Source organism: Zea mays, chromosome 8 (assembly GCF_902167145.1).
Source record: "Zea mays cultivar B73 chromosome 8, Zm-B73-REFERENCE-NAM-5.0, whole genome shotgun sequence".
In the NCBI taxonomy this organism is placed as follows: domain Eukaryota; kingdom Viridiplantae; phylum Streptophyta; class Magnoliopsida; order Poales; family Poaceae; genus Zea; species Zea mays.
Genome location: NC_050103.1, coordinates 127,349,798 through 127,421,886, shown reverse-complemented (window position 1 = coordinate 127,421,886; position 72,089 = coordinate 127,349,798). Strand labels below are relative to the sequence as shown.

General features: G+C 45.3%; 3 protein-coding genes and 2 long non-coding RNA genes across 10 annotated transcripts in view; 4 read left to right on the top strand and 1 right to left on the bottom strand.

Annotated features, from left to right (window-relative positions):
- Positions 1-19,128: 19,128 nt before the first annotated feature.
- Positions 19,129-21,328, top strand: LOC100285840 (MPPN domain containing protein). Its single transcript, NM_001158730.1, is given in 3 exon segments — positions 19,129-19,691; positions 19,915-20,026; positions 20,881-21,328. Coding segments are annotated over 3 exon segments (969 nt in total). The 5' UTR covers positions 19,129-19,173; the 3' UTR covers positions 21,220-21,328.
- A 10,818-nt stretch (positions 21,329-32,146) lies between these two features.
- LOC100382081 (uncharacterized) lies at positions 32,147-36,732 on the top strand. Of its 6 annotated transcripts, none has more exons than XM_020542220.2 (9): positions 32,147-32,564; positions 33,967-34,251; positions 34,341-34,545; positions 34,648-34,757; positions 34,871-35,067; positions 35,306-35,409; positions 35,582-35,769; positions 35,856-36,055; positions 36,271-36,732. In XM_020542220.2, exons 1-9 carry the CDS (start codon positions 32,300-32,302, stop codon positions 36,469-36,471), a joined length of 1,755 nt encoding a protein of 584 aa, XP_020397809.1. In that variant the 5' UTR covers positions 32,147-32,299; the 3' UTR covers positions 36,472-36,732. The 6 variants fall into 6 exon arrangements, 5 of the variants coding, with proteins under 5 accessions (XP_020397809.1, XP_020397808.1, XP_008655199.1 ...); XM_020542219.2 differs by having other exon boundaries at positions 34,332-34,545; positions 36,271-36,729; XM_008656977.3 differs by having other exon boundaries at positions 32,162-32,551; positions 34,332-34,545.
- Positions 36,733-63,314: 26,582 nt separating this feature from the next.
- On the top strand, positions 63,315-63,865 carry LOC103635863 (uncharacterized). The gene is made up of 2 exons (XR_002264577.2): positions 63,315-63,655; positions 63,733-63,865. It is a non-coding gene; the product is annotated as an uncharacterized lncRNA (long non-coding RNA).
- A 213-nt stretch (positions 63,866-64,078) lies between these two features.
- On the top strand, positions 64,079-64,293 carry LOC103635862 (uncharacterized). The gene is made up of 2 exons (XR_557662.2): positions 64,079-64,119; positions 64,217-64,293. It is a non-coding gene; the product is annotated as an uncharacterized lncRNA (long non-coding RNA).
- A 6,947-nt stretch (positions 64,294-71,240) lies between these two features.
- LOC100502354 (uncharacterized) overlaps positions 71,241-72,089 on the bottom strand; it is a 1,108-nt gene continuing 259 nt past the window's right edge. The window contains exon 1 of the mRNA NM_001196832.1: positions 71,241-72,089. This exon is cut by the window's right edge and continues 259 nt beyond it. Coding sequence (NP_001183761.1) covers positions 71,923-72,089 — 167 coding nt within the window. The 3' untranslated portion in view covers positions 71,241-71,922.

Here is a 72,089-nt window from a genome sequence, read left to right as displayed (position 1 = left end):
AAAGATGGGAAGAAGAAGAAGACAAGGCGCATCAAGGAGATCGTCTACTACGACGACAACGATGAATCCACTTCTTCCCAAAAGGACAACGACAACAAAGACTACGAGAGAAGGAAACCGGATAATTCGAACTTTTCTTTTGACTACTCTCGTATTCCGCAAAGTACAAATGCTCATTTGCTCTCCATTCCACTTGGCAAACCTCCTCACTTTGATGCAGAGGACTATGGATTTTGGAGCCACAAAATGCGTAGTCACCTGTTCTCTCTCCATCCAAGCATATGGGAGATTGTGGAAAGTGGAATGAAATTTGATAGCTCGGATAGTCCTATGTTTATCAATGAACAGATTCATAGAAATGCACAAGCTACTACTATGTTGCTAGCCTCTTTGTGCAGGGACGAGTACCATAAGGTGAGCGGCTTGGACAATGCCAAGCAGATCTGGGACACCCTCAAGATCTCTCATGAGGGGAATGACGTCACCTTACTCACCAAAATAGAGTTGGTGGAGGGCGAGCTTGGAAGATTTGCAGTGATAAGGGGCGAGGAGCCAACCCAAACATACAACCGGCTCAAGACCCTTATCAACAAAATAAGGAGCTACGGAAGCACGCGATGGATGGATCACGACGTCGTCCGCCTAATGCTAAGGTCCTTTACTGTTCTTGATCCTCATCTTGTGAACAATATCCGTGAGAATCCTAGGTACACCAAGATGACGCCCGAGGAGATACTTGAAAAGTTCGTAAGCGGGCGGATGATGATCAAGGAGGCTAGATACGTGGATGATGCATTAAATGGCCCAATCCAAGAGCCTCAAACTATCGCTCTCAAAGCAACGAGAAGCAAGGAGGCGCTACCGAGCAAGGTGGCGCAAATTGAGGCGGTCGAGCTTAATGGTGAAGAAATGGCCCTCATCATCAAGCGCTTCAAGACGGCGCTAAGGGGTCACAAGGAGCATCCCAACAAGACTAAGACGAAGGGGAAGCGCTAATGTTCAAATGTGGTAAGATTGGTCACTTTATCGCTAATTGTCTTGATAATGATAGTGACCAGGAAAAGAAGAGTGGAAATGGGAAAAGAAGAAAAATTACAAGAAGGCAAAGGGCGAGGCACATATTGGAAAGAGTGGGATTCGGATTGCTCCACGTCCGACTCCGACAACGAAGGACTCGCCGCCACTGCCTTCAACAAGTCATTCCTCTTTCCCAACGAACATCACACATGTCTCATGGCTAAGGAGAAAAAAAGTAAGTACTCGAAACTCTACTTATGCTTCTTCTAGTGAGGATGAGTCTAGTGATGATGATGAAATAGACTATTTATGCTTATTTAAGGGCTTAGATAGATCTAAGATTGACAAGATTAATGAATTGATTGATGCTTTAAATGATAAGAATAGGCTACTAGAAAAGCAAGAGGATCTTTTGTATGAAGAACATGATAAGTTTGTAGAGGCTCAAAAATCCCTTGCATTAGAAATTAAGAGGAATGAAATGCTTGCTTGTGAGTTGTCTACATGCCATGATTCTATTTCTAACTTAAAGAGCATAAACGATGATTTAAATGCTAAACTAGAAGTAGCAAATAAATCTAACTCTTGTGTAGAACATGTCATGATTTGCAATAGGTGTAAAGATTTTGATATTGATGCTTGTAGTGAACACATAGCTTCTATTGCAAAGTTAAGTGATGAAGTGGCTAGTCTTAATGCCCAACTTAAGACTAGCAAAAGTGAATTTGACAAATTAAAATTTGCAAGGGATGCCTACACAATTGGTAGACACCCCTCAATTAAGGATGGTCTTGGCTTCAAGAGGGAAGTCAAGAACTTAACAAGCCATAAGGCTTCCATCTCCGCAAAGGAGAAAGGGAAGGCCCCTATGGCTAGTAGTGTGCAAAAGAACCATGCCTTCATGTATCATGATAGGAAATTTTCTAGAAATAATCATTATGATAGGAGTTGTAATGCTTACAATTCAAATACCATGGTTGTTTCTAGTTCTTCTATTATGCATGATAGAAATTTGGCTAGGAGAAATGTTATAAATCACATGCCTAGAAGAAATGTTGTTCATGTTTCTAGGAAAATAATTAATGAACCTTCTACAATTTATCATGCTTGTAATGCTTCATTTGCAATTTGTAGAAAGGATAGAAAGGTGATTGCTAGAAAATTAGGGGCAAAATGCAAGGGAGACAAAACTTGCATTTGGGTCCCTAAGACAATTGTGACTAACCTTGTAGGACCCAACAAGAGTTGGGTACCTAAAACCCAAGCCTAAATTTGCCTTGCAGGTTTATGCATCCGGGGGTACAAGCTGGATTATCGACAGCGGATGCACAAACCACATGACGAGGGAAAAGAGGATGTTCTCTTCCTACGTCAAGAACAAGGATCCCAAGATTCAATAATATTCGGTGATGGGAACCAAGGCAAGGTAAAAGGGTTAGGTAAAATTGCTATTTCATCCGAGCACTCTATTTCTAATGTGTTTTTAGTTGAGTCGCTCGGATATAATTTGTTATCTGTTAGTCAATTATGCAATATGGGATATAATTGTCTATTCACAAATGTAGATGTGTCTGTCTTTAGAAGAAGTGATGGTTCACTAGCTTTTAAGGGTGTATTAGACGGCAAACTTTACTTAGTTGATTTTGCAAAAGAGGAGGCCGGTCTAGATGCATGCTTAATTGCTAAGACTAGCATGGGCTGGCTGTGGCATCGCCGCTTAGCACATGTGGGGATGAAGAACCTTCACAAGCTTCTAAAGGGAGAACACGTGATAGGTTTAACTAACGTTCAATTCGAAAAAGATAGACCTTGTACAGCTTGTCAAGCAGGTAAACAAGTGGGAGGAGCACATCACAGCAAGAATGTGATGACCACATCAAGACCCCTGGAGCTGCTACATATGGACCTCTTCGGACCCGTCGCCTATCTAAGCATAGGAGGAAGTAAGTATGGTTTAGTTATTGTTGATGACTTTTCCCGCTTCACTTGGGTGTTCTTTTTGCAGGATAAGTCTGAAACCCAAGGGATCCTCAAGCGCTTTCTAAGGAGAGCTCAAAACGAGTTTGAGCTCAAGGTAAAGAAGATTAGGAGCGACAATGGGTCTGAGTTCAAGAACCTTCAAGTGGAGGAATACCTTGAGGAGGAAGGGATCAAGCACGAGTTCTCCGCTCCCTACACACCACAGCAAAATGGTGTGGTAGAGAGGAAGAACAGGACGCTAATAGACATGGCGAGGACGATGCTTGGAGAGTTCAAGACCCCCGAGCGCTTTTGGTTGGAAGCCGTGAACACGGCTTGCCACGCCATCAACAGGGTCTACCTTCATCGCCTCCTCAAGAAGACGTCATATGAGCTACTAACCGGTAACAAACCCAATGTTTCGTATTTTCGAGTTTTTGGGAGTAAATGCTACATTCTAGTGAAGAAGGGTAGGAATTCCAAATTTGCTCCCAAAGCCGTAGAAGGGTTTTTGTTAGGTTATGACTCAAATACAAAGGCGTATAGAGTCTTCAATAAATCATCGGGTTTGGTTGAAGTCTCTAGCGACGTTGTATTTGATGAGACTAATGGCTCTCCAAGAGAGCAAGTTGTTGATTTTGATGACGTAGATGAAGAAGAAGTTCCAACGGCCGCAATATGCACCATGGCAATTGGAGATGTGCGGCCACAGGAACAAGATCAACCCTCTTCCTCAACAATGGTGCATCCCCCAACTCAAGACGATGAACAGGTTCATCAAGAGGAGGCGTGTGATCAAGGGGGAGCACAAGATGAACATGTAATGGAGGAAGAAGCGCAACCGGCACCTCCAACCCAAGTTCGAGCGATGATTCAAAGGGATCATCCCGTCGACCAAATTTTGGGTGATATTAGCAAGGGAGTAACTACTCGATCTCGATTAGTTAATTTTTGTGAGCATTACTCCTTTGTCTCTTCTATTGAGCCTTTCAGGGTAGAAGAGGCCTTGCTAGATCCGGACTGGGTGTTGGCCATGCAGGAGGAGCTCAACAACTTCAAAAGAAATGAAGTTTGGACACTGGTGCCTCGTCCCAAGCAAAATGTTGTGGGAACCAAGTGGGTGTTCCGCAACAAGCAAGACGAACACGGGGTGGTGACAAGGAACAAGGCACGACTTGTGGCAAAAGGTTATGCCCAAGTCGCAGGTTTGGACTTTGAGGAGACTTTTGCTCCTGTGGCCAGGCTAGAGTCCATTCGCATTTTGCTAGCATATGCCGCTCACCATTCTTTCAGGTTGTTCCAAATGGATGTGAAGAGCGCTTTCCTCAACGGGTCAATCAAGGAGGAGGTGTACGTGGAGCAACCCCCTGGCTTCGAGGATGAACGGTACCCCGACCACGTGTGTAAGCTCTCTAAGGCGCTCTATGGACTTAAGCAAGCCCCAAGAGCATGGTATGAATGCCTTAGAGATTTTTTAATTGCTAATGCTTTCAAGGTTGGGAAAGTCGATCCAACTCTTTTTACTAAGACTTGTGATGGTGACCTTTTTGTGTGCCAAATTTATGTCGATGACATAATATTTGGTTCTACTAACCAAAAGTCTTGTGAAGAGTTTAGCAGGGTGATGACTCAGAAATTGAAAGGGAAATGTGCCCTCGGGCCATTTCTAAGTTTTTTGGTGATTGAGTGCCAACACAAGTGCTTAAATGAGAATTCATGATTATGGATGAACAAAGTGCAAAACAAGAGCAAAGGTATGTTTCTAAGTCTTAGTACATTGGTTTTGTGTACTAATATACTTGTCTAAGTATTAGAAACAGAAAGAAGAAGAAAAGAGAAGAGTTGGCTGTGTACAGCCAAAAGGCTGTTTCGGTCTGGGGCACCGGACTGTCCGGTGGTGCACCGGACAGTGTCCGGTGCGCCAGGCTGCCTCGAGCGAAGTGGCCGCTCTCGGGAATTCGCCGACGGCGTACGGCTAAAATTCACCAGACTGTCCGGTGTGCACCGGACTGTCCGGTGAGCCATCGGTCGGCCGGGCCAACGGTCGGCCGCGGAATCTGCGCGCGACACGTGGCCGAGCCAACGGCTAGAAGGGGGCACCGGACTGTCCGGTGTGCACCGGACATGTCCGGTGCGCCAACGGCTCTCTGGCAGCCAACGGTCGGCTGCGCCGTTTAAGGAAAGAAATCGGGCACCGGACAGTGTCCGGTGTGCACCGGACTGTCCGGTGCACCAGTCGACAGAAGGCAAGATCAGCCTTCCAGATTTGCTCTCAACGGCTCCTAGCTGCCTTGGGGCTATAAAAGGGACCCCTAGGCGCATGGAGGAGAACACCAAGCAACCTTAGAGCATTCTTGATCATCCATACTCAGTCTTTGCGCATTCGTTTGTCATTCTCAGTGATTCGAGCTCCGTTCTAGTGAGAACTTTGAGATAGTCTTTTGAGCTCGATTCTTGGCCGTGTGTGTGCACATTTTGCTGTGGATTTGTGTGTGTTGCTAATCCCTCCCTTACTCCGTATTTCTTTGTGAATTTCAAGTGTAAGGGCGAGAGGCTCCAAGTTGTGGAGATTCCTCGCAAACGGGATATTGAAAGGCAAAGCAAAACACCGTGGTATTCAAGTTGGTCTTTGGACCGCTTGAGAGGGGTTGATTGCAACCCTCGTCCGTTGGGACGCCACAACGTGGAGTAGGCAAGCGTTGGTCTTGGCCGAACCACGGGATAAACCACTGTGTCATCTCTGTGTTTGATCTCTTGTGGTATTGTGTTTTGTTGAGACTCATATCTAGCCACTTGGTGATTATTGTGCTAACACTTAACAAGTTTTTGTGGCTATAAGTTTAAGTTTCACAGGATCACCTATTCACCCCCCCTCTAGGTGCTCTCAATTGGTATCGGAGCCGTTCTCTTCACAAAGGGACTAACTGCCCGAAGAGATGGATCCTAAAGGGAAGGGAATCGTGATCAACGACAAGGAGAAGGAGTCCTTCGTCAACGAGCCAAGGGATGAAAAGTCCAACGACTCGGGCTCGGGCCACAGACGCAAAGATGGGAAGAAGAAGAAGACAAGACGCATCAAGGAGATCGTCTACTACGACAGCGATGAGTCTACTTCCTCCCAAAAGGACGACGACCACAACGACTACGAGAGAAAGAAACCGGTCAATTCGAACTTTTCTTATGATTACTCTCGTATTCCTCAAAGTACTAATGCTCATTTACTATCTATTCCACTTGGTAAACCTCCTCATTTTGATGGAGAGGACTACGGATTTTGGAGTCACAAAATGCGTAGTCACTTGTTCTCTCTCCATCCTAGCATATGGGAGATTGTAGAGAGTGGAATGCACTTTGATAGTACGGATAGTCCCATGTTTATTAATGAACAGATTCATAAAAATGCACAAGCTACTACTGTGTTGCTAGCCTCCTTGTGCAGGGACGAGTACCATAAGGTGAGCGGCTTGGACAATGCCAAGCAGATCTGGGACACCCTCAAGATCTCTCATGAGGGGAATGATGTCACCCTGCTCACCAAGATGGAGTTGGTGGAGGGCGAGCTTGGACGATTCGCAATGATAAGGGGCGAGGAGCCAACACAAACATACAACCGGCTCAAGACCCTTATCAACAAAATAAGGAGCTACGGAAGCACGCGATGGACGGACCACGACGTCGTTCGCCTAATGCTAAGGTCCTTTACCGTTCTTGATCCTCATTTGGTGAACAACATTCGTGAAAATCCCAGGTACACCAAGATGTCGCCCGAAGAAGTTCTTGGGAAGTTCGTAAGCGGGCGAATGATGATCAAGGAGGCGAGATACGTGGACGACACGTTGAACGGTCCTACTCATGAGCCTCAACCCATTGCTCTCAAGGCAACGAGGAGCAAGGTGGCGCTACCAAGCAAGGTGGCGCAAGTTGAGGCGGTCGGGCTAAATAATGAGGAGATGGCCCTCATCATTAAGCGCTTCAAGACGGCGCTTAAAGGTCGCAAGGGACAGCCAAGCAAGACCAAGACAAAGGAGAAACACTCGTGCTTCAAATGTGGTAAGATTGGTCATTTCATTGCTAACTGTCCCGATAATGAAAGTGACCAGGAAAAGGGGAACAAAAGGGAGAAGAAGAAGCATTACAAGAAGGCCAAGGGCGAGGCACATATCGGAAAGGAGTGGGATTCGGATTGCTCCTCCTCCGACTCCGACAATGAAGGACTCGCCGCCACCGCCTTCAACAAGTTATCTCTCTTCCCCAACGAGCATCACACTTGCCTCATGGCAAGGGAGAAGAAAGTAAGCACTCATGATACTAGTACTTATACTTCAAGTGAGGATGAGTCTAGTGATGATGATGAGATAGATTACTCATGCTTATTCAAGGGATTAGATAGATCTAAAATTAATAAGATTAATGAGTTGATTGATGCTTTGAATGACAAGAATAGATTACTAGAAAAACAAGAGGATCTTTTATATGAGGAGCATGATAAATTTGTTAGTGCACAAAACTCTCTTGCTCTAGAAATTAAAAGGAATGAAATGCTCTCTAGTGAATTATCTACTTGTCATGAAACCATTTCTACTTTACAAGGTGTTAACAATGATTTAAATGCTAAATTAGAAGTAGCAAATAAATCTAATTCTTGTGTAGAACATGTTATAATTTGTACTAGGTGTAAGAATTTTGATATTGATGCATGTAGTGAACACCTAGTTTCAATTTCAAGATTAAATGATGAAGTTGCTAGTCTTAATGCCCAACTTAAGACTAGCAAAAATGATTTCGATAAGCTAAAATTTGCAAGGGATGCCTACACGATTGGTAGACACCCCTCAATTAAGGATGGACTTGGCTACAAGAGGGAAGCCAAGAACTTGACAAGCCACAAGGCTCCTATCTCCGCCAAGGAGAAAGGGAAGGCTCCTATGGCTAGTAGTGCTAAAAAGTACCATGCTTTTATGTACCATGATAGGAGACAAACTAGAAATGCTTATAGGAGTTATAATGCTTATGATGATTTTGATTCTCATGCTATGTTTGCTTCTAGTTCTTCCTATGTGCATGATAGAAATATTGGTAGGAGAAATGTTGTTCATAATATGCCTAGGAAAAATGTTGTCAATGTTCCTAGAAAAGTTATGAATGGTCCCTCTACAATGTATCGTGCCTTAAATGCTTCCTTTGCTATTTGTAGAAAGGATAGGAAAATAGTTGCTAGAAAATTAGGGGCAAGATGCAAGGGAGACAAAACTTGCATTTGGGTCCCTAAGGATATTTGTGCTAACCTTGTAGGACCCAACATGAGTTGGGTACCTAAGACCCAAGCCTAAATTTGTCTTGCAGGTTTATGCATCCGGGGGTTCAAGCTGGATTATCGACAGCGGATGCACAAACCATATGACGGGGGAGAAGAAGATGTTCACCTCCTACGTCAAGAATAAGGATTCCCAAGATTCAATTATTTTCGGTGATGGGAATCAAGGCAAGGTAAAAGGGTTAGGTAAAATTGCAATTTCCAATGAGCACTCTATCTCCAATGTGTTTTTAGTTGAGTCTCTTGGTTACAATTTACTATCTGTTAGTCAATTGTGCAATATGGGATATAACTGTTTATTCACAAACATAGATGTGTCTGTCTTTAGAAGATGTGATGGTTCACTAGCTTTTAAGGGTGTACTAGACGACAAACTTTACTTAGTTGATTTTGCAAAAGAAGAGGCCGGTCTAGATGCATGCTTAATGGCTAAGACTTGCATGGGCTGGTTGTGGCATCGCCGCTTAGCACATGTGGGGATGAAGAACCTCCACAAGCTTCTAAAGGGAGAACACGTGATAGGTCTAACCAATGTTCATTTCGAAAAAGATAGACCTTGTGCAGCTTGTCAAACAGGTAAACAAGTGGGAAGAGCACATCACAGCAAGAATGTGATGACCACGTCAAGACCTCTGGAGCTGCTACATATGGACCTCTTCGGACCCGTCGCCTATCTGAGCATAGGAGGAAGTAAGTATGGTCTAGTTATTGTTGATGACTTTTCACGCTTCACTTGGGTGTTCTTTTTGCAGGATAAGTCTGAAACCCAAGGGACCCTCAAGCGCTTCCTCAGGAGAGCTCAAAATGAGTTTGAGCTCAAGGTGAAGAAGATAAGGAGCGACAACGGGTCCGAGTTCAAGAACCTTCAAGTGGAGGAGTTCCTTGAGGAGGAAGGGATCAAGCACGAGTTCTCCGCTCCCTACACACCACAGCAAAATGGTGTGGTAGAGAGGAAGAACAGGACGCTAATCGATATGGCGAGGACGATGCTTGGAGAATTCAAGACCCCCGAGCGTTTTTGGTCGGAAGCCGTGAACACGACTTGCCACGCCATCAACAGGGTCTACCTTCACCGCCTCCTCAAGAAGACGTCGTATGAGCTACTAACCGGTAACAAACCCAATGTATCTTACTTTCGTGTATTTGGGAGCAGGTGCTACATTCTAGTGAAGAAGGGTAGAAATTCTAAATTTGCTCCCAAAGCTGTAGAAGGTTTTTTGTTAGGTTATGACTCAAATACAAAGGCGTATAGAGTCTTCAACAAATCATCGGGGTTGGTTGAAGTCTCTAGCGACGTTGTATTTGATGAGACTAATGGCTCTCCAAGAGAGCAAGTTGTTGATTATGATGATGTAGATGAAGAAAATGTTCCGACGGCCGCTATACGAACCATGGCGATTGGAGAAGTGCGGCCACAGGAACAAGATGAACGAGATCAACCTTCTTCCTCAACAACGGTGCTTCCCCCAACTCAAGACAATGAACAGGTTCATCAAAAGGAGGCGTGTGATCAAGGGGGAGCACAAGATGATCCAGTGATGGAGGAAGAAGCACAACCGGCACCTCCAACCCAAGTTCGAGCGGTGATTCAAAGGGATCATCCCGTCGACCAAATTTTGGGTGACATTAGCAAGGGAGTAACTACTCGATCTCAATTAGTTAATTTTTGTGAGCATTACTCCTTTGTCTCTTCTACTGAGCCTTTCAGGGTAGAGGAGGCCTTGCTAGATCCGGACTGGGTGATGGCCATGCAGGAGGAGCTCAACAACTTCAAGCGCAATGAAGTTTGGACACTGGTGCCTCGTCCCAAGCAAAATGTTGTGGGAACCAAGTGGGTGTTCCGCAACAAACAGGACGAGCACGGGGTGGTGACGAGGAACAAGGCTCGACTTGTGGCAAAAGGTTATGCCCAAGTCGCAGGTTTGGACTTTAAGGAGACGTTTGCTCCTGTGGCTAGGCTAGAATCGATTCGTATCTTGCTAGCATATGCCGCTCACCATTCTTTCAGGTTGTACCAAATGGATGTGAAGAGCGCTTTCCTCAATGGGCCAATCAAGGAGGAGGTGTACGTGGAGCAACCCCCTGGCTTCGAGGATGAACGGTACCCCGACCATGTGTGTAAGCTCTCTAAGGCGCTCTATGGACTTAAGCAAGCCCCAAGAGCATGGTATGAATGCCTTAGAGACTTTTTAATTGCTAATGCTTTCAAGGTTGGGAAAGCCGATCCAACTCTTTTTACAAAGACATGTGACGGTGATTTGTTTGTGTGCCAAATTTATGTCGATGACATAATATTTGGTTCTACTAACCAAAAGTCTTGTGAAGAGTTTAGCAGGGTGATGACGCAGAAATTCGAGATGTCGATGATGGGCGAGTTGAACTACTTCCTTGGGTTCCAAGTGAAGCAACTCAAGGACGGCACCTTCATCTCCCAAACGAAATACACGCAAGACTTGCTAAAGCGGTTTGGGATGAAGGACGCCAAGCCCGCAAAGACTCCGATGGGGACCGACGGACACACCGACCTCAACAAAGGAGGTAAGTCCGTTGATCAAAAAGCATACCGGTCAATGATAGGGTCTTTACTTTATTTATGTGCTAGTAGACTGGATATTATGCTTAGTGTATGCATGTGTGCTAGATTTCAATCCGATCCTAAGGAGTGTCACTTAGTGGCGGTGAAGCGAATACTGAGATATTTAGTCGCTACGCCTTGCTTCGGGATCTGGTATCCTAAGGGGTCTAACTTTGACTTAATTGGATACTCAGATTCCGACTATGCTGGATGTAAGGTCGATAGGAAGAGTACATCGGGGACGTGCCAATTCTTAGGAAGGTCCCTGGTGTCGTGGAACTCTAAGAAACAAACTTCCGTTGCCCTATCCACCGCTGAGGCCGAGTACGTTGCCGCAGGACAGTGTTGCGCGCAACTACTTTGGATGAGGCAAACCCTCCGGGACTTTGGCTACAATCTGAGCAAAGTCCCACTCCTATGTGATAATGAGAGTGCTATCCGCATGGCGGAAAATCCTGTTGAACACAGCCGCACAAAGCACATAGACATCCGGCATCACTTTTTGAGAGACCACCAGCAAAAGGGAGATATCGAAGTGTTTCATGTTAGCACCGAGAACCAGCTAGCCGATATCTTTACCAAGCCTCTAGATGAGAAGACCTTTTGCAGGCTGCGTAGTGAGCTAAATGTTTTAGATTCGCGGAACTTGGATTGAATTATAGCATACATGTGTTTATGTCTTTGATCATGTTCATTCTGCATTTTGTTGCATATTGTCGTGCTCAAGTTGTACAAACATTCCCCGGACCTCACAAGTCCTTGTGTAAGTGATGCACATATTTAGGGGGAGTTGTGCTACAACTTGACCCTTTGAGACTAACCATATGCTTGAGTTTGGTTGTTTTAGTCTCCAAGGAGGATTGAAAGGGAAAAGGTGGACTTAGACCATGCAAGACTTCCACTGCACTCCGATGAAAAGAGTAACTCATCCAAGTTCATCCTTAAACTCTTATTGCCTATTTTGCTCTTAATTGAAGAATTTGGTGAGGCAATGGGGTTACTGGGCCAAGATTGATCCCGTTTTGGTGCTTGATGCCAAAGGGGGAGAAAATAAAGGCCAAAGCAATAGATGGATCAGCTACCACTTGAGAAATTTTGAAAATAGTAGAATAGAGCTTTTGGTTTGTCAAAACTCTTGCATTGTCTCTTTTGTCAAAAGTTGGCCTCTTGTGGGGAGAAGTGTTGATTATGGGATATAGGGGGAGTTTTTGAAATCTTTGATCAATCTTTTTTTGGAATGACTCTCTTTATGCTTCAACATGTGCGTTTGACTTAGAGATAGAGATTTGAGTTTGATTTGCAAAAACAAACCAAGTGCTGGCAAAGGATGATCCATATATGCCAAAAATGAATCAAAATAAATTTGAGTTTTATTTGAAGTGGTTTTGCACTTATTCTAGTTGCTTTATGTTGTGTTGGCATAAATCACCAAAAAGGGGGAGATTGAAAGGGAAATGTGCCCTCGGGCCATTTCTAAGTTTTTTGGTGATTGAGTGCCAACACAAGTGCTTAAATGAGAATTCATGATCATGGATGAACAAAGTGCAAAACAAGAGCAAAGGTATGTTTCTAAGTCTTAGTACATTGGTTTTGTGTACTAATATACTTGTCTAAGTATTAGAAACAGAAAGAAGAAGAAAAGAGAAGAGTTGGCTGTGTACAGCCAAAAGGCTGTTTCGGTCTGGGGCACCGGACTGTCCGGTGGTGCACCAGACAGTGTCCGGTGCGCCAGGCTGCCTCGAGCGAAGTGGCCGCTCTCGGGAATTCGCCGACGGCGTACGGCTAAAATTCACCGGACTGTCCGGTGAGCCATCGGTCGGCCGGGCCAACGGTCGGCCGCGGAATCTGCGCGCGACACGTGGCCGAGCCAACGGCTAGAAGGGGGCACCGGACTGTCCGGTGCGCCAACGGCTCTCTGGCAGCCAACGGTCGGCTGCGCCGTTTAAGGAAAGAAATCGGGCACCGGACAGTGTCCGGTGTGCACCGGACTGTCCGGTGCACCAGTCGACAGAAGGCAAGATCAGCCTTCCAGATTTGCTCTCAACGGCTCCTAGCTGCCTTGGGGCTATAAAAGGGACCCCTAGGCGCATGGAGGAGAACACCAAGCAGCCTTAGAGCATTCTTGATCATCCATACTCAGTCTTTGCGCATTCGTTTGTCATTCTCAGTGATTCGAGCTCCGTTCTAGTGAGAACTTTGAGATAGTCTTTTGAGCTCGATTCTTGGTCGTGCGTGTGCACATTTTGCTGTGGATTTGTGTGTGTTGCTAATCCCTCCCTTACTCCGTATTTCTTTGTGAATTTCAAGTGTAAGGGCGAGAGGCTCCAAGTTGTGGAGATTCCTCGCAAACGGGATATTGAAAGGCAAAGCAAAACACCGTGGTATTCAAGTTGGTCTTTGGACCGCTTGAGAGGGGTTGATTGCAACCCTCGTCCGTTGGGACGCCACAACGTGGAGTAGGCAAGCGTTGGTCTTGGCCGAACCACGGGATAAACCACTGTGTCATCTCTGTGTTTGATCTCTTGTGGTATTGTGTTTTGTTGAGACTCATATCTAGCCACTTGGTGATTATTGTGCTAACACTTAACAAGTTTTTGTGGCTATAAGTTTAAGTTTCACAGGATCACCTATTCACCCCCCCCTCTAGGTGCTCTCAGAATTTCGAGATGTCGATGATGGGCGAGTTAAGCTACTTCCTTGGGTTCCAAGTGAGGCAACTCAAGGATGGAACCTTCATCTCTCAAACAAAGTACACGCAAGACTTGATCAAGAGGTTTGGGATGAAGGACGCCAAGCCCGCAAAGACTCCGATGGGAACCGACGGACACACCGACCTCAACAAAGGGGGTAAGTCCGTTGATCAAAAAGCATACCGATCTATGGTAGGGTCTTTACTTTATTTATGTGCTAGTAGACCGGATATTATGCTTAGTGTATGCATGTGTGCTAGATTTCAATCTGATCCAAGGGAGTGCCACTTAGTGGCTGTGAAGCGAATTCTTAGATATTTAGTCGCTACGCCTTGTTTCGGGATCTGGTATCCAAAGGGGTCTACCTTTGACTTGATTGGATACTCAGACTCCGACTATGCTGGATGTAAGGTCGATAGGAAGAGTACATCGGGGACGTGTCAATTCTTAGGAAGGTCCCTGGTGTCATGGAGTTCTAAGAAACAAACCTCCGTTGCCCTATCCACCGCTGAGGCCGAGTATGTTGCCGCAGGACAGTGTTGCGCGCAACTACTTTGGATGAGGCAAACCCTCAGGGACTTTGGCTACAATTTGAGCAAAGTCCCACTCCTATGTGATAATGAGAGTGCTATCCGCATGGCAGATAATCCTGTTGAACACAGCCGCACAAAGCACATAGACATCCGGCATCACTTTTTGAGAGACCACCAGCAAAAGGGAGATATCGAAGTGTTTCATGTTAGCTCCGAGAACCAGCTAGCCGATATCTTTACCAAGCCTTTAGATGAGCAGACCTTTTGCAAGTTACATAGTGAGCTAAATGTCTTAGATTTGCGGAACTTGGATTGATTTATAGCATACTTGTGATCATGTTCCTTTTTGCATTTTGTTGTTTACTTATGGTGCTCAAGTTGTACAAGCACTCCCCGGACCTCACAAGTCTGTTGCAAAGTGATGCACATATTTAGGGGGAGATGTGTTATAACTTGACCCTTTGAGACTAACCATGTGCTTGAGTTTGCTTGATTTAGTCTCGAAGGAGGATTGAAAGGGAAAAGGTGAACTTGGACCATGCAAGACTTCCACTGCACTCCGATGAACGAGTAACTTCTTCCAAGTTCATCTTAGTACTCTTATTGCCTTTTACTCTTGGTTGAAGATTTTTGGTGAGGCAATGGGGTTAAAGGGCCAAGATTGATCCCGTTTTGGTGCTTGATGCCAAAGGGGGAGAAAATAAAGGCCAAAGCAATAAATGGATCAGCTACCACTTGTGAGTTTTTGAAAATAGTAGAATAGAGCTTTTGGTTTGTCAAAACTCTTTTATTGTCTCTCTTGTCAAAAGTTGGCTTCTTGTGGGGAGAAGTGTTGATTATGGGAAAAGGGGGGAGTTTTTGAAATCTTGAATCAATTTCTCTTGGAATGACTCTCTTTGTGTGTTTGACTTAGAGATAGAGATTTGAGTGTGATTTGCAAAAACAAACCAAGTGGTGGCAAAGAATGATCCATATATGCCAAATTTGATTCAAAACAAATTTGAGTTTTCATTTGCATTGATAGTGCACTTGTCCTAGTTGCTTTATGTTGTGTTGGCATAAATCACCAAAAAGGGGGAGATTGAAAGGGAAATGTGCCCTTGGGCCATTTCTAAGTATTTTGGTGATTGAGTGCCAACGCAAGTACTTTTGTGTTGATCTATGCAATGGGGTGGACAAAGTGCAAATCATGTCAAAAGGTATGTTTCTCAGACTTAGTACATTGTTTTAGAGACTAATGTATTGTGTCTAAGTGCTGGAAACAGGAAAAGAACAATTGGAAATGTCTTGGCTCGAGCAGCCAAGACTTTGCTCAGTCTGGGAGCACCGGACTGTCCAGTCTTGGCTCGAGCAGCCAAGACTTTGCTCAGTCTGGGAGCACCGGACTGTCCAGTGGTGCACCGGACAGTGTCCGGTGCGCCAGGCTGGCTCGAGCGAACTGGCCGCTCTCGGGAATTCATCGGCGACGTACGACTATAATTCACCGGACTGTCCGGTGTGCACCGGACTGTCCGGTGAGCCAACGGTCGACTGCGCGATCTGCGCAAGACACGTGGCCGAGCCAACGGTCGAGAGGGGGCACCGGACTGTCCGGTGTGCACCGGACAGTGTCCAGTGCGTCAACGGCTCCCAGGCGCCAACGGTCGACTACGCCACAGAAGGAAAGAAATCCGCACCGGACAGTGTCCGGTGTGCACCGGACTGTCCGGTGCGCTAGACGGCAGAAGGCAAGATTTGCCTTCCTGGAATGCTCTCAACGGCTCCTAGCTGCCTTGGGGCTATAAAAGGGACCCCCTAGGCGCATGGAGGAGAACACCAAGCATCCTCTAAGCATTCCTAAGCACTAAGACATCGATTCCGCGCCTTTGATTCTTTGCGATAGCAATTAGAGCTCTAGTCGAGTTGTGAACTCATTGAGTTGTGTTGTGAGCTCTTGTTGTGACTTGTGTGCGTGGTGTTGCTGTGATTTCTTGTCTTGAGTGTGTTGCTTATCCCTCTCTTACTCCGTGCTTCTTTGTGAACTTCAAGTGTAAGGGCGAGAGGCTCCAAAATGTGGAGATTTCTCGCAAACGGGATATAGTAAAGCAAGCAAAACACTGTGGTATTCAAGTGGGTCTTTGGACCGCTTGAGAGGGGTTGATTGCAACCCTCGTCCGTTGGGACGCCACAACGTGGAGTAGGCAAGCGTTGGTCTTGGCCGAACCACCGGATAAACCACTGTGCCATCTCTGTGATTGATCTTTTGTGGTTATTGTGTTGTGTTGAGACTCCTCTCTAGCCACTTGGCATTATTGTGCTAACGCTTAACCAAGTTTTTGTGGCTTAAGTTTAAAGTTTTACAGGATCACCTATTCACCCCCCCTCTAGGTGCTCTCACTTGTGGGACTTAGTGTCCCATTTGATTGAGAAGAGAAGCTCACTCGGTCTAAGTGACTGTTTGAGAGAGGGAAATGGTTGAAAGAGACCCGGTTTTTGTGACCACCTCAACGAGGAGTAGGTTTGCAAGAACCGAACCTCGGTAAAACAAATCACCATGTCATCCGCCTTATTTACTTGTGATTTGTTTTCGCCCTCTCTTTCGGACTCGTTTATAATTCTAACGCTAACCCCGACTTGTAATTGTGCTTAAAGTTTGTAAAATTTCAGATTCGTCCTATTCACCCTCCCTCTAGGCAACTTTCAATACATTTTTTTGTAAAATAAAAAAAAATATAATCGCATCGAACCAACATACGGGCAGAGGCTACAACCTAAGCACGACACAACGTTTTTGGCTCTTGCAAGTATTAGGTCGTTTCTGAGACCACATTGACGCAGTGGACTCCATGGTGTTTGAGATTGCTGAATTGGATGGAGCAACAATGATTTGTCACACTAACAGGAAAATGAAATTTTATTTGTTGGTTTTAAACGTTAGTAATTGCTACGAAGTAGCATATTTATATGAAGTGTATCCAGTTTTTATTGATGCCCGACTTTAGCAACCACTCCATATTTTGATTTATCTTGTTTATAAGTTTGAGTTCACGTGACTTATTTTAGAAACTTGAGCTCATAAACTTTGTCTTATTTGGTCTTTGTATGATGGAATTATGTCATTCTATAATCTCTATTCGTTCAGTCAGTCGTTGTGAACTCTCTACTCATCGCTCACTTCATTGGTCGTGTTGTACCAAGACATATTGGATGGAGTAAACAATAACATCAGTTAGCCAAATCAAAAAAATTATATGGAGAGCGGAGACAATCAATAAAAAATATTGAGATTTTTTTGGTGGACGTGAGTATTGTTGTAAGCCGTTACAACGCACGGGTAACCGACTAGTTAACTAATATAATGTAGAAATAAAGTGGGTTTTTTAGCGTGAACATTGAGCCCACACAAACCTTCCCCAAATCTTACTCCATATTCTTCTCTGGTTTTCCACCTCTGCGACGCGGTATAGATGCTGCTCCTCCCCAACGTTTCGTCTTCCACGCCGGGGCATACAGGTCGTCTTCCTTCTTGTTGTTTCCTCCTCTGCGACTATCGCGACGCGACATCTAGGTGTTCCTCCTCCTCGGCGTCACTGTTTTACCTCCATCGCAGCTCGAGCTGCTGCAAGCAGGCTCGCATGGAGGCCACCGCGGGCAGGGCCGGTCATGAGGTTTCACCCAGGGCGAAACAAAAATTGGGGCCCTCAATAATTTTTGAATGATAAAAGTCTACAATATATATACTTTCTTCTAAGTACATAAGCAAAATTTTGAATGATAAAAGTCTATAATATATCAAAACAACTTCAAATCTTTGTACGTATTAATTCAAAAAATTCTTCTAACGTTTCTTGATGCGAAGTCATTGATAATAATGTTGCTATCAACCTCGTCTAATATTTTTTCTCAATGCATAAAGTAGCCAATCCGTTGAGCCGATCTTGATACATCGTTGACCTTAAATAGTTCTTCAACAATTTCAACTTTGAAAAGCTTCTCTAAGCCGATGTCACAGCCACAAGCACAGTAAATAATATCCAATAAGCGATTAAAATATTTGGATACGGATCCATTTGCCGAACATACTCAAAAATCTCCATAGAAGACATTGGTATTTTAGGAAAACTTAACTTCAAAACCTTCAAATCAGATAGTAGATCATTTATCTCAACGTCAGAACTGTCCTACGAAGAGGGGCAAGTGGAGCGGCCGCACCAGACACAACACCTAAGACTATATATACATGTATATTACTTGGGGCCATTCCAAAATCGGAGGCCCGGTGCGGCCGCTCTTGCCCCCCTCCAGGTTCGGCCCTGACCACGGGGCTAGCTGCTGCAAGCATGCTCCACGCCACCGTGGTGTCTGAGCTCAGCTGAATGGTCATGGCACAGTGTTGGTTGGGTGCACGCCACAACGACGCGGATGCACAATGGTTCTCTGGCTTTAGCGTCCCATGGAATGACCGCTAAATTTACCGAAAACTATAGCGGACGTTGTTGAAGGGGATAGCGTGGATATGAAATACTAAATTTAGCGTACAAGATTTTTTAGCGGATGTTGTTGGATAGTATTGAAGCCATCTGACCGCCTCACCCCCTCCCCTCGCGACTCGCCAAGGGTGCGTTTGGTTGTGGGACAGTCAGGATAGGGACGTCCACTGGCGTCCTCTCTCGTCCCCCAATTTTGAGGGATAACTAGAGACAACTCTTGACTCTAAACCAAATAATCTTATTTGAGAGATCGTTTTATCCCATTCCGTCCCGTCATTGTAACCAAACGCATCCCAAGACGCGCCTCCTCCCCTCCGTGCGCCCTTCTTCTCTTTACTGTTGGCTTTGGCTGGAAGCCGGCCCAGCCTCGCAAGTCGCAAGGCACGGAGCGGCCCAATAAATACGAGCAACTGCTGCAACCAGGCAAAGAGGCATCCGCGCCCCTCCACGACGCCCGTCGGCCACGGGCCACCTACCGACGCTCCCCCACTGCTTGGTCCCGCCCTCCCGCCCTCTACTGCAGGTCAGCACCCAGCAGGAGGGAAAGGGCGACTCGCCGACTCCGAAGCCCAAACCCTCAACCTACAGCAGCGCGCCAGCGCCGCTCCGCCCGCCCATGGGCTCCTCATCCCACTCTCTCGCCGTCTCACGGCGCGGCCGCAGCGCGCGGCAGTCCCCCTTCTTTCGAGACCTCGCCACCCCGATCCCGTCCCATCGTGGCGTGTCCCGCTTTGCCTCGGGGGCTTCCCCCTCCTCCACGCCACCACCCCCGCCGCCCATCTTCACCCTCGATGACCGCTATGCCTCCGCAGACTTCTCCCCGGACCCCACCGCCTCCGACCTTCTCCCCGTCGCGTCGTCTCCCTCCCCCCGCACCGCTGCCAGCCGCTCGCCGCCATGGGACCTGTCCCGGGGCAAGGTGGCGCTCTCGGCACCAGGATCCCCCATGGCTGGGGTCGTCGAGCCGACCCGGAAAGAGATGCTCGCTTTGCCGGCCCCTGCGAGCCCTGGCACCCCACCTCCTGCCGCGACAGCGGAGGCGCAGTCACCGGTGTCCCCCGCGCAGGCACCTAGGACGGAGCCGGTGGCGAACGCAGGGGAGGTCGAACGGGAGGAGTGGGTCACTGTATTTGGGTGAGAAAATAATGTTTATGCTTTGCTTTGTACTGGATTATTGCTTATAAATATGTTGACAGACGCTTATGAACACGGTAGAGTTGGCTAGGATGCTATGGTAATTGTTTATCATGAGTTGAGTAGTTGACACACTCCATGCTCTCTCGGCAGTCATTTGCTAACCCCAAATTGTAGGTGCCTTGTATGATAAATTGATTCAGTTCTGTTGGTACTTCTATAGATTCTCTATTGGTGATACCAACCTTATTCTTCGGGAATTCGAGAAATGTGGAGTAATATTGAGACATCACTCTGGTCCAAGAGATGGAAATTGGATCCACATATTGTACCAGGTAATTATACATTTATCTACTGTTGTGCTTCCGTATTTCTGTTGTACTATTTACTTTAATTTTCTCTAACTATGTTTCACAAAGTAGTCATATTAGCTTAGGCTGCTCTGTAGCTAACCAGCGAGATTAGTTGCCAGTGAACTGAAACAACTACATAAACTCATTTGGGCTCCCCCATTAGGTTGAGTAATATTCTTGTACTGTTTTAATATAGTGTCAATTTTTAGTTGCACAGTACCGACACCAAGTTCTATCCTCATGTGTAAATGCTGCAGTATATGGTTTCATTATCCCTTGAACATGAAGCATATCGGTAACTTAGTCCTGTATAGGTTTTCAGCGTAACATGATCAAGGTACCATCACACACAGGGAACTTATTTTTACTTATGAAGTCTCTAAATTCATAAAATAAATTCATAAATTGGTGGAATGTTATGTGTCTATTGACGATGGGTTTACAAATATCCTCGAAAGATACTGGAAAATAAATAGAAATGTGATGTGCTCTCTGAATTCCCTTGGCACATCCAAGTTATTATGCTTATACAAATAGCAACTCTTCAGACTTCTTGTTGTCACCAGGTATTCAAGTAGTTCTTTTGTTGGCAGTGTCAGTTTCCTGTACGCATTTTTCAGATTAAAAACCTGTATGGTCACTATCAACTCTACCTTTCTAGGTGTATTGTTCCTACTGTTGTTTATGGATCTCTTAATTCTGAGATGTTATTATCTCTATTTATTTGACAATTTTATCACTTCTGATGTTTACATGCACCATAGTTAATGTTTCTACATTGCTATGTGATAGTCTTGAAACTGACAACTTTCACCATCGTGTATGTGGTCCCAAAGCGTTCTTATGATGCTCGAAAGGCCCTTCAGAAAAATGTTATCCAACTAAGCAGCAGTCTGATAGTTGGAGTAAAGCCTATTGATGCAGTGCACTGGCAGCAGCTGGACGAGAGTTTCGCTCCAAGCAACCCAGGTGGATTTATGGTTTCCTTGCCTTCGAAGTCACTTGGCTTGAAGAGCACAGGCGCATCGAACCAGTTAGGAGGCTTTAACCGGCTGTATGACCTCAAAGCTAACACAAACGTTAGCCGAGATGCAGGCCGTCGGGCAACTGGCAGTGTTGCTGCACCAGCAAAATCAATTGTAACCAATGTAATGGATTTGGTATTTGGCATTTGATTTGGCAATGAGGATTGAGGACCAATGCATCCGGAACCTTCTCTGTTTCTTCCGTTTACTTGTTCGAGAATGCCACCATTCCAAAGATTCAACAGCAAATTTTGCTGAAGTCTAAGACCTTACAGAGTGAACTTTCTTTTGGCGATGTAACATTAATACTATGCATTTTTTCACGTTTAATTGTACTAATGTTGTCTCATGATATGTTCATATGTGGTCAGTTGTGTGTTAATCACCATGCTACAGCCTACAGCTCTTGTAGTGGGTGATTTTTTTCATATTTTTAACTGGTTTGTGTATTTTTTTTACTGTCGTTTAAGTGTTACCTTGCTTCTGCCTCCCCGCTCGAAGAGGTGCTGGCGAGTTTCGTAAAAAAAGGAAGAGGTGATGCTTGCTGGTTTAATTTTTGAAAGGTTCCATTTTTTTCCAAGAGTGTCGTATGATCTGAGTGCCTTCAGTTAAAGAAGGAAACACTCGTCTGAAGTGTTGCTTTGTTGCAAGGTTCCTTTTTTTTGTTCCAAAACTGCTGCATTGTCTGGAGTGTTTTGAGGTGAAGAATGAAGTGATCCTCTTCGGTGAGCATTTTTTTTTGTTCTTTCAATTTTTAAAAATGCTATCATCTAGTGTGTTTCTGTGATCCTCTTCGGTGAGCATTTTTTTTGTTCTTTCAATTTTCAAAAATGCTATCATCTAGTGTGTTTCTAAGTTGATGAGGGACTAGAGAAGTCGGGTGATTAATTGGAGTGGTTGATACTTGGGAACATCTGCAGATCATGTTGCTAACGTGGTTGAGTACCGGTAGGAGTAGGACACATGTTTAAGACTAGGTCATAGGTGGAAAGCTGATCCAATTATTGACAGTAGACCAACTTCCAAGCTGAAAAGCTGATCTTATGACAAAGGTATGGAGATGAATCTAGGTTCAGCATGTCCTCACAAATATGATCATATATATCTAGCTATGGCCATTGACATTCTCCCGTGGACACTAGAGACTATTGACAAAATTAGAAAAAGGGTTTTTATGGCATGACTGCAAAAGTAAGGGAGGGCATTGTTAGGTAGCATGGTGCAGGGTGTGTCGACCACTGCAGATAGGTGGTTTGGAGATTTTCAGCCTAAAGGAACTTTGTTGGGCACTACGCATGAGATAGCTTTGGCAGTACAAAACCGATACAGGGCGACCTTGGGCCAATCTCCCAATTCAAGTTCCAGGAAAGGCTAAAAGCTTTCTTTTCTGCAGTGTTGATCTCTGAAGTTGGGAATGGAGCTTCCACACTTTTTTGGATAGATAAATGGATCATGGGATAGAGGGTCGGTAATATTACTCCTAGGCTTTTTAATATTATCCCGAGGTGATGTGCGAATAAGAGGACTATTCTGGAGGCAATAACCAATGGAAGGTGGGTCTCTAATGTTAAGGGAGATCTAACTGTAGGGGCTCTAGTGGTTTACCTCCATATGTGAGTTACTTTTAGAGGTGACCTGATATGGAAGACAAACAAATTTTCAGTCTAGTAGCAGATGGGAACTACTATGCCAAATCAGCATATGAGGGCTTTTTCTCAGGTTCAACTTCATTTGCTCATTATCATAGGGTGTGGAAAATCTTGGCTCCTCCAAAACGTCGTTGCTTTCATTGGCTCACAGCCCATAGGAGATGCTGGACTGCTGACAGATTGGCCAAGAGAGGATTGGATCATTCATTAAAGTGTCTCTTCTGTGATCAAGTAATTGAGACTTTGGACCATATCCTGGTGGCCTGTGTGTTTACAAGGGATTTTTGGTTTCATTTGCTAAGGCAATTTGGCTTCCAAAATTTAGCCCCACAATCTGCATGGATATCTTTTATGGACCGGTGGGAGATCTCTGAAGCCGTGAATGTCCTAGCTATGAAGGGCCTCAATTCTCTTATTGCCCTAGGAGTCTGGACACTTTGCAACCATAGAAATTGATGTGTTTTTTATGGCTGGACTTCAAATTTATCCCTTTCTCTTAGGCTAGCAGGGGAGGAGAGAATGAGATGGGAGATGGCCGGGACCAAAGGCCTTCCCTTTTTGGCCGCCCTTCTCCTTGAAGACTAGTTCTTGTTCTTTTTTATGTGTGGTTGTTGTTTCTGTGTCTTATATGAGTCCTTTTTATGTTTTTGTGTTTTTGGCCTCCATAAGGAGCCCCTTGTACTTGGTATGTTTCCAGACCCTTATTTTTCTTCTTAATATAATAAGATGCAACTCTCCTGCGTGTTCAAGAAAAAATAGTTGATTTTTCATCTATTATACTAACTTTAACCTTTGCTTTATGTTTACCCATCTTGAAGCTGAATAAAGGTATTCACAACCCACCATTGGATCGTTTGTATATATAAACTGAAACCATAGAAGAATAGGGTTCAAGGCAAGTTGAAGAAATTGAAGGTTGTAAGTCTGACAGACCTGCTATAGTTATATGTCTCATTCTTTCTGAGCCCATTCTAACACACTATATGCTTGGTTTTGTACTTCTGTACCTACAGAGTGCCAAAACTAGTTCCAGGCTTGCGGCAGCGCGAAAGAAGAACCCATGGCAATAGATGAAGTTAACAATAGTGCCATTTACTTGATACTTGTTTCTAGGTCAACTGCACTAAGTTTGTGAACTAGAAAACCATGGAACTAGATTAGAGGTCTGCACTGTTGTATTTGACTCCCATTATATGTTCTTGCAACCGGCCAGAGTGCTGATGAAATTTTGATAGACAAGAGGAAGTTTATTTCTCTCATGGTTAGAGATTGTATGCTGAGTTTCTTGGCAAAGGGTTGCTTAAACTCCCAGTGTAATTGCTGTGTAACCCACAAATTCTTACAAGGTGCTCGAATGGTAGTGAGTTTTGGCATCTGAAGTAAACGTGAAATGTTGTCGAGGAACTTGTGTGGTAGCTCAATGGAAGTGGTCGGGACTAGGGAGAATTTACAATATGATAGGATCTCTCATTGAATCCGATGAACAATGCAGAAAATTGATTGTTTCGTGTATTTGCAATATGATGGGATCTCCCATACGAAGGAGCACCATATGGATACCCATACCGCCATACATGTGTGGAAAAGAGTATGGATAAGTGGAATGTTGGGAAAAAGCGTCGGTGGTAGAATTTCAGTGGTAGAAGGAGAGTGTCACACCCGAATTTAAGGGCATACCTGAGCATGAATCAAATGTGTGCTAAGACCAAGTCTTACACATATGATGACTCATGGTACAGAAACGAATGTCACATCTTTACTATATAATACGAGTTCTATACAAAATAGATATATAATTACATCATATGAAGACAACGATCCTCTGCAACCATAGTTGACTGGAACACGACGGCCTAGACTTCTCACGAACTCATCGCGACATCCTTCATGCTCCTTATCTTGCGGCACCTGTCCTTGACCTGGAGGGGGGATGAGTACACAAGAGTGAGCTCACATGCGTTCATCGCTCAACAAGTTGTGGGAAATAATGTGCATGAGCTCAATTACGGTGGGGGCTCATGTGAAGGTTAAGGCTTACCAAAGAGAATGATTAAAGCTGAGCATTGCTTTTAACAAGTTGGTCAAAAATTTATTAGCAGTTATGTAAGTGCAATCAACCCTAATTGAGGGTTTTGGTGATTAAATGACAAAACAAACAGAGATTCTAACAAGTTTGCTCCTAGCATGTATACAATTATTTTACAGACAGGAGAAGCATAGATCGTATGAGTATGCAAATGTAAAAGCACAGCGGTTTAAAATTCTACATCATATAGCGTGCTCCAAGTGCTTGGGAACAACGACAGTTTGCATTTTACAATTCTTGAGTCATAGAAATCGTCGTTCAATTAAGAGGGATCCGTAATAGTTAAGTAAGTAATGCGATGAGCTCAGTCCAAACCTTTTCAAATCCTCTAAGAGAATATTTTTCTAGATCATGAATGCTCTTGGAAAAACCACTTTCACTCCCCACTAAAGTTTCACCTTGGTTCACCTCAGTTTTCTCAAAATCTGTTCATCAGTTTCAAAAACCGGTTAACCGGACCTAAAACCGGTTCAACCGGTTTCTGCACTATTCCTTCTGTCATTTTTTGACATGCCAGTTTGCCAGTCAATCCTGTCAGAAAAAGTCATGTGCAGAGTTTTTTGAAAACCGGTTCAACCGGATTTGAGTCCGGCTCAACCGAATTTGGGGCCAGTCGAGTCTCCGGCTGAGTCCCTCAGTGAACTGAGAACTCCCTGGTGGAAACCGATTCAACCGGTTTAAGAACCGGTTCAACCGGTTTTGAGTCTACTTTTCCCAATGGCTGCCAGCTTTTGGGGGATCCTTTATATACCCCCCACACTCTCTCTTCATTGACTTCTGTCCTCTCCACGAATTCTTGGCTGACCAACCTTCAAACAAGAGCATTCAATTCACCTCTCACACCCGAAATCGCATCTCCTTCAATCGTTTGAAGGACCCTTGGTGTGAGGTGAAGTCGATCTAACTCGCTGTTAATTTCATCTTGATTCTCCCATTCTCTTCATCTTTTGAGCTCATCGCAAACTTAATCTTGTGCGGATTTGTTACTCTTGGAACCTTGTGTTCCTTGACGGATAGAGGTTGCTTGGGAGTCTCCAAATTTGTGGACGACCCCAAGAAGTTTGTATCACCCGCTCGTTGAGCAAATTTGAGAAGAGATTGCCTTGACCTTGGTGGTCGGCTTATGGAGGATTGGGGTTGGAAAAGACCCGGCCCTTTGTGGGCTCCTCAACGAGGAGTAGGACACCTTTGTGGTTGTTGCCGAACCTCGGGTTAAATCGTGTGTTCTTGTGTGTTCTTGATAAGTGCTTTCATTTGTTGGTTAGTTCATATTCGATTATATTGTGTGCAAATCGTGTGAAAACAATTCATACCGATTTGTCACCTATTCGAGTGGATTTTCTCTAGGGCAAGTCTTTAGCAAAATCTCTCATTACTTTGTCACACTTGTTTACCTGTTTATCTAATCTAAGTTGAGTAGGTTCAAACTTTTTCAGCTGTAAACAAAATCAGCTGAACCGGTTTGCACCAGTGCAACTTGAATTTGACACTATCTCGAAGTTTTTAGTGAAAAATTTTAGGTGTAGCCTATTCACCCCCTCTAGGCTACTTTCAAGTTACTAAGTATAAGTAGATACCATCCCAATAAATAAGATATCACAATTAATAATAAATCTCACAATGTAAATGACAAATTAAATTTAATTCCATAAATTAATTATGTGAAGGTCCGAGCTGCTCATGATCGTGAGCACGACTGATATACCAATTTTACACTATGTAGAGGTTGCGCCCTTTACCCACAAGCTGTGTATCCCATCTAGCCAGGGTTTGCAAGGCCCTTAGACACTTTTGAGGTGAATGGCTAGGGATCCACTACGAGGCCTTTACAATGTTCCACTAGATTCAGAAAACCCGCTACGATTTTGTGAGAAGAGCGATATAGGAACCCCTCGTCCGAAAAGCCATCACAACATGATCGACCTGAGAACCTCCCTACACCGGCAACTCCTCTATCCCCCTTGCCTCTTTCGAGTAAGGTAGTCCTCCACTAGCTTTCCTAATTAGTTAGCCAAGAGTGTCCCATTCCACCCTTGTGGTAGCACTATTTTCCCTGGTGATCGCTCCATGTTCCATTTAACATAATAACCTTATCATGAACAATAATTAAACCAACAATAATAATGGAACATGATCATAATTCAAATATAACATTAATCCCAAAATCGGATAGAGCAATAAAAAGTCTACCCAATAATTCATTTGTTTGCAAGGTGTGAGGTAAACAAAAATAGGGTAACCTATTAGGTCCAATCAAGTAAACCTGAGCATGTCATAATGATTAACAGTAACATTATTAGGTAAAGAAGAGTGATCAGGACACAACTTGTCTTATACTTGCGATGACCTGTTGTCCAAATGTCGACCCAAAAGTTGGGCGGCGGTTCCTCGTCACCTCATCTCTACTCGTAGCAATACATACAATCAAACAAATAGTGGATATGGTAACATTACACCAAAGTGTAAGAACAAACTGCATAAGAATATTCTACACGTTGCTATGAGAACTTAGGTTCAAGAACCATTAGAATTGGAGTTAAAACGAAGAATTTATGGATAAAACGGTATTTTAGGCGCAATACCTCTAATAGATGTGATCTAACAGATATTGCATTTAAACTAAGTAGCTATTAAATTAAAATATTTGAGTTGATATTAATCCTTAACAATTATTTATAAAATGCGTAGAATTATAAATTATATTAACTAGATTGTCTAGCTAATTAACATTAATTAAACAAGTAATTAATTAATTAATAACTAATTAAACCATGTGGCATAACTAAAATAATGTTATTACTATGTGCGCAGAAAATAATATAACCTAACACACCTTAAACAGATTAAAAAATTATTTGACCTATAAGATATCATATTTTTAATAAATTAGTAGGTAGCATAGAAATATATGACATGACATTGGGGATTGTTTAATTACAAATACATGATCTAGCTGTTACCAACTTATCATGATTGTACCTACTGTTAAATTCATGTTTTATAACAGTCTTGCATGTAAAATGCCCTATGGTGGTGGTTATCTATTAGGCGGGAAGCGTCAAACCTATTTTATGTGAAAGATCTAACCTACCACTAACTTACCTTACAATCAAGCCCTTCAACCTTGCGTTGCTGCTGATCATCTCGGTTTTTACGATGAACCGGAGATCTGATCGACGAACCGAAAGCGCGTCGACGAAGCTCTCGCGAGCTGGTCACTACGATGTTTTGGGCTGTCCCAGAATATGAACGGACGGTGAGAAATTACTCGCTGGAGTTGTCGCTAGAATTTGAGCTGGAGTCAAACTTTGACAACCAGGTTATGGAGGCTTGTGGCTGGGAGCTTAGCTGGCGGTGGGCTGCTGTGGCTTGGATGGCGGCGGTGCTGCTGCGAGGTTATAGAGGAGATGAGTCTATGATTGATGGCTTAAGTAGGGGTGGATATCGAGCCGGCTCGGCTCGTTATGGCTCGGCTCGTTATAGCTCGTTATTGTAACGAGCCAGCTCGGCTCGGCTCGTTATACTAACGAGCTAAACAGCTGGTTCGGCTCGGCTCGTTAGGAAGCTCGAGCCAGCTCGTTAGGCTCGCGAGCCACACAACTAAATATAAAGATCTATGTACATAAATATATGTATAACCGAAAAATCATATTTTAAGTGTTTAACACTACAAACATGTAGCCATGCAATAATACAAATATTTAAGCACATGACACATCCACACATGTCCATATCACAGATCATAACAACGAGAAAACAAGATTATGAGAGATGAGACGACACCAACGACTAGACAAACTTGTGTTGTGGCTTAGCTCGTTTGGCTCGCGAGCTAGCTCACGAGCTAACCCGAGCTGGCTCATTAGAGAACCGAGCTAGAATACTAGCTTGGCTCGCTACAAAATTAAAACGAGTCGAGTCGAGCCGAGCTACTAACGAGCCGAGTCGAGCGAGTTATCGAGCCACGAGTATTTCGTCCAGCCCTAGGCTTAAGTGTTATGGTGGCATGTATTTATATAGGCTAGGAGGTGGGTGGTTACATGACAGATCCAATCTAGTACTTATCTGTTACAATCGTATCCTATCTGTTAGGAACTCTAACAAACTCGAAACTAAATCCATTACATGACAGATCTAATCTGGTACTTATCTGTTACAATCCTATCCTAGGTGGGTGGTTACATGACAGATCTAATCTGTTACAATCCTATTCTATCTGTTAGGAACTATAACTTATCTTTTTTATTCCAATAGTATTGTTGTTAATTTGTACTAATCATATTATAACTTCAATTTAAAAAATCTTTTTAAATTAATTTTTGGGTGTTATACACGATCTAAAAGGAATGTTTTCTTAAATATTATATTGCAATATCCTAATTCGTATCGACTTTACCTAAAGGACGTCGTGTACAAACAAACCGACCAAACATACATCGATCCATTATATTAGCTTATATTTGTAATTTCTGCTTTCTATTTTTAAATTCAAGTCTAATTTAAAGCTAAGTTAAATTTTCTATTTCAAGCATAAACTGCAACAAATAAAAACTCAACATGAAAGCAAAGCATTTTTATTAATTAATTTATCCATTTAAGCAAATGAAAATTAATAGGAATAATTCATGTAAGATGTTTTACAATAATAATTATTAAAGAAAATAATTCAAACACATAACCGCATTTTATAAGTACAATAAAATCTATAATCTTCACATATTTATTTAAAATAATACAATTTCTTATGTAAGCTTATATTAAGAGATAATTTAACTTATTTTTTTGGTGAATAGGTCGTTAACACAAAGGATAGTTCACATAAGAATCTTTTAGGTAATTTATTATTCGAAAACACATTTATTTAAATCACGAAATGAGTTTTATATTTTATTCAGAATGTGATTTTGGAGTGCTACAGAGAGTAAGTGGTAGGATTTTGGGAGGAGCATCGACAGATGATTGGTAGGGATACAAATGAGGAGGATACGAGTATGGAAATATAATTTGCAGATTCAGGGAATGGGAACATGCAGAAACATTCTCCCGATGACGATGTATGAGAGAAAGACCATCAAAGAAGACATATCCCACATCGACATGGGTCACAATACATTTTGGAGATTGCTCGTTGAGCAAGTCAGTGAAGATTCCAAAATTTGGACTCCACATAAGATCCATATTAAAATAGAGAGTGAGAGGCTACTGCACGAAGGAATAAAAGTAAATTAGAGAGTGAGGGATGGGACCTTTATTTATAGGATAGATCCAAGTTTTTTTTTGATTTTTTGAACTTCAAACAATCAAAATGGTGCGAACCAATTAAGAGATGACATACAACAACAAACAGTCAGTATCGACAGCTTCTCTAGGGAGCAGGTAGATATCGACCAACCGATAGGTCAATCAATTGGTCGACTAGATCGACTTGCTAGACCAATCGGTAACAACCATTGACAGTAAAGATCAGAATTGGATCTAGCCTTAGAAAGTAAGCTATAATATCTCTAGATAAAGATCTTAAGGCACAGTTTGGTTTCGCTGGTTTCACTGACTACATTTTAGTCTCTGTCACATCGGATATTTATATGTTAGTTAGAAGTATTAAATATAGTATAATTACAAACTAATTATATAGATGAGGACTAATAGATAAGACAAACCTATTAAATCTAATTTGTATATGATTCACTTATGTGATGCTATAGTAAATATTTGCTAGGTCATAGATTGATTAAGCTTAATAATTTTTCTCATCATTTAGTCTTTAGCTATGTAATTAGTTTTATAATTAAACTATATTTAATACTTATAATATATATTCAAACATACATTACGACACGGACTAAACTTTGCCTAGACCAAACACCCCTGAATCATATCTAAGGGTTAAAACATACTGGGAATAAAATTTTGTTCTTTACACTTTTATAGTATAAATATTGCTTTTTAATATATCTCAATTTAATGTATATAGTAAAAATAAATAATGTACCTTCTGATTCTTTTGACCAGTCCATACGTTTTTCTCCACGTGAATACAGTAATTGAAAAATAAATTGTATAAGGTTAAGGTTGTTAGAGAATTATGTATTATCAGTTTTAATTTAATTTAGAAAATCATTGTTATGTATGTGACGTTATGTATGTGCATGTGTGTATCATCACTTATATAAGCAGTAAACAACAATAAAACATGCACAAAGCCAAAGAACGGAGTGTACCCTGCGGAGAGACCGATGCTAAAGGCATCAGTGGCTCCATTCACACGCGACATCTCGTGTGTATGTTCAATGTAGTCGTACGCAGCCGATACAGACAGATGTACGAAGTACAGTCTCTCGAACGGCACCGGCGACGAGGAACTTGATCGGTGCTGGTCGAGCGGACGAAACGAGCAGTCGCGAGTACGCTCCCCAAAATCCTGATCGCCCGCACACCCTTGCAAGTGTTGCTCTGCGAACGGTGATTTCGAAGGCCTGCTCTCCCACTCTCTGTGCTCGCAGAAGGTGGGACGAGGATGTGCTAAGTGCAATTTGTCTGAGAATTTGTTCTCGTGCTCCGTATTTGTACACGCACAGAGGGAGGCGAACGGACAGTAACGATCACCATCAGAGCTAGAAACTGACAACCGTTACAGCTAGCCAGAAACCGACGTCATTAGAGACGTCTGTTACTAGTCGACAGACATTACAACTCGTCCGTTACTGGCCATAGCAAAGGAAACGACAAGAACGACATATATGGACGATCATCATTCCATGCAAAATATGCAATCGTTAGGAAGTAATATTCGGACCAAGGTCCGATCTACCACGACCGCGACTCGGCCGGCGGCGCACATGTGTGTGGCAGTCCTTCATCATTTTCTCAACTTTTAAATAGATACATCAATCGTCCACTTATTTAATTTGATTGATTTGTTCCTTAAATTTCTGGTATGATATTAAAGTATTAGTACACCGTAGTAAAGTGAGATTTTAACATTGACTATTATTAAATATTAATTTGAATTAGCCCCACATTAATCCAACATAGGCTTGCTTTTCTTTTATTTAGTATTATTTTTTAGATTTTTATTTTTATTACAGATCTATCGGCAAAGCTCCTGCAGCACCGACCCATTCTCCGCCCATTTCTCAATTGATCCGTAAAATGCATGTGGAATTTGTGCATCCAAACTAAACTAGGAAACAGGGCTACAAATCTGTGAATTTCCACAAAACACGAGTTTCTGAGAGCGCGGGCAAAACCAGAAAGTGCAGTATTCAAACTGAATACACTTTATTTTATTTTTTCAGACACCAAGTTTCTCGGGTCGTCATTTTATTTTGTTTTTCACCGCACTGTGCCGCGGCACATGCGCGGGCCGAGCCAGTGATGACGAGCCCGATTCACTCGTGAGTTACAGCGAGGGGTATATGCGGAAGCTGAAAAAATTCGGGGTGCGCCCGTGCATCCCAGCACCCGAAGCTGGATCCGCCCCTGCGGTGGCAGCATGAGCGGCGGGGCGTCGCTGGGGCTCAGGTCGTCGGGGAGCTACGGATCGCTGCCGCAGCAGCAGTTAGGCGGCTGCCAGTCGTCGTCCCCACCGCTGGCCGCGCGGAAGCCCGCGAAGATGTCCCTCGGCGGGACCAGCGGCCCGCGCGTCTGCGCCCGGATCTGCAAGCTCGCCGGACGCCGCCAGCGGATGCTCCTCCTCCTCCTCGTCTCCGTCGCCGTGGCATTCTGCTTCCTCTTCTCATCACTTGTCAGTAAAGGTGGTGGTTGCCTTGCCTCGTGTTCCAGTTCTAATCTATGAGGCTGTTTCAGTCACTAGACTTTGCTGTTTTATTTTCCTGTCGTGCAATTATGTAGCCAGTAAGTTCAGGGAAATGACGCAGTGCCACTGACAAGTGATATTACTCTATAATCCACGTCAATGTTTCTGTGTATCTTATGCAATTATGTCTAATTAGACATGTGTTCTGGGATCTTAGCGTGTGTTAATGTGCATTCTTTATCCCGCATCAACTTTAACTTCAGCTGACTGATATGATGCAAAGAGGATTAGTATATTACTATATTATCCTCCTGCAGTTCAGGCCAATCGGATCAGTCCCAATGTCTGGGCGATTTGCATTGAGAGACTAAACAATAATATTGGGGGTGCGATCTGAAGTTTTGAATTCTATGGTTCTGACTGCAGATCAGCCAGTTTTCTGGAACTGAAGTACATACTTATTGAGAGATATAGTGTTTAATCTAGCTAATGTGTCATTGACATTTCTACAAGTTTATACCTGGTGATAATGCTGTCAAGGTTTGTGCCTTTGTGGTGACAGCTTTGTAGATGAGCTCATATTCACCAACCGTTTGTTTAAAATCATTATAGGTAAACTGCACATCTGTGTTTGTGCCCGGTTTTTTTTCTTTTCAGTATGCACCTCATTTGGCTTCTGCTGACCATTTTAATTTGACATTTAATAGTTCACTAGGGATTTTTGGTCCATTTTGTCAAGAAGCCAATTTCCATGCATTTTCATTGTTACCAACTTATAATTTACACATTACAATGACAAAAAGCCGGTTTGTTTCTTCTGAGTCTAATTTAAGACTTGGGGTCTTATTTCCCTCCTGGGGTAGTGGGAAGCTAAATGTTTCCAGACCTTTTATCAAGGTCTCGTAACGGACAAAATATTCTATGTGATGCCAATAAGTTCTGACAAATTTTATGGGATGGCTTTCTACTTATAGATGCACACCATCTTCTTGCCTCCAGTTTTTCATTAGCTTGAAAATTTATTGAGAAAATAAGAAAAGAGTTTCACTGGGATTTAGTGTAATTGAATGTTTTTTCTAGCAATATGCCAAACAAGAAGTCTATCTTCTACTACAGCTAATGCCATTAACATATTTCTGAGCTTGCAGCTGCAGTTAGAGCGCATCTTTCACATGCATCTGTTCACGTTAGTGATTCAACTGGATTTCTGTTTGCGAAACCCACTGTTGTGTGCTAAAAACATTCTTATTTTGAATAATAATTGACTGAAAAATCTGTTGTAAAAAATGCCATACTGAAGTAGGATGTAACATTCAGTTGTAAGAATATGTTTTCTTGTCCTTTTTTCACCATAGTATGTGTGTTCCAATACTGACCTACTAAACATTTTTTTCCTGTTTTAGACGAAGATGCATCACCTGGTGTTGAGACCATGCTTGTGTTTTCTGATCATGTCCGGAGCTTTGTGAACCCTGTTTGGACATCGTCAGGCAGACCAGTAGCTCAGAGAGGTTCGCTGACTGTGAATGGTTTGAATACACCATCGCAGATGGAAAAACAATCTGATAGTAAACAAGTTCAGGAACTCATGCAGAGTTTTCCACCGGCTATTGTTGTGGATCACCATCCTTGTGAAAACTTTTCATTGTCTCCTCCACCAGTTGATAGAAAACGCACTGGACCACGACGTAAGTCTACATTCCTGACTACTCCAATTCAGTGCTACTTTAGTTCTGAATCTAAACTAATGTATTTTAAGCTTGTATAGCTTGTCCAGTTTGTTATTTGCCAGTTGAGCAAGCACTGGCACTGAGACCAGCTAAACCATCATTGTCACCAGTCCTTCAAAGCTTAAATTATGTTCTTGAAGAGATTTTGATTCCCAAAGAGTCCAAGAGCGGTTCTTTGTTTGGAGGTTTTCCATCCCTGGAGGAACGAGATAAGTCTTATGACATAAAAGACTCGATGACTGTACATTGTGGGTATGCCTATACATTTCATATGATTTATCTCGAGATCATGTAATGGTTGTCTACAATTATCAGTATCTCTTTTGCTGTAGCTAACCTACTGTTTGTTTCTAGATTTGTAAGAGGGAAGGTACCTGGTCTTAATACTGGGTTTGACATAGATGAAGCTGATCATTCTGAGATGCAGCTGTGCCAGAGTACAGTTGTTGCCTCTGCTATTTTTGGTAACTACAACTTTGGATTTCAGTCCTCGTTACAAATTGCTTTTACACTTGCTTACAAATACTATGTACACTTGCTTACAAATACTATGTACACTTGCTTACAAATTTCTCAGGTAATTATGACGTAATGCAACAACCAGAAAATATCAGCAAATTTTCAAAAGATACAGTTTGCTTCTTTATGTTTCTGGATGAAGAAACAGAAGCTGCAATAAAGAACACTACTATTGGTCATACTAAAAAGATTGGGCTGTGGCGGGTAGTTGTTGTCCGCAACCTACCATTTACAGATGCTAGACGCAATGGAAAGGTACCTATGCGGTTGGCGATTTTGATTTTTCTCATCCAAACCTGTGTTATTCGCAATCTACCATGTTGTTCTGTGTTTTTCTCCATGAACTGAATAAGGAATACTGGACTCATGTTATCCTTGTTATCCCATTCTGAAACTTTGCTTGACTTGACATTTGTTAATGCAAATCAGAACCAACAAGTTAATTGGGTCTGGTTTTACCATCTATGGCCCCTGTGATCTTTTCCTCCTACAGGTTCCAAAGCTATTACTTCATCGGCTTTTTCCCAATGCGCGATATTCAATTTGGATTGATGGGAAACTTAAGCTAGTGAGGGATCCTTATCAGGTATTAGAAAGGTAAACAGTCACTTGTTTTGCATTATGTACTCTTCACATATATAGCTTAAGGAACATTTAGATATGCTGTTAGAAATTAAGTTCTCTAGTTGCCAGTGTGACTGATGCTCCATTTGCTCTATCAATTTTGTCCCGGTTTGTTTTGATTTATCTCACTACACTTATGTTACAGGTTCTTGTGGAGGAAGAATGTTAGCTTTGCAATTTCCAGGCATTACAGACGCTTCGATGTTTTCGAGGAAGCTGAGGCCAACAAGGCTGGTGGAAAATATGATAACACATCAATTGACTACCAGATAGAGTTCTACAAAAGAGAGGGTCTAACCCATTATTCATCAGCCAAACTTCCTATAACGAGTGGTAGTTACTTCTCCCTCCTCATCCGTGACCTATTAATATTTCTAACACTGTTTACCTGCCTGATATCAGTATACTCTGATTGACAGACGTCCCGGAGGGCTGTGTGATAATTAGGGAACATATCCCCATAACAAACTTGTTTACATGCCTTTGGTTCAATGAAGTTGACCGCTTCACGTCCAGAGATCAGCTAAGCTTCAGCACAGTTAGGGATAAAATAAGGTGGCGAGTTAATTGGACTGCAGACATGTTCCTGGATTGTGAAAGGCGTGATTTTGTTGTTCAGGTATTTTCAGTTTTTTTTTGGGTTCGATTTATTGCCACTGATTTTCTGTGTGCTGTTTTGCTGTGATATACATTGCTGATGGACCATAGAACTAGGGAAAACAGCACATCCTTTGTGATGGCACGTTTGTTACAGAACGAGTAACCACCTATTCTATTTTGTCTATTATTGATTACTTCTTCTTCTTTTTTTCTTGCACCATTCTTACTTTACAGTCGTACCACCGAGAACTGTTGGAACAGAGGCAGTCTGCCTTACGAAGATGGCCTCCCCAGCGGTCTCCCGTCGCGCGCTTCCAACCTAGAAAGATGCTTCCAGACAATGCAGCAAGGGAACCATGGAAGGCTTCTGCAACCAAGAAGTTATCACGGAAGCGAGCACGGGATAAGAAATCAAGCTCGAGACGAACTCATTGAACTAGTGGGAAGGAAGCAATTCAACTGTAAATGCTGGCGATTTTGCTCCTACACAACTGCATATCTAACGGACAGCATTCCAACATTGTTTTACTACTTTTAACTTCCTTTCATGCTCCTAGCTCCCCTCCCCAAGGGCGCCAAAATTTTGTCAGGGATTGTTGATAGAGAGCTGAAATTCTTTGTTGTAAATAAACATTTTTAGATCAGAGATGTATTCAACTAGCAGCTGATTCAATTCAATCCATTTTGGAGGTAGTCTTTGGCAGGGTTTCAAATACAGTCAATCTTGTCAAACAATGCCATCGATGCCTGCCAGAGGCCATGGTGGACTTGTGAGTAGCCGGAGGTAGGAGAAGACATGGTGGGTCCCAGCTGCAAGTGAGAGAGTGAAGGAAGCCCGGGCGTGCGGGCAGAGGAGATGAGTCATTGCAGTTTCTGATAAAAAAAACGCATTGGAGCATGTTCCATAAAACTGGATTCCAGGAATCGTAAACAACTTTATACATTTAAAATAATAATCATAGGGATACAACACGTCGCAGATGGAGTAATTCATTCAACATCAACGCTTGTTTAGTTTGGACACAAGGAAAAGCAAACAAACAGATCTGTCCAAAGCATCCTCCCCCTTCTTCGTTCGATCATCGCCTGTATTTTCTTGCAGCATCTGGTTCTTGGCGCGGCTGCCGGTCCTTCGATCGTTCTGCTGTTCTCCACACTTGCGTCCTCGTTCTTGGGCCTGTATTCTCCAAAAGGTCACCCATGCAACTTGCACGGGACTTGTTTCGCCGATCATCAAGCCACCATCGTAGCATTACGTCAGCCGTCAGCAGGAACACTGGATGACTTCTTTCGTCGATCATCGCCTCATCGGGCCACCACAGCACGCTCGTGCAAGACACCACGGCAGTCTTCTTCGACCTTGCGCAAGACGATCGACGACGGCAACATTCCTTCCCACACTCCCGGGCAATGGTAGGCCTGCCGGCAGAGTGTATGCGCCACCTGATTTCCCTCACGATACACGTGTCTCACGTCGCATCCGGAGAAGCAGCGAAGCAGGCCGAGGATCTCCTCGTGCAAGGCTGCAGGGATCCGTGTCTGCGTCTCCTCGCCACGGAGCAGTTGCACCAGCACGAGATCATCTCCCTCGACCACCAGCCGCTGCAGGCGGAGGCCGAGCGCCAAGCGGAGACCGCGGATCATCGCCCGCGCCTCGACGATGCCGACCGTGGAGTGCTCCGTCTGCTCGGCGAACGCGAGCACGACGCGACCGGCGCTGTCGCGGATGACGCCGCCGACGCTAGCTCTCGCTGATCCATCGTGATAAACAGATCCGTCAAAGTTCAACTTGAACCATCCACGAGGCGGCGGTGACCACTTCACCAAGATGACGCGACCCGGCTGATACGGCCGCGCCGACGCGGACAGCTCCGTCGCACGGCAGCATACGCTCGGAGGAGTAGACGACGGCGTCAGGACAGAACACACCATCGTCTCGATCTATTGAAGAACTCTAGAGTCTAGATGACGCAGGGTCAGCGAGAGTGCCTCGCAATGTCGGGTGGGTGGCTGGGGAATGCAAGCAGGAGAGCGACGTGTCCAGGTGCTGCGCGCGGCTAGCCTTTATATATAGGCTGGGGAATGCAAGCAAGGAGAGCGACGGCTCATTTTTGGTTTATCCGTTAGCTGGTGTTGTCCACGCCATGGACGTTATACTCGCTGCCTGCTGGCCCATTTTAGATTCCATCCGACGGTTTTTTATAACGGAAATAGATTCTATCTAAGATCCAACGGTTTGCTATAATGGAAATAGATTCCATCTAACATCTGACGGTGCCACATTCTTTTTGGGACTCTGACTCCACGCGCTCTTATCGCTGCTCACCCAGAAGATCGCGCAGCGGTGGTCCGAGTCACTCCACGGCCTCGCCGATAATAGACTGTCTGCGTCGCTGCCTTCAACGCCGCCACCTTCTCAGCAGGTCAACCTATCCACCGCTGCCTTCAACCGTTTGTTGTGGCATGCGGTCGCCGACGAGGCCGTCGTGATGGAGGTCCTTGGCATGCACAATAGACAACACCTTGAACAGGAGATATCCGAGGAGGATTCTGTTGTCACCGGCTCGCTGCCGTATACATGCATGTTCAGTTCAAAAGTTAGGATTTTTTTCCAGATTGGCATTGTAATATTCGTTTTGCCATTTTTTTGCAGATTGGGATTGTAATCCACTGCATGTAAATGTACAATATTTGGAAGACACGTATCGGCCGCATGTTCTTCCTCTGAATTTAAGGTATTCTAGGCTAAATTATTTGAGGTAGCTGAATAGACGGCGTTAGGCAGCATCTCGACTCTAAAACCCAAGTGATTTCCATTGCTCTTCCAAATCCTACACTTCTAACTCAGAGCTAGACCGACGCTGGTCAGTAGTATATAAATATACAAATGCCAGGTCCTAGAGGCAACTCGTCTTCGAGGGAATCATCTAGACGTGGAGGAGAGACTAAAATCTTGTTGTCATAATCCTTAGGTTGCATAAAAAAGAGATGGACAATTTGATATTGATGCAAACAACCTATTTATTAGTTTTCTTCAAGATCTTATTCCACATGAAAATATGGGTCCACTTGATATTCTCAATTTTTTTAAAACAACATAATTATTTTCCAAATACACTATTACATATAAAGTTATGTTGACAATTTTTGTGACCGTTGTATGCCGACGTTTTCAAAATTAAAGCTATTGAAATCATAGTTACGCTCTACGATTAAACAAGAAAGGTTGAATGCATTGGTTATAATAGAAATTGAGAGTGAAATGCTTGATAAAATTAGTACAAGAACATCACAGAATAATGCTTGCTTTTAAAACATAGAATATGTAACTAGTACAACTTAGTACATATAATTTATATTGTGATATATATTATTATCTATTATTTTTCTATATTAAAATTAGGTCGATTTCAGATATTTCGCACAGGGCCTCCGAAAATAGCGGCACGCCGGTCAACTCCTCTTGGGCACTGTCTGCGTCACCCACAACAACATTGTATACCATTTTCGACGGTCGTATTTATTTTCGGCGGCCAGGGCTTGGCCGCCGAAAATAAGCAGGTATTTTCGGCGGCAGGAGCAGGCCGCCGAAAATAAGCGTATTTTCGGCGGTTTCTGACACAGTCGCCGAAAATACCTGCTTGTTGGGGGCCTTCGGCTTCCGAAGGTCTTCAAAAACATGATTTAACAATGTTTCTGGAGTATGATACATGAACAGGTACCTTCGGACTTAGGTCAAAACCACAGTGTGAAGAAACACAAAGAATACGAAGGATGACGCAGAGCCGAAGCTATGCGTAGGGGAGCTTCGGCGTGATAGCAGAAAAGGAAACCGACTTAAAGGGGAAAAGGCTATTTAGACCCTGATGGATTACTATAGAATTATTAGCAAATGTAAAGGGCATGAGTGTAATTTTACATGGGCTGCGTCCCGTGCCTATAAATAGATGAACAGTGCTCCCGTATTGTTCACGCTGACTTGGCATTTGCTTTTGCGTCACGCTTGTACTTTTAACTTCTTTCAAGCCAAAGGTACATCTGTAATTTGTTACCATTATATTTTTCCATAATAATAGAATAAGAAATGAGCTAATAATAATATTTAAGTGTTTATATTATTTCTCATACTTTATATGAATCCTTCTTCATTATTTGTTGTATTTATGAAGGTATGTCCTTCATAACCTTCGTCCGAAACTCATTATATCCCAGGGGAAATAATGCTTCGAAGGACGAAGGACTTTAACGTTTAACAATTTCTGTGTTGCCTTGTTCTTAATTCATAGCATTTAAGGACAAGTCCCCCCCAACATTGGCGCCCACCTCCGGTGAACCCTTTTCGACCACCTTCGGCAAGCATCGACCTTCGTCATGCCGCCAAAGAAAGATTCAGTGACAGGGGCTGCCGCTCTGCAGCCGCTGGACCCGAACCAGGATACCTTTTCTCTTCGAGAGGCCCGAAGCCAGAAGAGGAAGGCCACCAGTCCAACGCCCCAAGAGGATGAGTTGGACGAAGAGATCAGGAATATGGAGATGCTTCATCAGCAAGTGCAAAAGAAGAAGGAAAATGGCTCGGCTAGCTGACCTACAAAGGCAGATTGACGAAGCCACTGTAGAAGTACGTCATCTTACTCAAGATGAGCAACACCGAAGACCCCAACACAGAGAGCTGCACCAAGAGGGCTTCTTCAACGAGGATGATTGGTATGAGGATTTCCATCATGGAAATTTTGCTTTTGATGATGCTTCTCCTCTGTCAGCAGAATTGCAGGCTACACCCTGGCCCCCGTCTTACAAGCCACCCCAGCTCCCTATGTATGACAGACACTCAGATCCGAAGCAGTTTCTGATGAGCTACGAAGCTACCATATCTTCATATGGAGGCAATACTGCAGTCATGGCGAAATCTTTCGTCATGGCAGTCAAGAATGTTGCACAAACCTGGTACTCCTCTCTTCGACCAGGAACAATCACATCATGGCAGAAGCTGAAGGACATGCTGATCACCAGTTTCCAAGGGTTTCAGACGAAGCCGGTTACTGCTCAAGCTTTGTTCCAGTGCACGCAAGATCACAAAGAATACCTTCAGGCGTATGTTCGAAGGTTCTTGCGTCTGAGGGCACACGCGCCAATAGTGCCCAATGAAATTGTCATTGAGGCCATGATCAAGGGGCTTCGGCCAGGACCTACGGCCCAATACTTTGCCAGGAAGCCCTCTCAGACCCTGGAGAAATTGCTTCAGAAGATGGATGAATACATCCGCGCTGATAATGACTTTCGGCAGAGAAGGGAGGAAGCTTACAGGTTCTCCGAAATGACCAGGGGCTTTGGAGGGAGAGTCCACCCAAGGCACGTTAGATCAATCCACTCTACTCAGAATGACGACAGAGGAGGTCAGCAGCAGAGGCCGCAATATTCCTCCCAGGCTTCGGGGCAGCAACAAAGCTATCCTCGGCCTCCAGCTCCAAGGGGCAGAGGCGCCAGGGGCTTCAGTGGAAGGTTTGGCGATCAGCCCAGGAAAATTTATTGCCTATTCTGTGGTGAGGACAAGGGCCATACTACAAGGATGTGCCATGTCACCATCCAGAAACAGAAGGAGATAGCAGAAGCTGCAGCCCAACAGAACCAGCCGAAGCAAGTTATGCATACTACTTCGTATCATTCACCGTACATACCAGAGTATGTGGGTAACCATCCTACAGCTTCTGTTGCTTTGGCAAGCCAACCTCAGGCATCTTGGCAACAGCCTCCACCTCCACCACCAATGCAACCCGCATATCCCCAAGGCTAGCAGCCAGAAGGGAGCCAGCACACTCACCAGCAGCGAGACTTCAGGGAGCAGTCCGAAGCTCGCACAGTCAACAGTACTGTGCCAGAATCGAAGCACATCTACTAAGAGATATCCTACCTCTGAAACAGTTTTTGCATTCGTCATCATTTTCCTTTTCAATAAGGAGCAATTATAGAAGGCCTAGTTCTTTTGTTGTTTTCAATCTCTTGTAATAGCTTCGTCATTGTCATGATATAATATACCTTCTTCACAGACTCACGAAGTTCCAAAAGTCAGTAAAGCACGAAAGTTGTTCTCAAGAGAACGCGGGGTTCACAATTATATTACAAGTATTGCCGAAGCAACAAAAAGTCGTTCTAAGGAACGCAGTGTAAGTTTGCCGAAACAACAAAAAGTCGTTCCTAAGGGAGCGCAGCGTAAGTTTTCTGCTCAAAAGTCATTCCAAAGGGAATGCAGAGCTTACAGCGAAAAATAAACGCTGATTCCGTCGAAGTATAAGGCGAAGCACAAAAAGTCAACGTGAATACCGCCGAAATAGAAGGCGAAGAAGCTCCTAAGGGAGGCTTACAGCGAAAAGTCAGCGCTGATACACCAAAAAATAAGCGCTGAAGCCGAAAAATAAACGGCTAGGAGATTGTGTGTTCTACTGTGGGATTGTGTGTGTATCTTCGGCACAAACATCATTCGCATACCATAACATCATCACATCATTCGCATAACATGACATCATACATCATATTGCATCAATGGCACAAGAAGGGGATACAATGTTGATCTTCGGAAATTGTTTCGAAGAAGTTGTGCCAAGGCACAAAATAAGTTTTGAAGAAGTACAACTTTATCAACTGTAATATCAAAGATCTATTGCTTACGAAGCATAATATTTTCACGGAATATGGATATTCTTCACGAAGCATGAAAAGAAGGGAAGGTGTTTTTTCGCCGAAGGCTCAAAAACAGTATGTACGTAAAGTTTCATGCATAGTAAATAATTGAATTACAAACAGCTTATATATTACATTCAAAACTATAAAATATTACACACTTTGTTCAGCAAATATTACATCAATATTCCGAATGTTTTTACAACAATAGCTATTCTTCTTTTAAAACTGCTTCCACAGCTTAGTTTAGTAGTTGAGTTACAGCTTCGTCCATAATAGCTTCGGCCATCTTAGTAATTTCATCTTCCTTTTTTTGCTTCGGGGTCGGCCAATGACTCGAAGGGCTCCGGGGGAGGAGATAGTTCAGCTGCGACACAAAACATAAATAAGTTTGAAGTCACAAAAATAAAACATAAAGTTAAAAACAATTAGGCAATACCTACTCGTCTTTTGAGTTCTGCAGCTTTCTCAGCTGCCTTCGTTGCTTCTCTTGTATCGTGAATATCTTTTTCGCTCTTTTTTATTATCTCATGGGCTATCCCTTGGCCGCCATTTTCCCAAATATCAGTAAAGAATTTTCCACCAACTAAGCTTGCTTCGACCGAGGGATCCTTTGTGTCATAAATAGAGAAAGCAGCTTCGGCTTGGGCCAGAATCTTCACGTGTTCGCATCTTGCCTTCTCCAAAATAGCCGCAATTCCCCTGGCACCTGAGAAGGCGCAGACATCTCCACGGCCATTCAAAACTTCCTCAAAGGCTTCGGCTTCGCCGTTGATCCATTCGATTGGACCTTCGGGATCGCCTAGTACGAAGTTGTCTTCATTCGAGTATGCGCCAATATTGGCGAAACTGGTTTTTATCTTTTGTACACATTGTTGGGGCGAAGGCGAAGACGCCACCCTTCGCTCGATGCCTTCGCCGTAATCGCTGGACTAACGGAGACAAGACAACGGGCAGGCTCACCCTTCGTCCCATACGTCACCGGACGAAGACCTGTGACGAGGTCGTCTCATCTCATGACCTCGTCCAGCATGGAGGCCCACGTGTGATCCGACCCATTGTAACAGGCCCTACGTGGCCGCTGCGCATTACGGGCCTAATTTGTAAAGGCATCCCTGTAATTACGGTCTGTAACCCCGCTTTATGGGGATATTCCGGGGATAACCTAGGTGTTCGAGGGCACATGCGTCCTTAACACAGGACGCTGGGCACTCAGATACCTATAAATACCCCCGCACAGTGCCCTTGAGAGGCTAGATTAACAGAGCTTTTGCCATCTCGTGCGAGAACCCTGTTTACGTCAATACTCAACCCCGTTGGATCCCCTTGCACCTGATATCAAGTTCCAACATTTGGCGCCCACCGTTCGTGCTACGAAAAAACCACCTGCGATGGCACCCAAGAAAACTAGCTCGAAGGCTGACGAGGCTGCGAAGGCAGCCCTGCTGGCCGCAAAAAAGGGCAAGGCCCTCGCCCTCACCCACTCCACCCACCAAGAGGCTACTGAAGACGACGTTCTCCGCACCTGCGAAGACGACGCTCTCCGCACCTGCGGCCCTGAAGGACAACTGCAACCTCCCCCAGGCTTCGCCCCACCGGAGGGCGCAGACCTCACCGAGGACGGCGAAGTCCTCGGCGTCTCAGCGGAAGAACAGCTACAGCTGCGCGCCTTGCGCATCAAGAACCACAATCTCCAGAGGCAAAAAGAGATACTGGAGGCCAAGCGCCAGCGTGTGTCTGCACTAGCCAAGGTGCGGCAAATGATACGCGACGAAGAGCAGAAGGCCCAGGACCTCGAGCGGGAGATCACGCTGATGCAGCGCGAAGGCCACCTCGGCCTGCAGCACAGGCCACCCCTGCAACAGCGGGCACAGCTGGAAGACATACGCGAAGGCCACCTCGGCCTGCAGCACGGGCCACCCCTGCAACATCGCGCGCAAATGGAAGACCTACACTTCCCCCAGCGCGACCACGCCTTCCCACACACCGCGCCATTCCAAGGGGTCAACTACCTCGATGAGCGAAGTCCCCTGGCGCCACACCTGCAAGTGACACCCTGGCCTGCCAACTTCCGGGCAGGGACCTATCCCAAGTACAACGGCAGCACTGACCCATCACAGTACATCATGAGTTATCAGGTCGCCGTTGCATCTTCCGGAGGGGACGACGCCACGATGGCCAAGTCTTTCATCATCGCCCTCGAAGGCCCAGCTCTCACCTGGTTCACCAGGTTGCCCCCGCTATCCATTGACTCCTGGAGAAGTCTCCGGGACAAATTCCTGCTCAACTTCCAAGGGTACCGTCTAGACACCGACGCCTTGGCCGAACTCTCACTCCACAAGCAGCTGGAAAAAGAGACTCTGCGGGAGTATTATCGCAAGTTTCTAACACTCAAGTCGCAGCTGCCCTCATTCGATGACCAGATCGCCATCCACTACGCCATCAGTGGCCTTCGCGCCGGCGTCCTTAACAACCACTGCATCAGAGATCTGCCCAAGAACCTCCAGGAATTATATCAGCTATTTGAAAAATATGCCAAATCCGAAGAGCTCCACCAACGCAAGGTTGAGTCTCAGAGGAAACCCAAAGATGCTCCACAGTCCAGCCGCACGTGGATGAGGACTCCGCAGCCAGACTCCAGTCGAGACGGCCGCAATCAGCAGCAGGTGCACAACATCGCCAACCAGCACCCCGCTAGTGACGCCCCTCGCCGCCAGGAATATCCCCCTTAGGGCCGCGGAAATGGAACTCGCGGTAGGGGTCGGGGGCGTGCGCAGCCGCCGCGCCGATTCTACTGTCTTTTTCATGGCGAAGACTGCGCCCACCAAACCAGAGACTGCCCAGAGATGAAGGCCACCAAAGACAGGATGGCACGGGCGCAGCCAGTCGACAACCCTAGAGTTGTCGCGCACACTTATCAGCAACCCCCTCCACCATACATCCACGCCCCCGCCCCGCATCCACCGCACCACGCATACCAACACCACCAGGAAGTACAAATCGTACCTCCCCCACCCCCACCTCCACACCAGCAACAACAAAACATCCCCCACCCCCACGCCCCAAAACAAGAAGACTTCGCCGATCAGCCATATCGCGGAGTCATTCATATGATCACTGGGGGGTCCAGCACCGACTTCGACACAAAGCGGCAGAAGCGGGACCACTACCGCAGCATCAACCACGTCGCCATCACCGGCCCAGTCGTGCAGACAAAGTGGTCCCACGTACCGCTAACCTTCGACGCACGAGACGTCGACCTGCGCAGCGCCCCCCACATCGACGCCATGGTTATCAACTGCAGCGTGGCAGGCTGGGACCTGCACAAAGTCCTAGTCGACAATGGCAGTCAAGCAGACATCATTTTCCTCCATGCCTTCGACCGCATGGGCATAAGCCACAGCCTGCTCAAGCCTTTGGATAACCCGTTGTATGGCTTCAGCGGCAAGGGCACTTTTCCTGTCGGCAAAATAGAACTGCCTCTCTCCTTCGGTGTAGCACCCAATGCCCGAAGTGAGCAAGTGACCTTTGATATTGTGGATATGGTATATCCGTACAACGCCATCATGGGTCGGGGCTCCATTAACAAGTTTGAGGCAGCCATTCACGGACTATACCTGTGCATGAAGATACCAGATCCGTTAGGCGCCATCACGGTCTACGACAATCAGCAGACTGCGCGCAACATAGAGCGGGACTTCGTCCCCACGCAAAGAAATGTGCACTGCCTCACGACCCAGTGCGAGGTCCCTGCGTCCGCCAGCCCAACCGACAAAGAATACAAGGCACAGCTGCAGAGCAACGACGGGACCAAGACTGTTCCCCTCGACCAGGCCACGCCCAAGCAGACAGTCACCATCGGCGAAGACCTCACTTCGCATGACGAGGAGAAGCTCCTCTGCTGCTTGTCCAAGAACAAAGACGTCTTCGCCTGGTCCGCCCTCGACCTGGTCGGGGTCAGCCGATCCATAATTGAGCACAGCTTGGGAATCGACCCTTCGGTGAGACCGAAAAAACAGCGGCTCCGTAAAATGTCTGACGAGAAGACAGAAGCCGCCAAGGCCGAGGTACATCGCCTCATGGAAGCCAAATTTATCGAGCTAGTGGCTTACCCCACGTGGCTCTCTAACGTTGTGATGGTGCAGAAAAAGAGCGGCAAGTGGCGAATGTGCATCGACTTCACCAGTCTCAACAAGGCCTGCCCAAAGGACAACTTCCCGCTGCCTCGGATCGACAAAATATTCGATAGCGCGGCCGGGTGCGAAGTCATGTCACTCCTCGACTGCTTCTCCGGTTACCATCAAATATATATGAAGGAGGAAGACAAGGCCAGCACCAGCTTCATAACACCCTTCGGCACATATTGCTTCATCAGAATGCCGGAGGGACTCAAGAACGCCGGGTCCACCTTCTCCCGGCTTACCAAAACAGTGCTCGAGGGGCAAGTCGGCAGAAATATATTCACATATGTGGACGACATCGTCGTCGCCAGCAGGAGCAAGGAGGACCATCTCGCTGACCTCGCCGAGACATTCACGAACATGCGGGACGCACGACTTCGCCTGAACCCGGAAAAGTGTGTCTTCGGCGTTCGCCAAGGGAAAATATTGGGCTACCTGGTATCACACCGCGGCATCGAGGCCAACCCAACCAAAATTCAGGCCATCATCAACATGACACCACCGTAGTCAGCCAGAGACGTCCAGCGCCTGACGGGCAGATTGGCCGCCCTCAACAGATTCATCTCCAAATCCGCTGAGCGGAGTCTCCCCTTCCTCAAAACTCTCCGTGGCGCAAAAGACTTCGTTGGGGACCAGAGCAGGCGGCGGCCTTCGCCTCATTAAAACAGTACCTGTCGGAGTTGGCAGTCCTTACAAGCCCCGACTCCTCGCTACCCCTGTTGCTCTATGTTGCGGCTTCGCCGCATGCGGTCAGCGCGGCACTGGTGTAGGAGCAGACAGTTGAGGGCGTGATCAGGCAGTGCCCAGTTTATTACGTCTCCGAAGTGCTAACACCATCCAAATGTAACATGACGGAACTGGAGAAGATTGCCTATGCAGTTGTTATGTCTTCGCGCAAATTGCGCCATTATTTTGAAGCATTCAAGGTCTGAGTCACCTCAGACAGGGGACTAGGTGAATTGTTCAGAAACCCGGAGGCATCGGTCAGGATTGCCAAGTGGGCGGCCGAACTCTCCGGCTACCACATCAACTTCGAGCCTAGGACAGCCATCAAGTCACAAGTCCTGGCAGACTTCGTCGTCGACTGGACTGGGCCAATAACACAGCCGGACCCGTCCACAGAGAAGGTTTGGACGATCCACTGCGACGGCGCATGGTGCCATGCGGGGGAAGGCGCCGCTGCAGTCATCACCTCACCCGCCGGAGTCAAGCACAGATACGCGGCACGCCTCAGCTTCGCTCTGGAATCTGACAGATGCACAAACAACATAGCAGAATACGAAGCAGTCATCCTCGGCCTCCGCAAGCTGAGGGCCCTTGGTGTCACCACCTGCATTATCAGAACAAACTCCAAGGTAGTTGCCGGCCAAGTCGAGAAAGACTATGCAGCAAAGGACCCCGCACTTATGCAATACCTCGTGGCCATCCAAAGTCTCGAGAGACAATTCAAGGGATTCACCTTGCAGCATGTGGACCGGGCCAAGAATGAATAAGCCGACGCATTGGCCAAGGCTGCCGCTAGAGGCGAGTCCCTGCCCTCCGACGTGTTCTACCATGTTATCGGCACGCCAGCCGTCCGAAGCCCCGAAGGGCTACAAATAACCAATGACAGCGAGGGCCACCGCATAGTCAACCTTATTATGACTGAAGACTGGCGGGCACCAATAACCCTGTTCCTACAGGGGTACTACCACCCAACCGACATCAACGAGGCCAAGCGCCTCAAACATCGAAGCCGGGACTTCGCACTGATTGAGGGCCAACTCTACAAGAAGGGGGTCAGTCAGCCAATGCTTAAATGTGTCACCGAGACCGAAGGCGTCCAAATCCTGCGCGAAGTCCACAGTGGTACCTGCGGCTCTCACGCAGGGCCAAGGGCCCTAGCCGCAAAGGTGATCCGCCAAGGTTTCTACTGGCCCGCAATGATCTGCATCGCAAATCGGGTCACAAGGTCCTGCGAAGCCTGCCAGAAGTTTTCTCCTCGATCAGGCAGCCCCTCGCAATTCACAAAACTGATCGCCCACACATGGCCTCTCCAGCGCTGGGGCCTGGACATCGTCGGGCCCCTGCCCACGGCTCAGGGGAACCTCAAGTTCACCTTCGTCGCTGTCGAGTACTTTACCAAATGGATCGAGGCGAGGGCTGTTTCCACAATAACATCAAAGACTGCACAGAAATTCTTTTGGCAAAACATTGTTTGCCGCTTCGGAGTACCGTCCGAACTAACAGTTGACAACGCCAAGCAGTTTGACAGCCAAGACTTCAAGGATTTTTGCTTCTCCATTGGCACCAAGCTTGCCTTCGCCTCAGTATATCACCCGCAGTCCAACGGAGTTGTGGAATGCACCAATGGAAAAAATTTCACAGCTGTCAAAAAGATGCTCCTCGACGAAAAAGGGCAGGTGGGCCGATTTGTTACCTGAGGCGGTCTGGGCGCTAAACACGACTGAGTGCAGGGCGACTGGGTTCACCCCTTTCCGCCTTCTATATGGATCGGAGGCCATGACCCCACAAGAAATAAAACATGGGTCCCCGCGAACAGTTTCGTCAGCTGTCCCCGACGTGGACGAACCCACCTCGAAGGATCTCATCGATGGAGATCGAGTCTTCGCTCTACAGGCTCTAAACAAATACCAAGCCCAGACAAAAGCATGGCGCGACCACGCAGTCATCCCGAGGAATTCAGCGAAGGGGACCTCGTACTCGTCCGAACAGCTCGGACAGAGTCCAGGGGCAAGCTGGAGCCCAAGTGGGAGGGCCCTTTCATTGTCAAGACGAAGGCCTCCCCCAGTGCATACATGCTCGCAACGCCAAACGGCGAAGACTTGGAGCACTCCTGGAACATCGACAATCTCCGCAAATTTTTTGTTTAACTCATCAGGGCTAGTTCGCCCTTGTAATTCACAAAAACAATTTTTATTCTGGCCCGCACTCTTTTCCTCCCGGGGGGTGAGGTTTTTAACGAGGCGGAGTCATGTAATATACAAGTGAAAAATCCCCCACAAAAATCTGCGTCGAAAAAAGACCGCGCCGACGGTCTTCGACATTCGACCAATACAAAGTCACCGCGAGGCCCAGCGCTAGCTACCCTCGCGTGCGACAACTCCGCGCAAAAGTCGCCTAAGGGTGCAGCCGGACTAGCACAACAAGTGCGAAAAATCGAAGTCTTTCACGAAGACTATCCGTGCAAAAGTCGCCTAAGGGTGCAGCCGGACTAGCACAACAAGTGTGAAAAATCGAAGTCTTTCGCGAAGACTATCCGTGCAAAAGTCGCCTAAGGGTGCAGCCGGACTAGCACAATAAGTGCGAAAAATCGAAGTCTTTCGCGAAGACTATCCGTGCAAAAGTCGCCTAAGGGTGCAGCCGGACTAGCACAACAAGTGCGAAAAATCGAAGTCTTTCGCGAAGACTATCCGTGCAAAAGTCGCCTAAGGGTGCAGCCGGACTAGCACAACAAGTGCGAAAAATCGAAGTCTTTCGCGAAGACTATCCGTGCAAAAGTCGCCTAAGGGTGCAGCCGGACTAGCACAAGTGCGAAAAATCGAAGTCTTTCGCGAAGACTATCCGTGCAAAAGTCGCCTAAGGGTGCAGCCGGACTAGCACAACAAGTGCGAAAAATCGAAGTCTTTCGCGAAGACTATCCGTGCAAAAGTCGCCTAAGGGTGCAGCCGGACTAGCACAACAAGTGCGAAAAATCGAAGTCTTTCGCGAAGACTATCCGTGCAACAGTCGCCTAAGGGTGCAGCCGGACCAAACTTAACAAGTGCGGAAAAGACTACACCAAACTGTCCGCGCAAAGACCGACTACATGCGCACCAGACCAACATAACAAATACACCAGACCAAGTACGCAACGCCTTCGTGAGCATAGCCGAATGTGCGAAGGCACACAACCTCATCATACAAGCTATTACATATGTACAAGCGAGGGCATCACACTTTACATCGGCTCAACCTTCGGAATAATTCCCATCTCCCTATAGTTAAATAGCATTATCCTCAGCTCCTCACCCGCAAAAAGACTTCGCAGCTCCCCCTCACCTGCACTCACAGCGGCCGGCAAGGACAACAGTTCCCGCCTGCCAGCCCTACTCACACGAAGCCGACCGCCGTCCGCCTCGCTCACTCTACGCTTTGCAACCGCCCTTCGCCGCCTACGCCCCGCGCTCGGACCAGGCACAACTTCAGCATCCGCAGCATGCGGCGAAGCCTCCGCCGCTGCCACATCCAAGGCCGCAAAGTAGTCCAAGTCCTCATCCGACGACTCTTCAGTCCACTCAACCAAGCTCCCGGAGTCACCAAAATCAGAAAACTTAGATGCAGACTCATCCGATTTATTCCCATCATCCACGGTCGAAGCCGCCAAAAAATTAGCAGTAGCGGTTGCGTGCGCAGGCCCAAAATCTTGAACCTGCGCAGCAACCAAGGTTCAGCAACATATCCAAAATTCCCTAACTACCCACACCCACTAAGCCACCTGCGAAGACCCAGCCGTCGCGGGATCCTCCGCTGCCGGCTCCGCCGCCATCTTCACAGGATCCTCAGCCCTCGGCGCGGCAGTTGGCGACGGGCCTCCGTCGGCCGCAGTGGCTGCGGGGGCATCAGGAACGCCTTTGACGGTTTCCGGGGGCGGCTCCGGGGCGGCCTCGGACACAGCCGCCACCGGGTTCGACTCCGAGTCAGGCTGCGCGCTGTTCAAAGCCCCGAAGTCCTCCACCTTCTCGCCACGCGCCGCCTGAGACACTGTACACAGATTCAGCAAACCCACATATAACCCACATTCAACAAACACCAAACAAAAGTCAAACATTACCTGACCCCTCGCCGTCTCGGACCGCTCCCTGACCACCTCCCGACCGTGAGGGCCCCACATCCGGTCGTAGAGGGCTCCCGCGGATTCCTTCACCACAGGGTCCTCAAGCTTGTAAATATCGCGCTCGAAATCCTCATCAGCTTGGTCGAAGACCTCATAGTGCCGGCACCCTTCGCGGGAAAGCGCGTTCATCGCCCCTTCGCAGGTGACCAGAGAGGCATAGGACATAAACCCCTCCACGATAGCGGGGAGCGCCAGCAACTCCTCCTATAGCCACTCGAGGCAGCAAAGTCCGGGCTCTCGGTCTGGCACTTCGAAGTCAGCGGTCCGCGCGCCCAGCTTATGGTATGAGTCCATAAGCTGTTTGCGTGTCCGCTCAGCCTCCGAGCGCGTCGAAGCCTCGGTCCTCTCCACACGGGTCCGCAGAGCGTTGAGCCACTCCTCAATTCCTCGGCGCGCTGCCTGGCAAGACTGCCCTCCGCCCGCGCCAGATTGGCCTCCGCCTGCGCAGACTGCGCCTTGGCGAGGGCCTCATTAGCCTCCTTCCTCTCCTCCGCCAGTTGGCGCCGGAGCTCAGCCCTCTCACCTTCCAGTGCGGCCACCTTATCCGCCAGCTTGCGGCACTTGCTGTCGGCGACCGACTTTTCCCGGATGGTGTCAGCATGTTGCGCCCGAAGTCTCTCGACTTCGGCAGACAGAACTAGCGTAAAGGCCCCCGACGCCGCGTGGTCTGCGAAGTCAGCCGCCTACAAGACACACATAAGACCACAACCCCAACGAAGCCGGTAAAAACCGAAGTCTAGCTCTATGTACCTGACTTAATGCCTCCTTCAGCCGGCGGGACACAACGCCCACCTCGTCCCTGACGGCAGTGAGTGCCGGAATCTCGCCACCGGCACTAAGAGCACTACCCTTCGCCCTGGGCACCACGGCAGCCGCCGCGGTCGCCACGGCGGGCGGAACAACAACAAGTTGGCCTTCGCCCGACCCTGCGACGTATCAACAGATTAAAAAAACTCGAGCCAATGACTTACCAACAAGATAATCTTCCACACTAATATCGGTGGCGAAGTCGGCAACGCGCTTGCCCGATGGCGGCAACTCTCGGGCATTCACGGCTCCCGCCGGGACAGACTTGGTACCGCCGACGGTAGCCGCCTTCGCAGCCTCCGGCACCCTGCTGGACCTAGGGGCGGCCGACTTCGCCGCCAGCGGCGGCTGGCTTCCGCCGGGGGCAGCAGCCTTCGCAGTCCCCCGCGGCCTCTTCGGCCTGGCCTCATGGAGCCTGACGACCGCCTGGCGCTTCTGCGCAGCTCCCTAACGATCATTGTCCATCACTGCCGACACAACAGCAGCAATATTCCGCCCGTAAGGAAACACTCTCCAATCACGAACCATGCGAGATGTAAAAAAGTCTTCGCCGGCCGCGTGGGGAATAGGAACATTCTTAGGCCACCAACCCCCGGTAACCCTCAGCATCTGCGCCGAAGACTCCCGGAGCTTGGGCGAAGACATCCTTCCCCCTGGGGCCGCGCATGTCCTCATCAATTCCCTAGCAAAACCATCGGAAACCCCCAGTCTTCCAGTAGCAATACCTAGCTTCCTCTTCTTAGAGGATGGGGCGGCCGCCGGCGCGGGGTCGTCTCTAGTCTCTGCCGCCGGCTTCTTCCCGCGACGATCCACATCGTCTTGCCCGGAATAACCGCCATACGACGGACGGTTCAACTCGAAGACCCTGTTCAAGCGGTCATTAGACCCGCGTATATCCCAGCTACGCTGGCCCTCTGTCTTTGGCACGTACCGCCCGACAATCCGCACCGCCCCATCCTCCGCCTCACGCACAAAGGCGGCCGGATCGCGGCTACGCAGATCCAGTGCGAAGGCGGGACTTCGCACCACCATCCCACCACGGGAAGGCATCTGGCGAGGGCATACTTCGCCCAGCGCCCAGCCATGCGCCAAAGGCCACACCCCATATGCCACAAACTCCTCAACCAAATCGCGCCCGCTGCTCAGGCCGGCGGCGCACCGAAGGGCCCCTTCGTCTGCATCCTCCTCCGCCACTTCAAACGACGGGTATGCTGAGTAATAATGCGAGCACATCTCGGCCACAGGGAGCCATGGATGGTCTTCGACGGTGCCCTCCGCAACGTAGAACCAAAACTCATGCCAGTTGCCCCATTTATTGCGGGCGCAAGGAACCAACTCAACTACCTCCATCGAGGTCTTGCCGGTCTTCGGCGTAAATGTGCAGGACCCAAACTGGGCAACCTTATTTCCGATCATCCTTTTCTGCCAGTGTAGGCAATAGTGCTTCACGAAGACTTCGACCGATGGCTGTCCGTCGTACGAAGTCGTCGCCCAGACATACTTCGACAGAGCCACCATGGCATTCGAAGTCAGCTGATGGATCTGGATGTTAAATCTGCGCAAGACTTCTCCCACAAATCGGTGCGCAGGCAGGCGAAGACCAGCGGCAAAGAACGCCTCGAACACAACCAACTCGCCTTCTGGCTTGGGGACCTCCTCTGTCCCCGGGACACGAGCGACTCCGCCACCAAAGTAACCAAGCTGCTGCATATCTTGCACGCGGACCGAGGACATCCGCAACACACCGAAATCCACCGTATCGCCGGCGCGCAACTCCTCCGCCGCCACAGTGCTCAGCGTCTCCTCAAACGATGCGTCGGCCGGCGGCGTAGCGACAGCAGAAGAAGAAGAGGTCGGCATCGCTACGTACCATCGGCGGCGGCGGGCGGTCTGCTTCACACGGGCCAGATCTCCGGTGAACAAGAGCAAGGAGGGCAGACGAGCAGCAAGAGGTTTGAAAAGGCGGTTAGGGTTTTCGCGGAGCGCGGAAAGATAAAGTTCAAAACGCGCCACCCCCCGTCCCCTTTTATACACAGGGCGCGACGCTTCGGGAAAACCGCAGTCCAACAGTACGGTGTCAATCAACGGTCATGTCAAAAACCCCCGCGAAACCACTTCAAGCGAGGGCAGCGTCTCCGCCATCTAGCGACGTCTTCGGCACTAGATGACTTAGTCGAACTGGTCCCTCGGAGGGCAAATGTTGGGGCGAAGGCGAAGACGCCACCCTTCGCTCGATGCCTTCGCCGTAATCGCTGGAACAACAGAGACAAGAAAACGGGCAGGCTCACCCTTCGTCCCATACGTCACCGGACGAAGACCTGTGACGAGGTCGTCTCATCTCGCGACCTCGTCCAGCATGGAGGCCCACGTGTGATCCAGCCCATTGTAACAGGCCCTGCGTGGCCGCTGCGCATTACGGACCTAATTTGTAAAGGCATCCCTGTTATTGTGGTCTGTAACCCCGCTTTATGGGAATATTTCAGGGATAACCTAGGTGTCCGAGGGCACATGTGTCCTTAACACAGGACGCTGGGCACTCAGATACCTATAAATACCCCCGCACAGTGCCCTTGAGAGGCTAGATTAACAGATCTTTTGCCATCTCGTGCGAGAACCCTGTTTACGTCAATAGTCACCCCCGTTGGATCCCCTTGCACCTGATAGCAAGTTCCAACACACATGCTACAAATTTTTCATAGCATCTCTCTTTTGAAGAACAAAGCTCTACAACTGTTTTTCCCAGTAATTTTTCCAGTAGTCATTGGCGTCTCGGTCAGCTTCGGCAATAGCACATTTTAATTTCGCCTCAGCCAGCTGTTTCCGAAGATCCTCAATTTCGCATCTCTGGGCGTCAGCCTGGGCTTTGGAAGTAGCCTCGTCTTCTTGTATTTTGTTCAACAATGAGTTTAAAATCTTATCTTTTTCAAGACCTTCGTTCCTAAGTTCAATTACTTCGGAACGAAGGTTGTTCAAAGCTATAGTGCATCCTTCATCTTCGGCTCTTTTTTGCGCCCTGAGGGCGTTGCTAAGAATGAGGCCCTGCGAAAGAAGTGTAATATTAGGTGTAAGCAAATAAAACAAATCTTGGTTTTTTAATACAAAAAATTCATTTTCATACCTTTAAGCTATTATATGCTAAGCTGTCTGGCAGTTCATCTTTCGATAGCACCGAAAGCCCATCTTCTAGCGTCGAGAATCTGAAGCTTTTGCCCATCTCCCGGCAGACAGAAATTTCCTTGCTGTCTGGGAGACAATACAAGAAATCTTCTTCTCCGCTCCCGTTGAATATTAATGCCCCCTTTGGATATTTTAATTTCTGGGCATAATATTGAGCTTCTCGCTTTTCCTCCTCAGATAACCTTTTTCCCGAAGCATGTCGTACAATATAATCAGGTACTTTGGAAGATGTTTCAGGAGTTGAAGAGACAGTTCTTTCAGGCAGAATTTGTTTTGCAGCCTCTTTTTTTGTTTCTTCTTCTCCGGTTTCCAAGGATTTCTCCTTGGCAGGCTTTGAAGGCCCAGATTTAGTCTTGGCCTGGCTCTTTGCAGCTTCGGCTTCAGTCAGTTTTGTCTCAGCCTGCATTTTCGGAGCTTCGGTAGTTTTTCCTGGAGTAGAGCTTGAACTCTTTATCGTCTCCAGTACATCTAATACATTGACCATCCTTTTCCTTTTTGGGGTCACTATAAGATCTTTTTGTGCCTTCGGCACTGTTACTTCTGCCAAAGGGCTCAGAACTGATTTTTTTTCTTCGACTCCAGGCTCTTCAATTTTGTTAACTTTCGGCTTTACAGTCGATTCTTCAATCTTCTGTGTAAACGCAAGTTCTTTGGCTTCAGTAGCCGAAGAGGTCTCACCGCCAAATTCGAGCACTTCGGCCGGTTCAATATATCGCGACCGGTGAGTAAGGACCTTCACCTTTTTCCTCTTCGGCGCAGGCTCGCTTGGAGCAGCTGGAGCAGCATCCTTCCCGGAAGTGGCACTCTTCCTCTTCTGCCCTCGCGACGGGTAGCGGTAATCAGGGTACATAAACCCAATAGCATCGAAGACTCTATTCAGCCTCTTCTTCTTCCGGCCTCCGAAGGCCGCAGATAATGTGTTATCTTCTGCCTTTGAATATGGCCCAAGAAGTTCATCGCTTGTAGCTTCGATACATTTCAGCCAATCATCATCTGGCTCAACAAACTTACCTTCATATCTGAAGGTGTATTTCAACCTGGCCAGCCCACCTTCGTCAGATTTGTTGATAGTCTCCTTTGGCATTTCCCATTTCTCCACAAGTGGCCACACTCTGAAGGCTATGTGTTCCTGCACTAAATCCCTTGTCCCGATGAAAGAGCAAACTATGCCAAAGGCCTTTCGGCATTCTTCGGCTGCTTCATCAATTTCCACCTTCGGTTTCCGGAGGCCGAAACGCTGCCAGATAGGGCTCATGATGATTTCCTTAATATCCTCTCGTGCTTTTAAATCATTTTCACATAGAACCATTCCTTCATCCAATCTCCGGGCCATCTCTTCCGAAAATTAAAGTCGGCACGTGGCAGCTTGACCCAGAGCGAGCAACAAAGCTATAGCAGCCAAAATTGTTATGGTATTGCTCTTTGCCCTAGGGTTTCGTCTCATATAACAGTTCGTGCATACTGCAGAAACTTTTTGCATTTGGCTCCAAGCCCTGACTCCTCACAGCCCATACGAAGATTCCCATTCTTATGATAGCTTCGGGAGTAATTTGGTGAAGAAAAATCTGGAATATCTTCAAAACTTCAACCATAAAACTGCTTAGGGGGAACCGAAGCCCAGCCCTGAAAAAGCTTCGGAAGATCACCACTTCATTCTCTTCGGGAGTAGGAGCAGTCTTGTCTCCATTGTTAGCCCTCACCAGAGCATATCTCGAAAATATCTTCCCCTCATATTGTCAAGATGACTCTGCTTAATAGTTGATTTTCCGAAGACTGCGTGACTTGGTCGCCACGGTCGATCTTCGGAGTCCTCACCCCCACTTTCTACATCATAACTGTCACTTACACCAGTGTCTTCAGATAAACCTTCTAAAATCTCCTTAGTGATCTTCTCTGTATTTGTCTTTGATTCAAGAAACCCAAGATTCTTCTCCTCAGAAAGACTCAGCCTCGTTTCGGCAACAGCTTTTTTATCTTCAGACATCTTCGAAAATGTTGGAAAAAGGTGTTCTCAAAGCCGAAGATTAGAAAATTTAAAAAACCAAGCAAGCGTTGGTATGCAAGAGCTAAAAATTGGGAAAGCAAGAGCAGATGCCAAGAAAGCGTGCCAAATGAGCTCGCGGTGTGCTCTTATTTATACGCCTAGTGCGTTGCAAGTAGGAGGGCCCCGCTTGTCATTGATTGTTGCTATTCTAGCAAAGGGAAGGTGTTTTTTCGGACCTTCAGCTTAAGGCCTTCGTCCATATCGCAATCTGAATTTATCATTCTAACAAATTAATATTGCGAGGGGCTACTGTTGGGGGCCTTCGGCTTCTGAAGGTCCTCAAAAACATGATTTAACAATGTTTCTGGAGTATGATACATGAACAGGTACCTTTGGACTTAGGTCAAAACCACAGTGTGAAGAAACACAAAGAATACGAAGGATGGCGTAGAGCCGAAGCTATGCGTAGGGGAGCTTCGGCGTGATAGCAGAAAAGGAAACCGACTTAAAGGGGAAAAGGTTATTTAGACCCTGATGGATTACTATAGAATTATTGGCAAATGTAAAGGGCATGGGTGTAATTTTACATGGGCTGTGTCCCGTGCCTATAAATAGATGAACAGTGCTCCCGTACTGTTCACGCTGACTTGGCATTTGCTTTTGCGTCACGCTTGTACTTTTGCCTTCTTTCAAGCCGAAGGTACATCTGTAATTTGTTACCATTATATTTTTCCATAATAATAGAATAAGAAATGAGCTAATAATAATATTTAAGTGTTTATGTTATTTCTCATACTTTATATGAATCCTTCTTCATTATTTGTTGTATTTATGAAGGCATGTCCTTCATAACCTTCGTCCGAAACTCATTATATCCCAGGGGAAATAATGCTTCGAAGGACGAAGGACTTTAACGTTTAACAATTTCTCTGTTGCCTTGTTCTTAATTCATAGCATTTAAGGACAAGTCCCCAACACTGCTTATTTTTGGCGGCCACGCCCTAGCTGCCGAAAATTAAGTATTTAAAAACGTCTGGTTCCTTCTTCTCTGTTCTCTGTTTCTTCTCTCTCTCGTTTCGCGTCCGCCGCCGCTGGGTCCGTTGCCGGCCCACCGCTCCGTCGCGCCGTACCCCGCACCCCGCCGGCCACGCATCACCGGCCCCCACCCCCGCTGCGCCGCTCCCCGCCCCCGCCCCCGCAGTGTCTCCCACCGCAGCGGCGCCCGCCCGCCCACCAGCGCAGCCCGCGCCCCCGACAAGCCACCGCCAAGCCCCGATGCACCGCCAATGCCACCGACGCGCCGCCGGCCACGCCGCGCTCTGCCCCGTCCCGACGTCCGCCGTCCTTGTCTCCCGTCGACCTCGCCTTCATTAAGGTTATTTTTTGCGTATTTTATTTTGTATTTTCGATGGCCTTTTATTTAATTACCGCCGAATTTAGTATGTTTTTGTAATTGTGTTCGTTGATTAGTGCGTTTGATTAATATTATTGTTTAGTTCGAGACATATTGTATATGTGTTATATGTTTAGGGAAGGCATATGTGGTTCATTAATGTATTAGTGGTATATGTGTTTGTTGATTAGTGCGTGTGATTAGCATTATTATTTAGTTCAAGGCATATTGTATATGTGGTTTAGGGAAGACATATGTGGTTCCGATGAATTTTGATGTGCAATGCATAATTTAATTTTATGTGATGTATTATTTGATTTTTATTAATTCACTTAATTTTATGGAGCTAATACCTTTAATGTTTTTCTATTGAATAGAATGAGTGGTAGGAAAACAAAGCACATTGCTAGGGGGTTTCTTAATGCGGCTAGCAGGATAGTCCCTGGTGCACGTTCCCTTTTCCAAGGGAGTTCTTCTAGCCAGAGCAGACAGTAGGCGTTGCTGAGACAATGCCACCTTCTCGTAGGTCAACCTGTCCCACCGCCGCCTTCAACCGCTTGTTGTGGCGCGTGGTCAGTGATGAGGTCATAGTGACGGAGGCCCTTGTCATGCACAACGCCACATCCAGGAGATATTCGAGGACTCTGTTGTCCCCGGCTTGCCGTCGTATACATGCTCAGTTCAAAAGTTGAAGTGCAGCCTTTCAATCACCATATTCGTTTTGTCATTTTTTGTTGCAGATTGGGATTGTAATCCACTGGTAAATGTAAAATATTTGGAAGACACGTACCAGTCGCATGTTCTTCCTCTGAATTTGCCTTTTGAAGAATTGGTATTGTAATCCACTGCATAAGCTGTAAGGCATGGTGCTGCATGCTACACAACAACCTTTACCGCTGGATGCAAGGATGTTTCCTATAACTCAACCGATTTGCTTGGTGAAGGTATTGAAGCAGCTAAAAGGTTCAATATTGTTGTCGTAATTGTTGTCTTAAACCTGAAAACGGGCGTGAGGATTTTGATAGAGTGAGCATTCTCTTCCCAGGCAAGCAGATGGACCACAAATTGCCAGCACTCTTTGGCTCAGATATATTTTTTCTTCGGATCAGATATGTACGTACTTTTTCCCTTTGGGCCCTTTGGTCCACAAGCAAATGGACCAATATGCTAGATTTCTATCATATCGCTTCCATCCCAAGTAGCATCAAGATAGAAGGTGTTAAGGTATAGCCAAAAAAAGAATTGATGTATGTACTTTGTCCAAGTATATACCATGACGAAATCTGTGGTCTCTCAACAAGAAACAAGAAAGGTTCAATTTACATAGTTGCTACCAACCAGATAAACAAGATGCCAAGAATAAGAAGACGCGTAGCTACAGTAACTTTGGGGTGGAGGCCCGGAGAAATCAGGTTGAGCATATGACAGCCTCTGGATCCAGTTACCGGCCTTCTTCTTGTTCTGATCATTGGATTCCAAGGCCTGGCAAATCGAGCTTGGGACCTTGTGGAGTGTTCTGTCTGTTTCAAGAACTGCCTTGAGATCTTTGAGGATTGAAACTATTTGCTGAAAGTCGGGCCTATTTTCTGGTTGCCAGGACCAACACTGCTCAATCAGAAGCTTCAGCGCCGCTGGGCAGCTCAATTGAATGACCGGCCTCAAGTTCGGAAATGAGAGCACGTGCTTGTAAGTAACTATCTATACTACTCCTTAAGATAGTAGTGTAGGCGTCCACATCCTATGGTGCATGGTTCTGCCACCGTCTCCTCCGAGATCCTCTCCGCGACGCACGTCCGAGATCCTCTTCGCGACGCACGCCTCCCTCTCCTCCGCCCCCACCCTCCTCCCCACGCCATCGACGCCACCATCATTGGATCCCCCCAAGACGCCTCCGCCCCAGCTGCGCCCCCTTCCATCCTCTCCGCGACGGACGCCTTTCTCTCCTCCACCCCACCCTCCTCCCCATGCCATCCATGCCGCCATCATCGGATCCGCCCTAACAATGGACGGAAGGCACCGTGCATCTGGATCCACACGTTCATCACGCCCTCGCCCATACGATCGCACAAGCCCCCACCCCCAAAATCTCGCCTACATCATGCCCCCAATCTCACGATGCCCCTGACCGCCTCCCCCGCCATAACAGCCACCTCGACGTCCTCACCACGGCTCACGAGGCCCCCGTCGATCCATCATGTGTGTCCCCCTTCCTCCCTGCACGATTCCAACAATCTTGATGCACGGTGCCTTCCAAACATGATGCCTCCTTATCAGTAATGGTGAGGCGAGCTTACACGTGCGGGGACGGTGGGAGGCGGTAACGCCTGTCGAGCGACATTGACCCCGACCTAAAGTGCACCTGGCCATCTCACCGGAGCAGCCGAGCCCACCTCAGCTCGCTTCAGTGGCATACGAAGCCAATCAGGCCATCCCGAAACCAAACCACAGCGGGACCAGTGCTCGGATAGGGTCCAACGGCGATGCAAGCAAGGAGTGGCGCGCGGCCGGCGGTGCGAAGATCGGCTCCTGCACGTGCAGCGCAGCCGCGTGACAGTGAAGCAGGGAGGCCGCGATAGGCGGCGCAGGGAGGTTGCGACGAAGGCAAAGAGCAAGCACCTGGGGACTTCAGGTAAGTAGAAAACGAACACTGAATTTGTCGGTTCTCTGTTTTGTGATTGACCGATTGGTTTGTTGATCTCAGAAACCAAAAATTGTTTCACCGTCAAGCACCAATTTTTGGGTTGGTCAGTGTTTTGGGATGATTCTCCTATGCATCAATAGCAACCTTGTGCTTAGCAAAGTTATTTGCGCTGATAATGTCGTAGGTTTAGTGAAAAGAAATATACTGACATATCCACCAATCCATCGATGCCCAATGGAGATTGACCTCTATCAAGATTTAGTTACGTGTCTCAATAGTGCAATATTTCTGTGAGTTGTATACTGTGGATTCCTCATCTGCATCATGAATTGATCGCACTATTTATGCCCTATTTTTCAAACCATGATTTCAGTAATTCTTTGCACCATGGTAGTTTTCTCAAATGATTTTATCTTTCACAACTCGGACTGAACTCACTGAAGCAGAAAGAAAGAGTACAAGTATACTACTGTAGAAAGCAAGGAGGATGCCAACAGAAGCAGATTTCATGTATGGATCGGGTATTGACCTTTTTGTGTTCTCCTCAACTCATTATTTAGCTACATATCTTATTAAATCTTAATCTTTGGTCATTAGCTACCAGCTTGCACTACTTCAGTTCCTCGAGCCCTTGTGCATGGATATATCATTTAGTTGTGTCTAATAATTTGTAATTAGTGGCAACATCTTTTTGTTATTTTGGTTTTATCTGCTTTTTATTGTTATAAGATCCCGATTGCAAACTGGCAGTTACTACACCTTTAGGTTTTCCTTTGTCGTATCAAGCTAATAATGTGTGAAGCAGGGTTCCCATTCTGATCTTTAGTTTTTTTGTGATTTTAATAGCAATAACCTTTTTTCGCAAAAAAAGTAACAAACTTTATGCAGTATGCGGTTCGTATAGTTCCCAGTATCCTTTTGGACTTAGATTTAGTTTGATATATGGTTATGTTTATTGACAGAATGCTTTTTAGCTTTGCAGATAAAATCTTGAGCAAAATGGGAGAAGGTTTGGGTTTTCTGCAATCTGTCGTCTCCTCTTCTGCTGGGTATCTCCGTTATTATTCTAATGAAGAGGGCTACGAGTTGGATTTTTGTAGGTACATTTGAGCGTGTTTTGGAATGCTGGGACCGTGAAACACGTGAATATGTTGCCATAAAAGTTGTTCGCGGTATCCGCAAGTACTGTGACGCTGCAATGGTTGAGATAGATGTGCTCAATCGCCTTGCAGAAAATGAAAAATATAGATCTCTGTGAATATCTCAGAGACCTAATTACTTAAAGTATAACTCTATTTTGTTTCTGACTTGACAGTTCCTCTTCAATTTGTCAGCTGTGTTAAATTCATATATGGTTTGACTATCGTAATCATATATGCATGGATGTGTTACTTTATGTTTGCTTGTGTTTAATATAGAAGGCTCCCTTGCCTTCGTTCGATCATGTGGTATTTGAAAGTGATGTCTCTATAAATGAAGTAAGGCAGGGCAATGCTTATGTTACTGTTGTCAGTTATTAGCTTTTTAAACCATGCATATGTCAATGTGTCCTGTTTCAATAGGGTCTTATTATAGGACGTGATGCCACTGAATTAGGATGTTTGTTCTTTTGCTACCTTTGTTAAACAACATCAGATCATTCGTATTGTATCCTTCCTCGGATTGCTTCTTTTGTTCTACTACAAATATGCTCCACATGGCAGGGAGAGTTAAGCTCCTAAATTTCTTATTTTGTGCATTGTGAAATGATTGTTCTAACAACATCAAGTTTGTGCTCTTCATATAATCTATCTCAGATTGCTCTGTGTTTTGCAGGTCTCAAGGTCAAGCCTGGACCCACTGTCAAGTGTGTGCTTGGACATGACTTTATCCTGCACTTTCCAGTGTAAATCTCATTGTTATGTGTACTTACTTTTCTCAGTTGGATTTGCTCTATATACTTACTTGGATTTAATCCTGTAGGCTGCACTTGGGGAATCAAAGAAAAGTGAAAGTGCCATGTCAAAGTTGATGACCAGAAGCTTGCTATTGGAACCCTCTCTATTGAAAAATACCCCTAGATAGAAATTGATTTGGTTTTCAATAAAGAGTGTGAGCTATCACACACATCGAAAACTACTAGTGTATTTTTCTTTGGTTACAAGGTTGAGCAACCAATCGAGGAAGATGAATATTCTTTTTAACATTGATTTTTTATTAGTTTTATTTCATGTAAGACTGATCTAAACTATTTCTTTGTGAAGTATTTTGTTTCCTTGACCTCATTTTTGCTTCTTGCCTCTTACATAATCGATCTTGATTCAGAAGAAGAAGAGAAGGAGCTAAACATTCCAGTAATCAAGGAAAATGGTATATATATCTTCTCTTTTTTCCTGGTGGGTTTTCTCTGGCATTGTTGGGGTCGTTTGAATTATGGATTGTTTGGATCATGAATATATCTAATTAGGCAAAGATGATGGGAAGGAGGACCAGAGAAGTGAAGAGAAGGCAGTTGCTGCAGCTTCAAAATCAAGTCTTGGGCTTGAAAAAAAGCAAGGATGAGTCTGAGTCTGATGATTCTGATGAGGGTGAGTGATTATCTCCTGAAGAAGGCAATGTTGTGATTTGAATGGTATGGTGCAAAAAGTTTTGTCTGCATGTCATGACAGTTTCATACAACGCACGTGCGAACGCACCGGGAGCCTACCACCTCCCGTGCTCACCATTGCCGTGTTTGATACCTGACTGCTACTGCTGTTACATCGAATCTCCAGGGTGCTCATGGAGTCATGGTGCATATGCTCATGTTTGTAGGGTGTCAGTTTTTTTCATCGTCTACTTCTAGAGATAACAACTTTAGCATGTTGGTTAAAGTTTCTCGGTGTGCTAAGCTTTTCTTTTTTGTTTCATTTGAAACTCAACTATATAGATGGTGCCCTACTTTACATTTTGCAAACACAAACTGCTCCAAAATAAATGGAAGCTTATGTTTTAATTTCATTTGTTAAACTTGCATATTCTTCATCTGTCATGTACTTCATCTGTGTGCTTGGAATTTTAGCCCCTTCTTTTGCTTCTAACTAACATAGATGCTTTTGTGTTACATGTATTTGGTTACCGAATTAGGACCATGTTTTCTCTTTGGATATTTTAGAACTAAAATCCCCAAAAGATTCCCTTATCTAAACACTTGAGTAGGGGAAGCAACCATGTTGTGCTGCGATAAGAGCGTAGCTGATATGTGATGTGTAATTTGCATCTTTTTAATGTCATGTAACAGTAAGAGCCCATATGTATGACCCATAGTTCTTTTTTCTTTCCCTAAGCTTGGTTCCAAGTGAAGACATACCACACAGACTTATCAATATCGATAAAAAGGATTAGATTAGTGTAAACATATTTACCTATCACTAAAAATTGTATATTGACTTTTTAGAAATAATCTGTGTGTATTGATAATGTTTGCTCGGCATCAGTTCAATCTATTTGGTTCGACGTATTTATAATATTATTACATATTTATATCATCAATATAATATTAGTACTACGATGATATTTTCTCACATGAATTTTACATATCATATTAATATTTGTTGTTTCATATCTATTGTTAATTACTATTTTCATACATGAATTTGGTACAATATGGAAGAAATTGGTTGGTGCTTTACTGTATGGAGTATGGTTTTCTACAATATACTTATGCATGTGACTACAACATCGATTGTTGTCTACTGTGCAAATATAGAATTGTTCAGACATTCTTGTACCTATCTCTAATTGTTGTTTGAAAGGCATGACCTTAGTGGGGTTTCCCAAATAAATTTTATTTCATTAGTGCTTTGTCATTATTAACATCCTGTAGGAGAAGGTGAAACTAGAGAATGAGCAGATGTGGTTGTTCATGGACGACAGCATCAAGAAACCTGCAACATGCAACCTGATTTCAAGAAATCTGCCACCTGCAACAAGACTGGACAGTGGTATCTCTGAGATATAATGTGGACAACGGCAAAGAATACTATGCATACACAACAGAAGAGTCATGCGACCTGATTTTAAGTCCATTTGTAGCAAACAATCTTGGAAGCCATTAACTCGTTGAATTTGAAGCTGATGTGCAGTTTTATTTTTATGTCAGTTTTACTGATGCAGTTAGTTCCTAAGCAGATCCATGGCAACTTGTTTCACACTGATGCTTGAGAAGTTGAGAGGGATGGAAATGACACTCACAATAAAACTTTGATTTGCTTTCTTGTGATCGTCGATCACAATAAACGCAGTGGCACAATATACCGTGTAATTGTCCTTTCCTGGTAGAACATGAAATGTTGAACTTCCTCTTGTGATATATAAAGCCTCTGTACCCTACATAATATTTAACATCTTACGGAAATTTATTTGTGCTGCCCCATGGAATAGTATAGCTCTTGTCAACTGGATGATGGACCTAGTTGCACGTTTAAGCATTTTATAGTGTAGTGATTTGTCGTTCCGTATCTATGCTTCATACAATTTTTTTTGCTCCCGTCGCAACGCACGGGCACATACCTAGTCACAAACTAAAGTGTAAACTAGCAGAAAGGGTAAACTCGTTGACTGGTACTCTTTTCTTCTTCCTTCTTGAAAACATTGGACATGAAGCTTTTTTTTCTCAGTTCTTACCGATCGTCGGAACTCCAAACTATACATAAACAGGCCAGGCCGGAGACGAACCCCACACTATCTATTTACACAATAAATCGAAGTAGCACACACACCTTATTAACAACGGCGAAAGCTGCCTGAAGCGGAGTCATATCTTCATAAGGGAGTGAACCGGTGACCAGGGCCGTTCCTGACTTCTCGGGGGCCCAGTGCGAAATTCGATATAGAGGCCTCAACCACACACAAATATATATAATTATACATGTAGTATCGAATATTTGACGTATAAAAATTATTATGCACTATTTTAAAGTTTATAAGATAACAAATGTAAAATATAGCCAAAAACACTTACTTGTTATCTGATATCATTAAAAATATCTTCTAACATTTTGTGATACAAAGTCATCGCTTATATTATTGAGATCAATCTCATCCAACAACTTTTTTATATATAGAATTGGTAAGCCATTTAACCTCTATTGAGTTATTGTTGACCATAAATAGTTCACAAAAATATTTCAATTTTAAAAAGCTTCTCTTTGTCGATGCAACCATCATGTGTATAGTAAATAATACTTTCTCTATATCAAAATAGAATTTTGCTTCTTTAGTGGATTCATCATTATATAGTTGAATATAAACATAAAAATCAAGAGCTAAAACAAATACTATTTTAAAACGGATGGAGTATTCGATAAGTAATTGAGACATTAGTTTAACAATCTAAACGAAACTGGTCGATAGTGTATCGCTCTTTGCGTATTTGTGTTTAGAATAGATATGTTTAACAGGAAAAAGTGCTAGCGTCCAGTGACTAAGAGGCCCTCTGTTTTTGGGGGCCCAGTGCGGCCGCATCCTCCGCACCCCCTCCGGTACGGTCGTGCCGGTGACCAATTCCCACAAGAATATTCTTTGCCACTAGCAAACAACACCAGCTGTAGCTATATGTCTACCACTAGCAAACAAACAACAATATAGTATTATCTCTCTGTTTTTAATTGTTTCATGTTGTGGCCTTTCTGGTCAGTCACCGGTTAGTCATCAATATCATGTGTGTTTGTATTAAATTACGAGTTTTCGCTTAATAGTTTTGTTCCCGTCTGTTTTCGTACACCCGTTGATTCCGCTACCCTTTATGTTTCTGACTCTTATGGTTCCAATCCCGTTTTCGATGATAAATCCCGGAAACGGAAATGGGATAAGGGTTTTCCGTTTTTTTCGTCTGTTTTCATACCGCACACAAAGTTTTCAGATTTAATTTATATATATATATAAATAACATTCCACATACCTCTAATATATATATAATAAATTTGAAAATTTATTTTAAGTATACAAATAATTCAATAAAGCTTAGGAAACGTATAACTTGTTTGTTTTAACTCCGGTTTTAGTGGTTCTTGAACCTACGGACTCGTGTAGGGGCGTAGAATATTATCGTAGTTTGTTTCTTTGTTTGGTGAAATATTATTTAATTAATATTTGTCTATTTGTTTGTATGTTTGTGATTAGATGGGCGAGTGTACGAGATATCTGAAGATCAATACTTTTGAAGACTCTCATTAGCACGTTATCACAAGTAAAAAAGGCAAGATGTAAAACCTTGATTTTTTGGGTATAAAAATTTATTTGCTCTATACTCAAAATCCATGGGTTACCCTCTTTTCTCTTTTTACAAAAATACAGAGAGTTATTTTGTACCTACAAGAGAAATGAGTATCAACGATAGGATATGTGGTCGTTAATAGCCAAAATGTGGTCGTCAAAAGTAAACAACGACCACAAAAATGTGTTCGTCGATGGTCGTTAAATGTTCCATCATTAATTGTAGTAACGACCACATGTAGATTTCGATCGTTATTAGATTAACAACCGTATATATAATGGTCGTTAGTTGTGGGGTATTAACGACCACATAAAAAGCATCAACAACCAAATTTGCAACTTTTAGCGACCACATATGAGGCATCGACAACCTCATTTTAGCTATAACAGCCATGAATATTAATAACCACATGTCAACATTGATGTCCATTTACAATAGTATTGAAAACTACATTTGTAATCATATTACATTAACTAGTTAGTTGCCCGTGCGCTGCTACGGTTTTTATATATCATATAAATAGACATCGTTTAAATGAAACACATATTCAAACACAATTATATTTTTTATTTTAAATTATTAGTATTTTTACAATTTGTATCCTTTAATAACCGAACCGAACCTGCAATACAGTGGCCGAGCAATATATATTTGGCGAGGTGACACCAAAACAACAAGCATGTAGATGCATCCCAAATGGTAACACAATAAAATACAAATGGTAATTTAAAAGTTTAGCCACACAATATTATGTACATAACAACACTGAAAGTTAGTCACACCCAAATATGTACCCAAATATGTAGTACAACTGAACATTGTGACGCTCCAACTACATGTAAATACATTTAACAATTCAACATAATAGTGGAGAGTGAACATTGTTTCAATAATAATAAACCTAGTCACGTCTCCTATTTTAAACTTGTCTTTATCTTTAAATGCTATAGATTACAAAAGAGGAAAAGTATGTACTGTAAAGAACACTTTAGGGAAACATGTTATACAATTAGGATTTGATCAGGAGCAAGAACATTGTACCCTTGATTCCAAGTTCATCAAAACTGCAGATTTGGTTGCTTCTTTAGCATGATCAAGTTGTTCTTGTGTAACTACATGATGTAAAAAAACTCGACCAGTGGGGGTAAGACATCCCCGAGCATTGTATTAAGAAAGACCTTCTCACATAGGTCGAGAAAACCCCCAAACCCCTGCCCCACCCATACACGGCGACATCGAAGCCCATGATGTAAAAGATGCAGGAAAAAATGAATGTGAATGATAGTGGTCAACCTAGAATAGTAACAGCATGTGTGCCACATGCCTGAAAGCATAATGATTCAATCACCCAAACACTGCAAAGAACATCTTGAAACAGTTTTACTTGAGTCGAGTCTACATGACAGAATTCACATGCCAGTACAGAATAACACGATTCAACGAATCTTTAATCTAGTCCAATAGAAAATCAATGAACACGATAATGGAAACGAACCTCACGTCAGGGCAAACCCTGTTGCCTTCGTGTCCACCCACGCGCCCGCCACCACCTGTCGTGGTGCCCCCTTGCATTGAAACAGAAAAATCAGTCCTCACATGTCATGCTGCTTAAAAATTGCATAATTCATGAAAGTTGCATATTGCTATTTTAGACATGCTACATACCACATGTTGCAAATGTAGAAGTCATAAAAATGACTCACATGTCTTTTCACTCATGCTAAGGCCTCGTTTGGTTCCTTTAGTCCAGGAACTAAAGTTTAGTTAGGAGACTAAAATTTAGTCTCTATCATGTTTAGTTCTAGAGACTAAAACTATTTAAAACACATTAAATGAATCATAATAGGACTAAAATACCCCTTAGCATTCTCCCGCCATTAGTGCAACTGAAATAAAGGAGGGGAAAAGTGGAATTTATATGGTTTAGTCTCTTCGAGTCATCCCTTGAGGGACTAAAGACTAAAACAGTTTAGTCCCACCATTTGGCAATTTAGGGACTAAATGTGACTACCTCCAACCAAACGGGGCGTAAGTCAGATTGTTTTTAACTAACTTAAATATCTTTTCACTCATGCTAAGCCAGATCCTTTTTAATTAAACTAAAATATTATTGCTAATGGAACATGGTACAGGAACAATTTGAAAACAGAAATCTGTAGCAAAATGTGCCTATAGAAATCAGAATAAGAGAGATATCTAGAACTTGAAGACAAATAAATAGAAATATGGGCACATGTCAATAGATCAATGCCCTGATATGCAATTGTTCCACTTGTAGAAAGTGAATTCTCGATGTTTGATCTTCCAACCATTTTTGTCAATTTTAGAAATCTTAAAGCTGCCTGACAAGGTAATACATTGACCTCTGAAATGGACAAATATACAAACCCAGGTATGTATCTCTCAAAGGGCTGTAGAGCAGAACTAAACAAATCACTACAATCGATTTAAACAGGCAAAGAATAAGAGCCATGCTCTGCATCTAGGAAACAGAGAGAAACCATTCAAAGCACAACAGATCATATATTTTCTAGTCCACTAATTAGATTCTGCATTTGATCTACTATGCCAAACAACTAATATGTTTATGATTTAGTAGATAGAAAATTGCTTGAACAAACGACATTGGAAAACTATAAAATTTTCTATTTGTATGCAAACACATCAGAAAGAGACGAACCTCTTGATGACTAAGAGCGACCCTCCACGTCCTTCTGACTCTGCATAAAACATACAATACGAGTGCACAAATAAGATCCAACTAGCCAAATTGTCCACTGCTGCCATTGTAACCTCCTCCACCAAGGCCCAAGAAATAACAAAGATAAAGAAAGGAGGAAGAATCAACCACTACAATGATCTAAATTCAACGTAAAGAAAAGAAATGTTGAAGAACATATAAAAAGACCAATTTTGTTATAGTATCGACTTTTGAGCTGAATCTGTGGCACAAATCGTGTTGCAGCACATACAAGAAATTTAGTTCTTTATTAACCTATGAAATGTCTAGTGTTATTATATAAATATAGGCTACTGTTTCTAATGGGGGAGAAATGAAACAGAATATGAACATAAGTTGCATTGCATTACATAGTACCTCGGAGCAATGTCCCAAAGGCGAACATCTGCCAAGAAAACACTACTTCAACAACATAAGTAGAAAAAAAGAGCTCAGTCGATGGGTTAGTTGCAAAGACAATCTGAACACACCTAGCGTACATATTACTTGCATATTGGGGGGAACCAGAACATGTTTCTGATGACGCTTAAATTGCATTGTTCATCTCTCGAACTACGGAATCTGAATAAACAAGAGCGCAACGACAAAAATGCTAATATGGCACGCTACACAGGAAACAAAACTCTAAGGAATAGATCTGTTTGATTTCCCTGTTCGATGCGGCTGGTGGACCGAGGTGATGAGTAGCTACCTGATGAAGGTCGCGGCGGGTCGACGAAGCAGGTGAACTTGGGGATTTTGGCCCCAGCAATGTTCTCCTAGCAGGAGCAGACGCTGATGGATGCAGCATGGATGGACAAGAGGACGACATTGCAGGCGACGTACTGCTGCGCGCACCAGAGGTGTACGCACGCGGGGGGATGGGGCATCACGTCGGGGACATCACGAGCGTGGACGAGGGGGCGTCGAGCGGGTGTCACTGTGACGCCAGGCCTTGTCGGCGGCCTCGACGGAAAAGCGGTGGAAGGAGAAGGTGAGGCACATCTGTAGTTGACCCGGACACGGTCGCTCTTGTTGTAGAGCTTGTAGCCTTGTAGAGGTGGAGCAGCTGCCAGAGCGCAAACGAGAAAAGGAAGAAGAAACAAATGGAATCTAGAAAAGCAAGAACACTGACAGCACAACACATGCCTCAAGGAAGGAGAAGCAATAGAAGAAGGAACCCGCTACGCTAGGGATCTCATCTCAGACGACCATGGCGAAGCAAGCGAGCATGAGCCCATCGTCGGGGCCGGCGGCGGCGGCGGTCCCCACGAGTGCGCCGAGGAGGTGGTGGAACGCGACCATGGGGAAGGGGATGCGGAGCGGGCCCCGACGCGCGTACTTGTACTCCTGCGCGGCGCGGTG

Excerpts from the sequence above, each read along its gene's own strand:
- LOC100382081 (XM_020542219.2), top strand. The coding sequence starts at position 32,300 with ATGAGCGGCGGGGCGTCGCTGGGGCTCAGGTCGTCGGGGAGCTACGGA. Across the intron at positions 35,770-35,855 it reads CAAACTTCCTATAACGAGTG|ACGTCCCGGAGGGCTGTGTG; the intron begins GTAGTTACTTCT and ends TCTGATTGACAG. Across the intron at positions 36,056-36,270 it reads GGCGTGATTTTGTTGTTCAG|TCGTACCACCGAGAACTGTT; the intron begins GTATTTTCAGTT and ends CTTACTTTACAG.